Source organism: Phalacrocorax carbo, chromosome 15 (assembly GCF_963921805.1).
Source record: "Phalacrocorax carbo chromosome 15, bPhaCar2.1, whole genome shotgun sequence".
NCBI classification, from domain to species: Eukaryota; Metazoa; Chordata; class Aves; order Suliformes; family Phalacrocoracidae; genus Phalacrocorax; species Phalacrocorax carbo.
The window spans coordinates 5,882,904-5,944,467 of record NC_087527.1 but is presented as its reverse complement, the minus strand read 5'-3'; the positions used below and the strand labels follow the sequence as shown (position 1 = coordinate 5,944,467).

General features: G+C 45.9%; 1 protein-coding gene across 4 annotated transcripts; it reads right to left on the bottom strand.

The window, feature by feature from the left end:
* Positions 1 to 7,657: 7,657 nt before the first annotated feature.
* On the bottom strand, positions 7,658 to 60,940 carry MORC2 (MORC family CW-type zinc finger 2). Of its 4 annotated transcripts, XM_064466705.1 has the most exons (27): positions 60,595 to 60,615; positions 60,140 to 60,285; positions 55,290 to 55,343; positions 53,756 to 53,790; positions 51,101 to 51,169; positions 44,325 to 44,415; positions 42,611 to 42,719; positions 41,137 to 41,296; positions 40,944 to 41,055; positions 39,389 to 39,514; positions 33,328 to 33,407; positions 28,272 to 28,354; positions 27,661 to 27,746; positions 23,735 to 23,875; positions 23,054 to 23,208; positions 22,783 to 22,911; positions 21,358 to 21,463; positions 14,684 to 14,816; positions 14,263 to 14,337; positions 13,763 to 14,149; positions 13,227 to 13,370; positions 13,079 to 13,133; positions 12,141 to 12,282; positions 11,609 to 11,800; positions 11,420 to 11,513; positions 9,945 to 10,133; positions 7,658 to 9,051 (listed from the first exon to the last, which is right to left on the bottom strand). In XM_064466705.1, exons 5-27 carry the CDS (start codon positions 51,114 to 51,116, stop codon positions 8,983 to 8,985), a joined length of 2,874 nt encoding a protein of 957 aa, XP_064322775.1. In that variant the 5' UTR covers positions 51,117 to 51,169; positions 53,756 to 53,790; positions 55,290 to 55,343; positions 60,140 to 60,285; positions 60,595 to 60,615; the 3' UTR covers positions 7,658 to 8,982. The 4 variants fall into 4 exon arrangements, with proteins under 4 accessions (XP_064322775.1, XP_064322774.1, XP_064322776.1 ...); XM_064466704.1 differs by lacking the exon at positions 60,140 to 60,285 and having other exon boundaries at positions 60,595 to 60,940; XM_064466706.1 differs by lacking the exons at positions 51,101 to 51,169; positions 53,756 to 53,790; positions 55,290 to 55,343; positions 60,140 to 60,285; positions 60,595 to 60,615 and adding an exon at positions 50,374 to 50,395.
* Between the last annotated feature and the right edge of the window lie 624 nt (positions 60,941 to 61,564).

The following is a 61,564-nucleotide window of genomic DNA, read 5'->3' as shown; positions in this document are numbered from 1 at the left end:
TTGGGGGTAGCTGAGTCAGGAGGCTGGTCCTGCCCATGCCATGGGGCAGAGTAGCTCCCCTCTCCAGCTACTATTGTTCCTGAAGACAGGCGAACAGCTTTGAGGAGCAGAGGGCTGCTAGGAGCAAACAGTGCTGAGCCCATTGCCCCACCTAAGCCAAAGGACAGCAAGGCAAGAGCAGGAGTTGGGAGGAGAAGTTGGGGTTAGGAGCTGGGCCCCAGGCACCCGGGGAACCCCAGGGTGGCTGCACAGGCAGGAACAGGGCTCCTCCCCAGCACAGCTCCATACACTGAATACTCAGTCACATCCTTTCCATCCCGCTGCAACTGCCTCCCCTGGCACCCCAGAGGGACATGTCTGCCATGGCACTCCAGGAGGGAGCTGGGCTGACCGTGGGGACATAGGGGCTGTGAGAAACCTCCTGTGGTCACACTCAGGTGCTGAAGGGTGGAAGAGCATTTAATAAAAACAAACCCAGCCTGCTTCAGTCATCCCCGGCTCGGTATGTCAGGGCATTGGCTTGTGCCAAGCAGGCAGAGCTAGGGGGGCTCAGGAGAGGCAGAGGCAAGAGAGGGGAAACAAGGGCATGTGGAAGTCTCAGTGGCCTAGAGCCAGCACCTGCACCCCAGCACCTACAGTGTTGCACTCAGGGCAAAGCAGCACCAGCATCACTGTAGCTCCTTTCCAGGCTGGAGCAGCTGGGCTGGGCAGAGGATGCTCAGCTGCCTGCAGGGCCGAGGGCAAGGAGCTGCCAGCGGCTCCCAGCGCTCTGACAAGGGCCCTACTGTGCACTCAGCCACGGGCAGCCCCAGGCGCTGCCGCACCTTGGCCCAGGGCTGGCTTCGGCACTGAGTGCCTGCCTTCACTCCTCTGGGGAGACACCAGCTGACCCTTTCAAGGCAAGGGGAGCTGCTTCCAGGCAGCTGCATCAGGAGCAGGCGGCTGGCAGGAAAAGGAAGACTTTATCCCCTTGTGTCCCAGAGAAACGCGGCGGAGCCAACAAAGGCAGGGTGGGGGTGCTCTGGCAGGGGCCGTGGATGCCTCTACCGCCAGGGGATATTTCCTTGGAGACAGGGCAGCACCAGGGGCTGATGCCTCCACACGTGTCCTGTGTTCCCAGGTGCTGGCAGCTCTTGTACAAAGAGGCACTTGATGAGCCGGTGGCAGTGTCCTCGCTCGAGGGATCCCGCCATGCAGCCCATGCCCAGCAGCTGAGCCGGCAGCTTCACCTCAGCCTGGCTGAGTGTGGCCCAGGGGAGGCAGAAGGGGAATGGCCCTGGTGCCAGAGCCATGCTGAGCGAGGAGGGCAGGAGGCCACCAGACCTGCAGCACCACAGCTGCCCGTGCCCTCCTTGGTGAGCAAAACCAAAGTCACGCACTCTGAGATCAGACAGGGATGCAGGCAGCAGGAGCCGGCATGGTGCCACTGGCCCCAGCCTGGGTTCTTGCTGCAGCTTCTGAGCAGCTGTTCGCAGAGCTCAGCCAGACCAGAGCCCACCCCATCACCTGCACACGCAGCACGGGCTCATCTGGGCACCCAGCCCCCGGCATGGCAGCCCCGCACGCAGCAGCACAGCGCCAGCACTGCTTGCTGTGGGCGGCCACAGCTTCTCAGAAAGAAGAGACAGGGAAAACAAGGACTGTGGGTTCCATGCCCATGCAAACACCCTCGACTGGTACCCACCCTCCCTTCTTTCAGGCTGAGCAAAGGCTTCTGGGGCTTTTTTTTCTTCCAGTCCCAGCGGCCCTTGACATGGGGAGTCAGTCTCCTCCTTCCCAGTGAGAGCAATGGGCTCTTCAGCTCTGCTGAAGAGCTTTCTTGGAGCCTTCCCTCCAGGCTTAGAGAAGGGTCTCCTCTGCTTCTGCTGTGCAGCCGCAGCTTTGCTGATGAGAAAGGGTATAGCAAGATCATCCGGGACCATGCTCCTGCTGTACACATCCCTCCCTGCTCAGATGCTTTGCTCAGTGTGTTCAAGTAAAAACAGCAGCCTTAGAAGGGCCTTAATATCCCCAGCCTCACCCCCTGCCCTATTCTGGGGCAGCCAGAGTGGTGGCACCCTGCACTGGGGAGCTCCCGGCAGGACGAGGGGATGGGCAATTTATGATTTGTTTTGCTGAAGGCTGCAGCCCAGGGAGAAGAGGGACCATTTGAGGGCTGGAGTGGCCCAAAGCACTTGGTTTCCACACACACTGGAACCACAGGGCAGGGACCCCTGGACATGCAGCCTCGGCTCCCAGAGGTCCCCATGAACCCGGTCTCTCATTCCACTAATGTGGCAGGTGCCCAGAGTCCTCCAGGCCTCCCAAGGGGTGCTGAAGAGCTTTCTTGAAGCCTTCCCTCCAGGCTTAGAGAAGGGTCTCCTCTGCTCCTGCTGTGAAGCTGCAGCTTTGCTGATGTGAAAGGGTATAGCAAGATCATCCAAGAGTTACCTGTCTGATCTCATCCCACACAGAGGGCATGGGTCAAGTTAGGTTGCGTATGAGCAGGACTCTGAGACCATGAAAAAATTCAGATGCTGCTAAGAGGGATTTCAAGACAACTGGTACTCTCCTAAGTAGACAGAGATACCCTGGGGCCTGGGGACCAGAAGGACCTCTTGGCAGAGAAGTTTGCTGTGCCTTTCAGGTAAGGCAGCAGCAGAAGAGGAGACCAAGCGTGCCCCACTGCAGGAGAACGAATAGCCCTGTAAGGTAGGTGAAAGCAAGCGGCACCCCAAAGCCCAGCCGGTCCTCACTATAGGCTGCAGGAATGACTTGCAAAAAACTGAAAACGTTGCTCCTGTTGCCATGAAATCAAACCCTGGATCCCATGCTGGTAATGCAGAGCTTCAAGCCTCCACTTAAGGAAGAGCAGCAATACACAACTCTTCAAAGATGTGCAGGCAGGACCATGTCCCTCAGTGGGAGAAGGACTGATTGCCACGAGCTCAGATGGAAGAGAAACTGGGCAAACCCATACGAGGTGGAGGATCACCCACAGAGACCTCAGGTTCCAGGGTAAGGCTAGCACTTGAATGGTTTTAGCTAGGACAGAGTTAATTTTCTTCCCTGCAGCTGGCACAGTGCTGTGCTTTGGACTTGGTATGAAAACCATGTTGAGATAACACACCGATGTTTGGTTGTTGCTGGGCAGTCCTTGTTCTAGTCAAGGGCTTTTCCAGCCTCTCATGCTCTGTCGGGGGCACAAGAAGCCGGGAGGGGAGGGGGCACAGCCAAGAGAGCTGATCAAAACTGGCCAAAGGGGTATTCCGTATCATATGATGTCATGCCTGGTGTGCTAACTGGGGGGAGCTGGCTGCTGGCACACAGAGGTTGCAGCTGGGGGACCAGCAGTGTCAGTCAGTGGGTGGTTCTATTTTTCCTTTTTTGGGGGGACTTCATTTCTCTCTCTTGTTATTTTCCTTTTTATTATATTATCATTATTATTAGTAGTATTATCATAATCATTATCGTTACCATTATCATAATTATTTTAATTATTAAACTGTCCTTATCTCAACCCACAAGTTTTCTTACTTTTGCTCTTCCAATTCTCTCCCCCGTCCCGCAGGGGTGGGGCAGCGAGCGAGCGGCTGCGGGGTGCTTAGTTGCTGACTGGGGCTGAACCACCACAGTCCTTTTTGGCACCCAATGTGGGGCACGAAGCATTTGAGATAACAACAGTTGCTGGTCACAGCATAAACTCTGTTCTCAACATTAGTTTATCCGATCTGCACCATGCTCTTGTATTTGCTGTGCCTGTTAAAGACTGGTGTTGGCTTTTGTGGTCTGCTGTGGTCTGCAGTGTTTAGTGATGTTTTGCCTGGGAGAGTTGTTTTTAAAACACTGGCCTTGAGTTTTATTTGGTATTTGAAATTTATATTGAAGCCATTACTGTACGTCGGGTACCACCTCATGGATACAATTAGCAATTGTACCTCCTCCTCTCAGAGTTTTTTTATGGAGGAAATACAGAATGGTACCCTAGCTACCGTCTTCTATAGTGCCTCCTCCCTCCCTCATTACAACAACTTTTCAGTACCTTGAACATCCTTGGGTAGTTAAGATATATCTGTTGGTATTTCTTTGGCAGATTGTTTCAGTTTTATCTAAGGTTAATAAGGAATTTAAGAATATCACCAGAGGAGGAGGTGACACGTGCTGAAGAAGCCCCACTGTATAACACACTGCCAGAAGATGAAAAGCAGTATGCCCTCTTCACTGATGGGTCCTGTCGCCTTGTGGGAAAGCACCAGAGGTGCAAGGCTGCTGTATGGAGTCCTACACGACAAGTAGCAGAAACTGCTGAAGGAGAAGGTGAATCGAGCCAGTTTGCAGAGGTAAAGGCCATCCAGCTGGCCTTAGACATCGCTGAACGGGAAAAGTGGCCAGTGCTCTATCTCTATACTGACTCCTGGATGGTGGCAAATGCCCTGTGGGGCTGGCTGCAGCAATGGAAGCAAAGCAACTGGCAGCGCAGAGGCAAACCCATCTGGGCTGCCGCACTGTGGCAAGATATTGCTGCCCGGGTAGAGAACCTGGTTGTAAAGGTACGGCATGTGGATGCTCACGTCCCCAAGAGTCGGGCCACTGAAGAGCATCGAAACAACCAGCAGGTGGATCAGGCTGCCAAGATTGAAGTGGCTGAGGTGGATCTGGACTGGCAGCATCAGGGTGAACTATTTCTAGCTCGGTGGGCCCATGACACCTCAGGCCATCAAGGGAGAGATGCAACATACAGGTGGGCTCGTGATCGAGGGGTGGACTTGACCATGGATATTATTGCGCAGGTTATCCACGAATGTGACACATGCGCTGCAATCAAGCAAGCAAAGCGGGTAAAGCCTCTGTGGTGTGGGGGACGATGGCTGAAATATAAATATGGGGAGGCCTGGCACATTGTGGGAGTGTGATATAGTCAGACCCGTGCAGGCAAGCGCCATGTGCTTACAATGGTAGAAGCAACCACCAGCTGGCTGGAAACACCGCCCGGAACACTCTCCTGGGCCTGGAAAAACAAGTCCTGTAGCGACATGGCACCCCAGAGAGAACCGAGTCAGACAATGGGACTCATTTCCAAAACAACCTCATAGACACCGGGGCCAAAGAGCACGGCATTGAGTGGGTGTATCACACCCCCTGTCACGCACCAGCCTCTGGGAAAATCAAATGACACAATGGACTGTTAAAGAATATACTGAGAGCAACGGGGGGTGGGACATTCAAACACTGGGATACACATCTAGCAAAAGCCACCTGGTTAGTCAGCACAAGGGGATCTGCCAACCGAGCTGGCCCGCCCAGTCAGAGCCCTTACGTACTGCAGAAGGGGATAAAGTCCTGGTAGTGCATGTGAAAAATATGCTGAGGAAAACAGTCTGGGTTATTCCTGCCTCGGGCAAAGGCAAACCCATTCATGGAGTTGATTTCACTCAAGGACCTGGGTACACTTGGTGGGTGATGTGGGAGGATGGAAGAGTCCAATGTGTACCTCAAGGGGATTTGATTTTGGGTGAAAATAGCCAATGAACTAAATGGTATGATGTTAACTGCTATATAATATTGTATGTCATCACTCCTATGATTGTTATAAACCATATCAACGGTATCATAGTAGGAATGTCCCAGATTAATCAAGAATGAACTTTGAACCAAGCAAAATGCAACAGTGATGGAATTCCAAGGACTGACTTGAGCATGCAACAATCCGACACCACACACACCATCTTCCCTGCCCTGAAAGACAGTTACGACTGATGGAGCCCAAAGCCATGGACTAAATGAACTCAATGGACATTTTTGTGGACATTTGTGGATATTTCACAGACATGTTACAGGGGTGGTCCATAGACTAAGGGAATGATAATCTTTATCTGTATATTCTATTACAGCATGAGAAGGCAGGTAGGGGTTATTGAGGTTGTATTGGATAGTATGGGACCCGAGCATGATGTAAATGGGATAGAATAAGGGGTGGGTACTGTCATGGTTTTAGCTGGGGTAGTTAATTTTATTTCACTGCAGCTGGTGCAATGCTGTGCTTTGGATTTAGTATGACAACCATGTTGATAACACACCAATGTTTTGGTTGTTGTTGGGCAGCGCTTGTACTAATCAAAGACTTTTCCAGCCTCTCATGCTCTGCCGGGGGCACAAGAAGCCGGGATGGGAGGGGGCACAGCCAAGAGATCTGATCCAAACTGGCCAAAGGGGTATTCCATATCATGTAACATCATGCCCAGTATATGAATGGGGGGGAGCTGGCCCCCCCTGAGCTGGATCGCAGCTCAGGGACTGGCGGCGTCGGTCAGCAGGTGGTGAGCGGTTGCATCACTTGCTGTTTTCAGTGTCCCCCCCCAGCCAGGTTTCACCTCTCTCTCATTATTTTCCTTTTCATTATATTGTTACTGCTATTATTACTACTACTGTTTTACTTTAATTATTAAACTGTTCTTATCTCAACCCACAAGTTTTCTTACTTTTGCTCTTCCAGTTCTCTCCCCCGTCCCGCTCGGGTGGGAGGAGTGAGTGAGCAGCTGTGTGGGGCTTAAGTTGCTGACTGGGGCTGAACCACGACAGTTACACATAGGTCTACTTAAGCACCTGCAGAGAAGGACTACCAGGAAGGTGTTGAGAATTAAAACCTTGTTTTATTACTGCTTAAACATTCTTGGCTTGCTTTTCCTAGCAAAATGGAATTTTAGAGAGGACATACCAATCGTACTGATGAAAGTAAATCCAGGGAAGAAATGTAACTCAAAAATGCTTGGTACAAGATCAAAAAGAATGAAATGTCATACAGAAAAAGTTAAAACTGGAAACGAGAAGTTTCCAGGGAATAGAAGAAAAAAACTGAGTAACACCTTCCTAAGAGGACAGCAGGAGTAGGGGATCAAATTGTATCAGGAAGCTCAGGAAAAGTGTAAGAGTTATTTGGAGTATACTAGGGTGGGACAAATGTTATGAATTAAAGCTTGCAAAAAAGCAGCATAATCTCTGAACTGTGTTTTAATGAAATCTAGTTCTTTAGAATTTCTGCTGGCTACCTGGAAAGGGCAAAAATTTCTTCTTTCACCTTAATATAAAACTCAGCTTCTACAGTGTAGGGGAATAGACAGGGATCGGCAACCGGAAGATTACGGGATGTGACGGAAAGATAGACTCCTCCCCATAGGAGTGGCAGGAACAGGAACCGCAAGAGCTATATAAGCATGTGACGCAGCCAAATAGACGGACATTTTGTATCCATCATATTGGTGTCTGTGCATCACTGTCCCCAGGATGGGTAGAGCCCTGTGTCCCGGAGGTATGCGGCCCAAGATAAGTTCTCCCGTAGAAGCGTACAGCTACACTACAGAAGCATCATTTTCACCTGAAGCACCAGTGTGCCATCACAATTAACAAAACCCCCAGTACGTGTAAGGAAATTGAGAAGACTGGTGGAGCTACATTTAAGGAATGTTGCCCCTCCGTACAGGAGGGTGTACAGGTGTGGGGCAGATGCTCCTTACCTTCATTTATACTAGGATGTCCGGGCCCAGATCCTGAATGAAGGCAGTCTCACTGTGTGCTGTTACAAGGACCTGGAATTCAGGTAATAAGCAAAAGTTTTCTCTCTCTCCTGCAGTATGTAGAACTTGGGAGTTCTCCAGGACTGTAAGCCATTAGGTGCTTAAGATTTTCTGTGCAACAGATGTTTAATTTGGATTTTTTTTTTTCAAAACATCTATTACACATTCAGCTGTCAGAAGAACCCTGATGGTCCATTTCATTGGGTGTTCCTGAAGGTGGGCACCTCTTGGTCACACTGTGTTTCTTCAAACCGCCAGGCTGTAGGGGATTGCAGTTTTCTGAGCACCGAGTTCACGGACATCTTGTCCTAGCAGACCTGAGAAGCTGGCTGGCCAGGGGACTGAAACTGAGTCACCTTGGCCACAAGTGGTCTGCTAGGAGCTGTAGTGTACCCTCCAGCTGGGAGGATGAGGGAAAGCATTGTCCTTGCTGCTGACCCATGGCCAGATGTGACTCAGCAATGCAGGGCTCCAAAGGCTCCAAACTGCAGCACTCTAATAAAATTACCTGGAAGAGCAAGTTGATCAAAGCAATGCAAAACCTGAGGGAGTGACAACAGAACAGAGGGTCAATTTATTCTCAGCTGGTCGAGGAGTTCTGCCGTTGCAGTTATGTCTCAAAGAAACAGCAGCAGAAGTGTGCAATAAGGTGACTGCTAGAAAAGAATCTGAACTCCAGCTGTCTCCCTCTGATGATCACAACCCACTGCGAGCAGCATAGGAGGCCATCCTCTTCTAAAAGGATACTCAGCCTCTGACTGTTAGCATGGTGACAACTTCACCTGCTTTTGGAGACCTCATATTCGGGAACCTCACTGCACTGGCAAGTGCCAATCCCCTACACCCAACACCCTCAGAGCCACTAAGATTTCATCGCCTCCACTCACGCTCACCCAGGGACTGTGTTTTGATCTCCTCCACGTAGTTCAAATTCCTGACTTGGCTTTCTTTAGCCCAAGTTCAGTATCTTCGAGGTCTTCTGACCTCCTCTTCCATAACTCAAGGCTTATTTTTAAGTTGCTGCCAGGTTCTTACTTGAGACAACCTGCTAGGCAGGATGTTCTGGTCTTCCAGGTTTAGCATATAAATATACCCCAGATGCAAAAAGGGTATTCACAGTTTCACCTCACTAAAAACACACAGCAACCCTCCCATCATATCAGGCACATTTCCTATTTCTTTTAAAAAAGAAATATTTATAAACATAAGGAAGAGATTCAGAGAACTACAATGTTTAAAATTTTCCTGCCAACAGCACAGATATCTTTTTCATGTAAAGTCACAAGAACAAGTTGTACACCATCACAACGTAAGCACTGTCTAGAAATCCCCTCTCCTCAACAGCTGCCATAGTCCTCCACTGCAGGAATCCACATCTCCCATCGCAGCAACCAGCTCCTCTGCACTTCTCTAGGACTTGGACTGGGGCTGCTCAATCTCCTTTTGTGATCAAGTCCTCAATATATGCATCCAGTTCATCATCTGTATTAATATCAATGTCCTGAAACCAAAAGCACAAGAAATACCAGTGAAAAGTGAATCTTGAAGAACAATGCGAAGACAAGACAGAGCAGCACAGCATCCTCTGCAACATCTGTCCTGGTCAGCCTTTACACCCTGACTTCCAGCACTCTCCACCTGCTGCCATCTGCTGTGAAAGCACCACCAGCTTGCCTGTCAGAGCCTGATGGACAACGCTTGGAAAACAGTCAGCACTTGATGCTCCAACAACGCATTCAAGCAATAGGTTTACTGTGCTGATCAGGGTCAAGTTAGGTTTTTTTTTTACCTTCAACACACATTTTCCTAATAGGGAGCAACTGCTTCCATCTGCTTTCATAAACTTTTCCATTGGGTGGTCTTAATTTTATTTAAACTTTTATTTAAATATATATTTGCTATTTTAATTTTTAATAGTATAATTAATAAATAGATTTCACCATAAAATTTTTCTATTAAGTAGTATTTGTTTAAAGGTTTGCCTTCCTATACATGGGGTTCAGAACCTAGCACCACCCTTCTGCCCAAGAATGGGGCAGAAATTCCCTGCAGAACACTGCCTGTGCCCAGGGAAATTCTCCTGCAGCCCCATGTTTCATAGCAGAAAGCAGAAAACAGTAGAAGCTGTGCGGTATGTACATGCCATGAAAAATCCATCTGTGAAAATCAACACTTATCAAGAACCCCAAGGCCTGGATCCAAAAGGTGGGCAGCAACAGCAGCTGCACACTCAGCTGCTTCTAACAGTCTAAGCCCAAGCTGCACCTAATTGAGAAAGAGCTGAAGCCCAGTTAAATGCTGGACCAAGACACCTCAAGTGCCTGGAGGGACCTGGGTCTGGGGAAGGTTGCTACTAACGGGGTAGTTCTGCTGTCACACCACTTCCTCACCCACCTCCTGCACTTTCTGCAGAAGGGCCACGATGTTAGTCCTCAGCTTCTGCAGTTTCTCCTCTGTTTCCTTCAGCTTTCTCTCTGAGTTGCGGAGGTTTTCTTCACAGGCTTTGGCCCGGGCATCGGCACGTGTCTGATATGAATTGCACAGGTTCTGCAGACCTACCTCATACTGTTTGAAATATTCTTTCTGTAGAAGACAAAACACAACAGATGACATGTTAAGAAGAAGCACCGAGTGTCAAGAAATCCCCAGCACTTGCAGCTTGTAGAAGAGTCCAGCTACTGGCACCCCATGACCGAATACCACCAGCCTAACACCATGACCCTGCACGCCCTGCCCACAGTCGTTACCATGCTTACATTTACATTTCAGATTTGCCTACTGCAGGCAGCACAAATGGGTTTTCACATTCCTCGAAGACCAGAACTGCCAGAAAAGCTGCCTGAGTTCAGATGAAGGATGCAGTATGTTTTAAAAAGGCTAAAACCACAGTTATGCTGTGGAAAGATCTCACAGCCTCTGTACACAGTAAGCTTCTCAAGTATAGGCCACCCAGACAACACAGCTTATTACTGCGAGGCAGGAACATCTACACTTGCAGAAAATTCCAGACGAGACCAACATGTCCTGTGGAAGCAGCAGGACTGGTTAACTCAAGCAGACACCTGAGCTATCAGAGAGAAAAGAGGAAGAGACAAGAGAGACTGCCAATATATACATTGCAAGTGAGTGAGTAGGGCACTTTGAAGACTACCAAATAAGCAGTGGCTTTTGTCACTTGGTCATCTGTAGGTGGCTTTTGTCACCTACAGATGCCTCCTGAAAACGTCTCCCCTTGTGGTATGTCAGAAGAGAGAAGCTGGAGAGGCCGGTACCATTTCTCTGTATTTCAGTCTGCGTTGGACCTTCCAATGCCAGGAAGGTACCAATACTGCAGATACTGGTGCAGGCTCAGCCCCATCTGTTCCTTGCTCAAATAAATGGAGGTCACACCAAAAGCCTTAAGATGTACAGCTGACTCACAGGTGGTCAGCATGCTCACCTGCAGAAATGTGAGGGGCGGTTGTCTTCCGTGTTCTCTCTCATTTTAGGGTTGCCTCTGCATAAGTTAGATTTAAAAGGCTAGGGGCAAAATGAACAGGTATGCCTACATCCTATTTCTACAAACCTCTAACCTGGCATCTCTTTTTTAAAGCTTAACAGCAATGAACAAGAAGTTAGGATAGTAGCAGCCAACAACTTTCCCACACAGATGTATGGTAATTAAAAACAAATCCTCAAACAACTGTCTAAAGACCTAAGGCATGCTTCAGAGGCTCTCATTCTTTTTCTCAGCTATGTTAGTCTGCTAAGGATCCAAGTAACCTTTTGAAGAGTGTGATCTTGCATCAACAGGATGCACACTTGCTATAAGAATGGAATGTGTGGGGAGAAAACCCCCAAACTTACTTTTCTAGAAATACTGAACTCACCAAGGGAAATGCCAAGAGCCCTTCTGAGCTCATGGAACTCAGCTCCTTCTTGGAGATAGGAAAATTCGGAGGTAAGAAGTACCGCAAGCAATTTCTATGCAGGAAAGAAAAACACAAAGCCAGAATTTGAAGTTTAAAGGACTAGAGCAATCAGACTACAGCAGCTCACAAAAACTGCAGTGAACCCACCGAAGGATCTGGACTAGTAAGTCTACTGTTTCTTGGCTGCTGCTGGGACCAGTGGTGTCTGGCTCAATTCGGACACAGTCTGAGGTAGAAGGTTCAGCCACAACAACCTCCTCTTCCGTCTGCATATCTGGAGCCTGGTACTCGGGAGAGGGAGGCTTCATCAACCTTACATCCTCACTGCCCTTCTCTACCCTGAAAGAAAATATTAACGGAAAGTCAGATGTGTCTTTCTACAAAGGCAATACCTGAAACACTGTTAACAGCCTCATCAGAACCTGCACCCAGCTGTCACTCTGAGACCTCTAGATTATACAACAGCTGCCTCCACAGGAACGTCACAGCAAAGCGATGGACAGACCTTATGGAGTCTGTTATGCTCATTCCTTATGAAGCAGCTGGACAGTCCTGAGGCACACTCATGCCCCATGACATGACAGCAATATATTTGTCTTCAGCATCTATGGAAGTAAAATGGGGTCTTCCTCCTGAAACCAAAACAAGCCTCCAAAATCCAGTAGCTAGAGATAGTTACCAGCGATCCCTTGGTGTGGTGTCTGTAGGAACATAATCAAACTTCACCTTCCAGCGTACTGCATGCTTGCCCATTTCCACAGCTGTGACACGGCCTGTGAACCACTCCTTGTTCACACGCACTTCCACATGCAGCCCTTTATCTGCAAGGAGGAGGACAGTAAAGATATTTGCAAACATTCAGATGCTGGAGAGCACATTTTGCATGAGCTCTAGAGAACACAGCCACCTCAGCAGGGAGCAAACCTAAACCTGTGACAACTCCTTTAAATGGTACATAAACCATAAAAACACTGTCACACAGTTCAACTCCTACTTAGAAACATTAAGGGGCAAGGAAATTATATGGCATTTTCAGACAGAAGGTTTCTCCTGTACTCTGTCTGGGCTGTTCGACATGGGCTTTCCAGGCTTGCATTGACCACTAGGACAATTTGCCATGTGTTCCTAGTGGGTCACTTTCCAGACAGCTCCTTGGGAACAAGCTGAAGAAATGCCATGCTCTGCCAGAAGGTGCAATACCATCCTGGCTATCATCTTGCCTGGGGGCATCTCAGCCCCTCTTCTCTCACAGCAGCACAGCAGGTCTAGATACAGTCCTCAGCTGATGTAGCTCCACAATCCATAATCCATTCACTTAGGAAGGGTGAACACAACATCGGCCTACACCATGCAGCCAAGCATCACATCCATTAATGTGACGCAGCCCTCAGATTACAGATCTTCGCATGCCACAATTGCCTCTTGTCTAATCAAGGGATTCCTGGCCAAAATGTTTCATGCAAGTTAGAGTCATCTTTGGGTTTGGGATACAAATTTACACCAATTCTTATTTTAAAAAGTTCATTAATGAAATCATGTTTAATCATTTAGTCTAGTTCTGCAACAGTTTTTTTCCAGTGTTCGGTATTGGAGGCAGTTCAAGCATTCATTTCTCACCTTTCTGAGCCTTCTTCAGTTCTGCCAGCTCTTCTTCCCCAGCACTGTCTGTGAGCTGTGGGTAGAGAGAGCTCAGATTAGCTGCCTCCCGAGAAGATTTTAAACACTTGACAAACACCTTCTGCTGGGGAAACCAGTGCACTCTCACCTCTACCACCACCTCACTGGAATCCTTCTTCTCTTCTTTCACTGCCACAAATTTTCCCCGTTTTGACTTCTCCTTCCTGTGCTCCCCCTCCTCCTCAGATCCATCATCTGTGGTGCTGAAGATCCTCTTCCGAGTGGTGGAGGCCTGCAGGAAGCAAACAAGCCCTAGCTGTAATTCCAGCATGCTACCAACCAAAACCTTCCTTCATCCAAGTTAAAAAAAATGCTCAGCATGTATATGTCATTTGACAGTTAATTAGCTTTTCTAGAAGGTTTTCACAGGTGCTCCGTGATCATGCAAATGCTCACCCCACCACTCCACATTCTTTTTTTTTCTAGGGAAACAGTCTGGTCTAACAGGAAAGAGATTAAATGAGTCTTCATGAGGGGTGTAGAATAGCACCCTAATCCAAGAGTAAAGTAAAAGTTATCTTGCCCTGCGCAGGGCCTACAGTGCAAGTCCCATGCGACAGAGCAGGACAGGCTATGCAGAATAGTAGGTAAGGAGCTGACAGTCTTCATCCCATCAAGTCTCACCTGTGGCCATTTGACACTGGCAGATTTCTTTAATGCTGGCACCTTAGCAGCTTTTGGACTGGGTGTCTCACGAGAGCTTTTGGGGTTCTGCAGGACAGCAGGTAGTTTCATTGTTGTACCTGGTTTGGCAAGAGTTTTTAAAGTGCTGTTAGACTTTCCAGCTGTCACAATGTGCTGATGTGTCCTTGAAGTGCTGGCCTCCTCCTTGGAGAGCATGCTTGCCAGTTTGGGAGTGCTTATATTTGGCCAAGCTGAAGAGCTCTTTCTCAGCTGACCAACAGGCTTGGGAAGAGGCATAGGTGGTGGTGGTCTACTGGGAGCATTCTTGATTACATCAGGTAAAGGAGGAGATCGTGGGCGCTGAGGTCGGGTCTGTGACTGAGTGTTCTGAAACAAATGAGGGTACAGACAGAGAAAGGACAGAAGAGTCGGGCACTGCTTTTCAGAGCAGGTAAGGATAGCACAGAAGAGTACAAAGCTTATACCAGTATCCCATTTACCTCCCCTGCAGGCCGTGTGGTCACTTCCAGAGGCAGTTTCTTTATGTCAGCTTGAGATCGAATTGGAGTGGTTTTCTATTTAAGAAAAAAAAAAATCAGAAAGGACATCTTTAAAAGCTCTCAGGGCCTACCTGAACCCAGCCCAGCAAACAGTTTTCCAGTTTAAAATCAACAATTATAAGGTGTGTTCAGTGTCCTTCAAGAGACATCCCTTCATCCAAACACCAGCAGTCACTCCCATTTTCCTAGCAGAAAATGAAACGCAAGCTGAGATGCTTGCTTTCTGTTATTAAAACAACCCCTACCTCATGAAGGAGCACAAGTGGCATTAGAGGATGAGACAGACATGAGTCAGCATCAGCCATTTGTACTAGGAGGTCCCTCAAACCTCCTGTGCCTAGCTGGAGACCTCCAGATTCACCTGCAGAGCTTCCAGCTTTTCCTGCTGCTGGCGGATTTTCTCTGTCAGTTGTTTCTGCTTTTCCTCCTGTGATTTCAAGTCTTTCTTCAGAGTTCCCAGTGGTACCTTCTGCTTCTGCTCTGCAGCTTCACATCTAGCAAGAAGGGAACGCAAGACAACCTCAGTGACGACAGCAGAACCTGCACTGTCTCACACACACAGCACTGTCCCCATATCCCATCCCAAATGCAGCAGTAAAACCACTTCCCTGCACGCCCTGCCCACAGTCTCAAAACCAGTGGTTTTCTTCTTCAGAAACATATGCGATTTAAGGATAAAAAGCATCGTTGTTAAAACAAGCCATTTAGGCTGGGAATTACCAGTTCAGAGCCCAGGAGCTAAACAAAGCTTAGGAACAGCTTCAACTGGTTTTCTACATTGTTTCTGTATGCTGGACTTTTACAGCAATTTTCCTTCCTATCAACTATGTCTTCATATCAATTCTTCTTTTCAGACTTACTTTCCATTTAGAAAGGAAAGCTTATTACCAGTAACCCGTCATTAAGGTGTCACTTTGAACGAGCCTTCCAATAGAAGATGCACTTCACCTTGCCGCCCAAGGCCACAAAGTTTTCCTTTGCAATATCGCTTAACTTTTTGCTTTTCCCATCCTGTTTGGCTTATGGCCTAACGAAACAGTGGTGAGTATCCTACTCCCTCAGGTCCTCTCAGATGCAGAACCCTGGAAGAGTCCTTGGGAGAGGAGGAAAATGCAGGTAGGAAATGCATGAAAGTGGACTGACATCACCTTCAAACTTCTGGCTGAGCAGCTGGTCATCAGGAACAGTGCTGGAGGAAGAAGAGGGGACTGAGGAGTTCCCAGGCTCACCTCCTGTCACAGAACTGTCATGGACAGACACACCAGGACCAACCCCTTCAGGGCAAAGTCATGGAGGGATGATGTGAGATAGGAAAGCAGCAGTACCAAGACAACTCTTGCACAATGCAGAAGATCTGACTCCCACACTGCCTGGGAGCCAAGCCATTAAAAACTTCCCGCAAGTGTAAGTCTTACAGATAAAGTGAGGACCCTGCTCTCATTGTGGCTCACACAGAGCTCCAGGAGGCTGACTGAGAGATGATTTTACCAAGATCTCTGATCCTGAACCTGCCAACTGAGGGGATATTCCCTAGTCTGCGAGATACACACTGAGATCAGCTTTGTCAGTGGAAAGGAGCACAAGCAGCAGTTTTTCCATCAGCCTCTTCCCAGCTGAAGCACTGCAGGGGAGTTTTTCATAGAGTGATTACTTCCTTGGCTAAGAAAGTATCTGTCATCACAGTAAAACGACTGCCTGACACCAAAGTTGCAGTTCCCAAAGATAAAGCTGAACAAGTAGCACCACATGCAAGTTTCCCAGCAGACAAAAGCCATCTCCTATGCCATTGCATGGATTGAGGCTGAAAACATTGTTAAGCTGTATCTTACAGCACAAGAAAGTATGAAAGCACCTGTCAGTTCTGCCAACAGGAAAAAATTAAGACTATTCAAGACATTCAAAACTACAGATTGCATCGCCAGAGGCAGCAAGTCAGAAAAAATGTCAGAATGGTCTGCAACTCAGCACCAAGACTTTGGTGATGCTCAAGGAGCTTTGAGTCAGAGAAACATCTTCAGCTGGTGTTTCAGCCTTGAGTCCAAACACCATTTAGGACCCAATTGGATATTAAGTAGGAAAAGGGAGGAGAGTGAGCCTGACACTAATACATAACACAGACACGCTGCCTTCTCTGTGACAAAGTGAGCGATGGTGCCACTTAGGGCTGATCCCAACACAGACTGTGGCATCAGAAGGGGTGACTGCTTTACATGACAGAGATGGAGAAGAGCATTCAGCTCCCATGACCTGGGACAATACACCACCAGCAGAAACTGAGGTGTAGGTGGAGAAATCAGAAGGGTGGGGAACAGTTCAGTGCCAACAATGGACACAATGCAGGCAGACAATGCCAAGGCAGCCAAGACCACCGCGTGGTCTTCTGATGCCAAGAGAGAATCTGAACATCAACTCTGACAGTGCTTCATCTTCAACTTGGCTGGATAAGATTCTGCACAGACCCTCATGGCGCACAAGCTTGAGGCCTCCGACCCATGGTGGCAACAGCTGTGCTTCCCAAATCTTCAGTCCTCCCCTCAGACAGTAGAAATACCTGGAATGGAACAGCTGGGGCACACGATCAAGACACAGAGGTGAAGCTGTCCAAACCTTCACAAGGACACAGCAAGAAGCACCAGAGAGTAGAGCATTTGGAAGGGAATTTCAGAAGTGCAGTGACTGCAAGGAAGCCCTGCTTTCTACTGGCACCAACCAAGCCAGAGGAGTGCTAGTGCAACTTCTGTAGAAAATCTGATGCCTCGTGTAAAAGAACACAACTGCACTCACTGTTGGAAAGTACACGTGGATCTACAAAATCAAAAAATATTCTAGAGTTATTTATCCTCCCTCAGTAAGACTCCTGAGATCTCTTTCAAAGAAGCTGAAATGACCAGAAGTTTGGATCACCAGTCGAAAGCACCTCACGTGCCTTTTCCCATCTCCCTGCAAGGGGGATGTGGGACAACACCACGTATGCACACAGAGGAGGCACTCTAACTTGCTCCAGCCAACGCCCCAGCATGTTCTCACGTGAAATGCAGCCAAACCCCTCCAGATTTCAAGGTATTGCAAATCAAAATTTAAATTCTTTCATTAGTAAATAAAGTTCCTGTTAGGTTACATAATTAAAAAGCTTGTCTGCAGAGCACAAAGACAATGGCAGGTGGGAGAACCTGAGTAACACCCTTCCCTGTCTACTCCCAGGCCATCCCAGGAGCCACCAGCCCATCCAAGGCCCATTTCCACAAGTTCAGAGGCCCAAAGGCAGCTCAGGGAATGCAAATTAGGTACTTAGGAGGAACAGATAGGTACTTAGGAGGAACAGATGCCCCTTCTGGGCTCCTGCCAGGGCTGTCCCAGGGCATCCTCAGCCCCAGTGTCCAGTCAATGGGAGCAGCTCTCTGAAATATCCTTTGGACCGATGGGAGGAACCAAAAGCAGGTAAAAGGGAAGGACTGAGATGATCCATCGAGAGCTACAAGGGCATTGCCAGTGTGCAGAGATGCAGTTAGAAAAGCAAAAGCCCAGCTCAAATTGAAACTGGCCATATATGTAAAAAATAACAAGAAAGGTTTCTTCAGGTATGTCAACCACAAGCAGAGAAAGAAGGAAAACATAGGCCCACTGCTAAACAGAACAGGAGAGTCAATCACCAACGATGCCAAAAAGGCAGAGGTCCTCAACACTTTCTTCACCTCTGTCTTTACCAGCACTGTCAAGTCCCAGGCTTTGGGAATGAAATTTCCTGTTGATCCAAACACCGACCCACCAACCATGAAGGAAGAGTTAGTACATGAATTATTACAGGAGCTTGATCCCTACAAATCAATGGGCCCTGACACCATCCACCCAAGGGTGTTGAGAGAGCTGGCTGATGTCATTGCAAGGCCACTCTCCATAATCTTCGAGAAGTCATGGAGAATGGGGGATGTCCCAGAGGAAGGCAAATGTTACCCCTATCTACAAGAAAGGCTAGAGGGAGGATCCGGGTAACTATAGGCTCATCAGCCTTACTTCAGTCCTCCTGGGGGCCATCACAAGTCAAACGAAGCATGTGATTGGGAAAAGCCAACATGGCTTCACTAAAGGCAGATGGTGCTTGACAAATCTGGTGGGCTTCTATGACAAAGTGACTTGCCTGGTTGACATGGGGCGGGCAGTGGACATTGTCTACCTGGACTTCTTCAAGGCCTTTGATACGGTCCCCCACAGCCTCCTCCTGGAGAAATTAATGCATTATGGCCTAGACAAGTGGTCTGTGCAGTGGGTGGGGAACTGGCTGACAGGCCGCACCCAAAGGGTGGTGGTAAATAGCTCCTTTTCCAAGTGGCAACCTGTCACTAGTGGGGTCCCCCAGGGATCGATATTGGGCCCAATGTTATTCAATATCTTTATAAGTGATCTGGATAACGGGATCAAGTGTAGACTGATGAATTTTGTGGATGACACCAAATTGAGTGGGGAAGTAGACACTCCAGAAGGGAGAGCTGCTCTGCAGGGAGATCTGGATAGGCTGGAAGAGTGGGCCAACAAGAACCTTATGAAGTTCAACAAGGAGAAGTGTAAGGTCATGCACCTGGGAAAACATAACCCGGGAGTGCAGCACAGACTGGGAACCACCTGGCTGGAGAGCAGCTCTGTGGAAAGGGACCTGGGGGTCCTGGTGGGGGGAAGCTCAACATGAGCAAACAGTGGCTGCTGCAGCCAACAGGATGCTGGGTTGCATCAAAAAGGGCATCGCCAGCAGAGATAAAGAAGTCATTATCCCACTCTACTCAGCGCTTGTGAGGCCACACCTGGAGTACTGTGTACAGTTCTGGTCCCCACTATACAAAAAGGATGTGGACAGGCTGGAAGGGGTCCAGAGAAGGGCCACCAGGATGATCAGAGGACCGGGAAGCTGCCATACGAGGATGGGCTGGGAGAGCTGGGTTTGTTCAGCCTTGAGAAAAGGAGGCTCAGAGGGGATCTCATCACCATGTACCAGTACTTCAGGGGCAGCTACAAAGAAGACGGAGACTCCCTTTTTACAAGGAGTCACATGGAGAGGACAAGGGGGATGGCCACAGGTTGCTCTTGGGGAGATTCCGATTGGAGACCAGTGGAAAATTTTTCACAGTGAGGACAGTCACCATTGGAATAATCTCCCCAGGGAAGGGGTTGACTCGGCCACATTGGACACCTTCAAGAGTCGTCTGGACAGGGTGCTGGGCCATCTTTTCTAGACTGCTCTTCCTAGAAAGGTTGGACTAGATGGTCCCTGAGGTCCCTTCAACCTGTGATTCTGTGATTTGGGGAGGAACAAACATGGGAAAACAGAGAAATAAAAAGCTAAAAAAGGCCAGTTGTACATAAACAGCTGGCTGGTCAGTACACTTGTCGTGGTACTAACTCAATTTCTAACTATTCTCCTGGGCGAGGGGCTCTATCTGCATGTGCATGTGTGTATGGAGGTCTGAGTGCCAGCAGCTGGAGTGGGACTGGTCACAGAGTTTTGTGTGCCTGGGTGCCATCAGCTGCATGATCGCAGGCCTGCACAGGAACATGTGATTCACAGCACATGTTGGGCCAGATGAGCGATTGAGGAGGTGGCCTGGAAGGAAGGGGAGGAGGGTGTCTAAGGGTGAGCCTGCAGGAGCTGACTACTGGAGGGACCGGTGAGTCCTGCCCGACTGCTGGAGACAGGTATGGGGCTGTAGGCAGAGCTGTGCGTGCCTTTAGGCAAGAGGCACCTGGAAACAGCAAGGATCCGGACCCGCTACAGGATGGAGAACATGCCCAAGGTGAGACACTGGGAGGTCTGTAGTGTGTACATGTTATGTGTGTCCACATGACGAGGTCTGTGCCTCTCACCCCTGAGGCTGCAGGCCTTGGGGCTCATCTATCCCAGTGCAAGTAACCAGAGGAATGGGATCCAGGGGCCAGAGAGAGAGATGTGAGTATTTCTACTAGTGGTCCCTCATCCTGACCAACCGAGAGGGAAAAGGGTGATGCTGCTGGTGCAGCTTGTGAGTGCCGCACGTGTCTGCCTGTGCTGATCTGCGTGGCCAGATGTGCATACATGTGTGGTCTATCTGTGTTTGTGTGTGTGTGTGTCTACCAGCAACACATTCCCAGCCTCACTACTGCTTCCACCTCAGGGGCTGGAGGTGTGGCAGCCTCCTCTCGGGCTTGAGGATCTGGCCCTGCCCCAGCAGGTTAATTGGAGGACATCCTCACCACAACCACTCTTCATAGCTCTGCACCAGGGCACAAATACACAGACCAACAGAGAAGTTATCATCGGTATTCTTCCAATGACAGGTGCCAAAAGGAAGAAGCCAGAAAATCAATACTTTCCAAATATCAATATCAGCACTTCTTTGTAGTCTTTTCAGCCACAGATATTAAAATTTTTATTCCAATTAGAAGTTACCACCTGGATTCAATCCCTTTGTCTTTAAGTACAGAGGCAAGGGACCTGAATTACAGCTGAGCAGCTTCCCTTGTTACACAACAAAGAATCAGCTTCTAGTAGTGTTTCTCTCCACAGAGAAGCAGCAGCCTAGAGCAATCATTTTCCTCATTCAAATAAATGACTAGACTCTACCTAAATTTTCTAACTGTGGAACACGCTGCTGGTAAATTAATTGATGTGTTGCTCCTTCAATTGTGCAAAATGTCATTCTTGGGCTCGCTGCAACTCAGAGGTGTTGCTGCAGTTTGCGTGTCTAATGGGTTGGAGCTATAGAAGCAATAAAGACAACTGCAAAGACTCCACTGAACATGTATTGCTCCCAGCCTGCACTTATGACTATTCTTCAATTGCTGTCTGTGCTACTTACATTAAAATTAACATGCATAAACTAAGGCTACTATCATATTTCCAGTGGCAGTGCAGAAAACCATAAAGGAACTTAGTTTCACCAAATCACTGGTTGAGGTTGGAGGGGTCTCTGGGGGTTATTTGGTCCAACCTGCTGCTCAGGCAGGGCCACTTGGAACTGGTTGCCCAGGACCATGTCCTTGAATAAAGTCTTTGTATTAACTGATTCTTACCTGTCTTGTTCAGGATCAGGGTTCATAGAGCACACCCAGCTATCAGGGTAATTCTTCTCCACTGAACTCAGCTGGAATGGGAGAGTCCGCCATTTCAGACATACATCTGTTAGACAAACGCTTTGCAAGTCAGAAATATAGAGCCTGAGCCACAAGATTATTTTTTTTCACAGCACTTCTCAAGCCCATTTAATGCCCACGGACCATGCCAATTTCCAAAGGATATGCAACAACAATAAAAATAGTGGCCAAAAAACCAAACAAAAAAAAGACAGCCGCCAGATATACTGAGTCAATTCTTGCTTCACGCTCACAAAACACTGGGAGGAAGACCTCAAATCTTGTACAAGGCATCCATAACAAGAATCTGATGAAGCCGGGCATCAACCGGTTCTAGAGGACCTCACACTCACTGCTGCAATGACAGCACGTACAAAGCAAACTGAGCAGCCAATCCTGAAATCAGTGCTCACCTCAGAAGTCAGGCTGTCCCTTACTGATATCAACATAAGTCAGAAATTTAGCCACTAAAAAAAAAAAAATAAATCTAATAAATTTTAGATGAACCACAAAGATTTGGCTTCCAGAGTATTGTTGGCCTACCATAAAATCAATAGCTTAAAAAAATCAGGTTTTGCCAAGAAAATGCAAACATTCTTAAATCAGGCTCTGGAAGGATGTCAACAGCAGAGGACAAGAACAACGACAGGAAAGCCCTTCCTCTTTGGGAGGAACTTGGGAAGGACTGAGAAAACCATTAAGGCAGGAGAGCCTAACAAAATCATTCCACAAGACTGGCCTCACATTACTTGCTACATCCTCATCCCCAAGTGCTGTGGAGAAAATTATGTTAAGGGAGGTTGGTGTCCCTCTACTAAGAAACAACGCAGTTGTGTGGAGATCTCCCTTATCCCAGTAACAGCTTAGCCAGAGCTGTTTAGAGATGCATTAAATTTGAAAGTTTACTGTAAATGGTTCCATTCTGTGCTCACACCTAGTACCGATTATCAGGCCAGTGCCTCAGAGTACAAATTACTTGGCCACTTTCCATTACGTACAGGGAAGTTACAGATCTTATTCTACTGTTGGGAGGGGTGGCTTTGGCCAGTTCCAGTTCATATGACATTTCTAAGCCCATCTTGACACTGCTACTGGCCACACCTGCCCCATTCTGTAAGGGCACCTGAAGCACATCATGGTTAGTAAATGGTGGAGGAAAGGAACCTTATGCCAAGATGTCCAAGTGTAGCATCAAGTGCAGACAAAAGCAACTCACAGGAGGAGACATGCTCTAGAAGGGGCTAACGATAGCAAAGCTCATCTCAAATCTCCTACCCATTTAGCTGCTCCCCAACTGCCGCCAGGATTCCCTCCCTGCTTCCCCAGGGAGGACCAGCCTCCTAATCGCAGCCTGGCTGGACGCACCGCACTGAATCGTGGTAGGGATCTCCATGGCTCTCCGGCGTTTGTAGCGCAGTTCACTAGATGGAGGCTGGTTCCAGTTTGCTGACAAATAACCAAATTCATCCCAGAACTTGATGATACCTCTCTGGGCTGGAAAACAAACAAGCCCTGACTCAGTATGGAGTCATTACTACAAAAATCACCACCTGCACTCTTGGCTGCCCTCCCCCTTAGCTGCCTTTCAGCCACCAGTTTCCCCTTCCAGCCCCTAGTAACTGTGAAGCTTCATTACCTATAGCAACATCCTTCCAATACTGAGCCAAATGCTCTCCCATGGCCTTCAGTAAGTGTCGATACTCTTTGGCATCAGCAAAGTCTTGTTTATTATGGGTTGGCTCCAGAACCAAATAGGGCACATCCACCACGCCTACCACTCCACCACATGCCCTGGAAGAGGGGGACACAGTCACAAACATCATTAAACTACCAGTTCCCTGTTCAGAGAAACAATATTGAAAATAGCAGGTTACACACACACTCAGTCCCCCACCCATTTGGCAGCAGCACAGGTTTTAATTTATCAGCTTTCTAAATTAGACTTGAGCCAGCATCCAGAAAGTAAGGTGGGCTCAAATATTTGCTTTCAAGACCTATTCTTGTCCCTGTAATAAGGCAGTATTGTTACCAGTATTCATAAGCCCCAAATGCAAGCACCGAGCACAAAAGCCTCATACTGGTGTAGATATGACCAAAATCTGTGTAGAAAACTCTCTATCAAGAAACCCAGGAAACACTGGGCAATATTAAATATAAATTATTTGTTGGAATCCAAACTAAAGACTGACAAAATGAGTAAGCCTCACGCTCGTGAAGAATGATTAATGCAGAACAAGGTTATTGCACAGCCTAAGTTATATGTAGGAACATGCCAGGCTTAAGCAAAAAGATTGCTGAAAAATCTCCAGGAACTCACATGCCACCCTCCAGCTGTGGGCCCACCTTCTCATACATCTTTATCAGTCGACTGCAGTTATAGATGAACATGCCATCCAAATCGCGCTGCTCAATATTCACACCAAAGACAAAACTCAGTTCTTTGGGTTCCTTCAGTGCCCTGTAAGAGAATGAAACAGACCCTCAAGAGATATTGAAAATAAAACTCATTATTTGCTTTCATTAGACAGAGAGTATAGAAATCATAGAATCATTAAGGTTGGAAAAGACCCTTAAGATCGAGTCCAACCACTAACCTATCACTGCCGAGTCCACCACTAAACCATATCCTCAAGCACCACATCTACCCTTCTGTTAAATACCTCCAGGGATGGAAACTCAACCACCTCTCTGGGCAGCCTGTGCCAATGCCTGACAACCCTTTCAGTGAAGAAATTTTTCCTAATATCCAACCTAAACCTCCCCTGACACAGCTTGAGGCCATTTCCTCTTGTCCTATTGCTTGTTACTAGGGACAAGAGACCGACCCCCACCTCGCTACAGCCTCCTTTCAGGTAGCTGTAGAGAGCGATAAGGTCTCCCCTCAGCCTCCTCTTCTCCAGACTAAACAACCCCAGTTCCCTCAGCTGCATCTCATAAGACTTGTTCTCTAGACCCTTCACCAACTTTGTTGCCCTTCTCTGGACACGCTCCAGCACCTCAATGTCCTTCCAGCACCTTTGAGCATTACAGATTTACTAACACCTGTCCTGTAGTCTGCTGTTTCTAAAAAACACAAAGCTTTTGTTGAATGTTCATTACAAATAAACATGAACAAAATACAAAAACTTTGCAGTATAAACACCAATTTAGGCTGGACAGTATCTGTTCAGGAAATTTAATTATTCATTTGAATATATTTTCTCCTTCATGAATGGATTCTGGTTTTTATTTCAGATCTGCGTGTTCAAAAAATACAGTTAACTAGTTTTATGAAAGTACTGTTAGGTACAGACTGGTTCTCTCCAATGCTAGTTTGGTTTGTATTTTCTATATGTAGATTTCTATGCTAGATAAGTCATGGAAATTAAGATTTTGATACAAAACTCCAGTCTTGATATTCAGATTCTGGGAAAGTTCTTGTAATTACAGTTTTTACAATGCTCTAAGTTTGAAAGCTGGAAGGTACCACAGCTCTGCCCAGGCAGAGCTTTTTTTCTGGAAATGACAGGATAGCAATTTGTATGATTTCTACTTTATCTATGCAGCAGATGGCTTCAGCAACAGTTGGCCTCAAGTACATTTGTGAGCGCATACGGATTTCTGAATCTGAATCTCTTTGATTATCAGGAATTGTACTGCCTGCGATGCACAAAGCCTCAGGAGATGTAGAGCTCTCTGTGTTATAAATCAAACAAAATCTCCATGTCTCATGAACAGAACTATTGCTCTTTAACAGACTATATTAAGTAGGTTCCACAGCTTCCATGAAATCCATGATGAGGATTTTTCATAATGAGGATCCTCAGTTTCAGGCTGAAGGTATCATCAAATGTGAGGTCCAAACTTTTAACTATTGCAAAGCATAGTCTATACCACTGTCTTACCACCCCTCTCGTTTTTGACGTTCCTTATTCCCCCCCCCATATCAAATTCTTAGCACTTACATGCATTCTCCCAGTGAAGAATTTGACTTCTCCTTAAGTGATTAGTTGAAGACAGTGGCATTCTTTAAAATGATCTGTTGACTCTCTACTAATATATTAAAAGAACCTGACCTTGCATGTATGAGCACTACACAATATTAATCTGCAGATATAAAATGTAACTCTGTCTTAATGGTCAAGCATCTCAGAATAAATCCCTAAAACAGATTAATTTAATGTTAATTTTCTGTTTAAAGCCATCCTCTTCCCTACATAGGTGTATAGGTACCCTGTAACGCACCTTCCTCTAAAAGAGATGACTCTAAAATAAGTTACTAGGAAAACACCCGGAACTGCAGCTTTCAAGTAATTTTAAACCTAAACCTTTGCCAAGAGGTGTTTTCAACACTGCCAGCATAGAAGCAAGGCTAGAATGTTACCCTTTTGGTCTCAGCCCATCCAGGTGGACAACTGTGATCTGAGAGCATGAGTAGGTGTGGCAAAACACCCATCTCGGGGATTAATTTTCTTTTCCTAACTTCTGGAAAAGGATGTATATCCTTAAATTCCAAGTGACAACATGCGCTCACCTACAAAACAGGAAGGGCAGCTCTTCATTTTTATCAGGGAGGACAGGAAGTCAAATTATCATCCAAACCACGGAAAATTAAGTGGTGGGCCAAAAGCCTAGGATTTTATTACTAGGACTTCAGCATCTGTCCTTTCTCCTGGATTTATAACTTTGTCTTACACAGGCTTTAGAAACCAGAAAACACTTCTTTCACTGATGTACCCAGCACCAGAGAAACAGCAGCAAACTGTCCTAGGACATTCTCTATAACTCAGGAGTTTTCTGAGAGGCTATAGAAATTGTTTTGTACAGAAGGTTTCCTATTATACACATTTTTCAGGATTTTTTTCTGTTTTCTGGATAAAGTACAAGATTATTGAAAAGCCTTCCCCTCTGAACTGTCTCTGCTCACCGGTGATGAATGGAGGGACAGAGGGGAAGTCATAAGCCTGCCCAGAGCTGGTTGAGGACCCAGCAGCTCTCACCTGGGAGCACACATGGCCAAGTCTGTACAGAAATCCAAACAAAAAGCCTTTTTCCCTGCTGTTGGTTAGCTGTCACATACATCTATTTTCCTCATCATCACATATCTGAAACCTGACTAGAGAGAACCTTTTGACATATCTACTATTGGGGTATTCTTCCAAACCAGCTGGTTTACATTTTGTGGCCTACAAACCTTCTTAGATTTAAACAGAAAGAACTGCTGAAGAAAACCTGGAATCTCTCATTTCCAACTAGTGAACAAAGGGCATTGAGAAGCTATTTTCAAACAAACTTGAATTGTCCAAGTTCTTGCCTTGTTTTTCAGCTTTTTAAAAGGAACAAGTATTTTGCCTGTTGCCAGGAAGGCCAGAAGACCATTCACAAGATTTTAGTTTGTGCGCTAATTCATCAAAACCAACAATTAAAAGACAAGCTGTACATGGAAAAGTACATGGAAGTTGAAGACAACAGCTTCTCCCAAAAGTTTCTGCATTCTCCAGATCACAGCTCTAGCACTTTTAAATTAAAACTGTATTTATTTATTTATTTTTAGCATCTTAGATGCATTAGATCTATCTCTGGCAACAACTCTGGGATAGTTCTGACCTAAGCAGCCATGTAAACTAGCATGCAAAACAACTAGGTGGGAACAGAGACTTGATATATACAAATCCAAACTTTCTCAGACTCAGCATTTGTTTTAAGAGCATTTGCTTCTGGTTACGACTTCATTTGTGAAATGCATATGACAAATTTGCAAAAGAAAAGTATACAAAGAGTGAAATATTCCTGTGAGTACATTGATAGCGAAGTTAATTGCAACCAGAGCTAAGTTAGAACAATGTCTTGGGATTTCACAGCACTGACTATAATGGAACTCAGTAAGTTTTTAGAAAACATCTCTACAACTCTAAAAGCCATTTCACTGTAACTTACTAACATTTGTTTATCTCTCTGAATCTTACCTGCAGAAGAAAAAGCAAAAGAGTGAAAAAAAGCTGACATGAAGACCAGGTAAACATCTAAAGAAAACAAGCTAAATCCAAAGATGTCTTTCAGCAAGTAAGAGGGAAATAGCAGAAGCAACCAGAATAGCAAACTCAATCCCCTTGGTTTAACAGCCAGGGCACACTGGATGTCCAAAGGTATTTAACCTTTGAGCTGAACTGCTCCCTCCACCACACAAGCAAAGTAGGAGAGACATCCAAGTACGTGGAGTGAACAGCCTGGGAAAATCAGAGCTCTGAACCACCTTGCACTCACCGCTGCTTTGCATCCTTGATCCTCCTCTTGACATCAGCCTCCCGGCGCATGGTTATTGCAGAGTTTTGGACTTGACGTAGTGTCACCTGCAAACAGGCATCGCACAGTAAATCTGCTGCTGTGAAATTAATGAAATTAACTCACTTCTATGATTTTTGACCCGTTCACAAAGATTTCAGAAGTATTTTAAATGTAAAGAATTCACAAACAGTGGAGGGTGACAAACAGCACACCTTTACATTTAGCCCCTCCCAAATGCTTAGGAGCCAGGTGCACCGGCAGGGAGAGGGAACAGCCAAAACGCACCCAATTTTACTTCTGTCCAAATACCTCACACTCCCTTGGCCTCTTCTGCAGAGGCTGACATCAAACAAAGCGCCTGGGGGCTGGGGGTTGCCACCCCACTCTGAATATATTGGAGGTTGTGTGCAAGGGAATGTCAGCACGCTTCCCACTTGGGCTGGAAACGACATGTAGATGTTGAAGCACGTCCAGTGGTGATGAGAACACAGAGCTGTCTGAACACTGCAGCCAGCACTGCTTCAAAGCCACCACCCTGAACCGTCCCTCAGTGCCTAAAACGTGATGTGCTGCTGAAGCACAAGGCTCACCCTGGACTCCCTTGTGAGATCCCCTCCTAGGCGCAGCTCAAGGGCACGGGCTTTACTCTCTGCCTCACGAGCCTTCTCCTCCGCTGAAACAAACAGGGAAAAGGATGATGTCAACCATTCGGTATAGATAGCGTATCATAAGGCATTCACCTGAAGAGACCAATTTCCAGAAAGCCTTTGCTGGACTGACACGTACAAGGGTACAAAGGTAACACAAAAAGGTAAAAAACAAAACCTTACATATGAGAGGGCACCACCAACATGCCATCTTTAACTTGCTCAGAGGTCGCAGTCAACACTGGCATAATAGCAGGGCTACACTCTGTAAAAACATGTTTAAGAGAAGGATCCATGAGGAAGTTAGTGAGGAACTGGAAAGAGTAAGGGTGCAAGTGGCCCTGCCTGCTCTGCCCGGGAGCGTGAAGGCAGAGAAAGGCTCTCACAAAACAAAGACTGAATTCAGGCTTGAAAAGGAGTTACAAAGGGGTAATCTTCTTGCAGAGATGAAGGAAAATGACTACTCTCAGAAATGTTTTTGTCTTTGATAATTGCTAAATTTTGCCTGGAAAAAGACAAATCTGGGCTACACATAAAACAGAACACACTGTTCTGAAAACCTACCACTACACCTGATCTTTGCATGCACAAAGTTTACCACCGAGAATAAATTCCCCTTTTTGCTTCTCTTCCAGACTACCAACAAGAGCGCCTGGCAATAGGTTCACATCAGCCTCGGATTGCTTAAGATTCATTCAATAAATTTAATTTTCAGTGAGGAGATCCCTTCCTAAAATTGAGACACAAGGTGCTTTGGTAAATTAGCACCATGTACCTTGCATGTTCTCCATCCAAGACCACATTGGCTACAACCCTCTCACGTTCCCTTTCAAGGTCGGAAGCCAGTTCTCACAGCTGTGCAAGAACTGGTTGAGTGAGTAACCTTCATCCATCCCACAAGCTATAAGGTCCATGGGGATAAACATGGACTGGCAAGTGATGCCCTGCTTGGGCAGGGAAAGTCGGAGCTGCAGCTGCCGCCTGCAAGCACCTGACTAGGCACATGTGCTGTGGATGCAGCACTGACCTTGTCACAACGCTCCCCGTGCTCGCTGACGAGCACGGAAATTTCTGAAAGAGGATGCAGCAACACCGCAGCCTTCATGAACTGTAGAGTTTACTAACAGAAACAGACTGGTATAAATAAAGTATGAACGGAAATATTTGCATGCAAGGTAACTAGAAGAAACAATAAAACAGGAGTTAAAAGAGTGGCATGTACTGACAGGCACAGACACTATTTGAAAACACACAACCAGTACACACTGAGGGATGGCGGGGCTTACAACAAGGTGAGCAGCAGGCCTGCTCCCCCATAGCAGGGCAGCAGCGCAGTTGCAGCACACCCTACGAGCCATCTCCCTCCCTGCTCTCCAAACAAGGAGACAAACTACAGCTGTAAGACACCCAAAACAAGGAAACACAACAGTGGAGGAATGATCTTGCCTAAGACTTACGGAAGACAATGTAAGCAAGAAGATGACAAGATAGTTAATTGGCTCCTAGAAATTACCAAGCACCTCTCCAAAAAGCAGCACTCAATTGCCAGCCAGAAGGAATCCAGATGCTGTAGCCAGTGTTTGATAACTGGTCTGCACCGTCCTCCGTGCCATGGTCAGCATTACTTGTGGAAATGCATGGGTTTGGTGTGTGCAGGTATGGGAATGCAAGTGGGCACAGTCAACTTACTTAGACCATTACAATAGAAATCACCTCTCCTTTCTATGCAGGTTACATTTGAGTTTTGTTCCACTAACTCCCACAGAAGCATACTCTGAGGTTCACAGCAGAACTGCAGTGTGTGACTGACTTCATCATCAAGAGACAGCTTGGCTAGACATGAAAACACAGGAGTTTGGAGACTGGTTAAAACACTTGGTCCATTTAAATCAAAGCCTGTACAGTAGAAGCTGGTGGGCTAAATGCAACTGTGTCTAGAGGGAAGAACACAGTGGTGACCCATAAGGGCACAGGTCAAACCTGTTCCACTAATGCAGTGACGTCAGAGAAGGCATAGCTGACAGGGATCAATTCAGTTATGAGTCTGAGGGTTGAGGCCCTAATGGGAAAAAATCTATGCCCTAAGCAGGACAACAAGCATACAGCAGCTAGAATCCATGTTCACGTCCTCCCAGGGGACAACAGGCATGGCACACCCATGGTACTGCCAGGCACATCACTGGACACACTAAAATACTCTGGACTAATAGCCAATGCAGAACATAGCTCTTAATGACTTCCAGTTCTGGACACCCATTTAACTCCTCACCTTTTCTGTTTGTTTGCTTTTCAAACTTTGTAAGAGGATTTCTTGAGATTAGGCAATGGCAGTACTGAGATGCCTCGGTGCAATATTCAATCTTGGTTCAGAAATACACAGAAAGCAGCTGACGGTCTTTCCCAGCTATCTTGCCCAGGAATGGTACTTTTATCCTGGGTCCATCTGCTCATTTAGGGATGGTCTGCCTGCTACAGCTTATCACATGAGGCAGGAAGTCAGTTCCCACGTAACAAAGTGTGGCTTTTCCTAATCTTAAATATATGTACGTCTTCACTCCTGAGCCGTGGCTCTTTTTGGATATGCCAAAGCCATGTCACCAATAGTCATAGCTGCCCATGTGTCTTCCCCCTCCCCCCACCAGCTATTTTTCAGTTTTAAGTTTTGGTTCAACAAGCTCGTAAGCTACTTCCAGAGACTCATAAATCCCTCCATAAAGTTCTACCGTATGCTGGATTCCAACACATCCCTGGCAGGCAGCCATGGTGTACTGGAACTGCAGTTAGCTCAATTAAGACCCACCATTTCTTACAACACACCCCTAGTTTTCAAAGAGAAAACTCTAAATCATTCCCTGGTGAAGATCCCTCTTAAGAGTGGTGTGCATTCTCAAAAGAAAACGTATGTTGGAGATGATGACACATTAATCTTTTCTGTCAACAGCAGAACAAGAGAACTTGGTTGTTACAGATTAAATTCATTTTCCTAGAATCAAAGAAATTAGATCTGTGCCACTGAAGCTGAGGTTAATGCTACAAGAATGTTTAGTCCTGGAGGCTTCACGGGATCAAGTCTTGTAGAAAACACTCTTGAGGTCTGCCACAAGTTTTCAGCACCATGTTCAAAGCCCTTTGCTCAGCACCCACTTTATCACCAGAGGCAGTGGGCTATCTTTATGATGAAAATGGGATTATGGTTCTGTGCAAATGGTATCTGTTCTTATCACTGGGACACCAAATAGCAGTATTCTTCAGCGTCAAGACACTAAAGCTCACCTTTTATACACCAAGAAGGCTTCATGGCCTGCTGCAAGAAAGAAGCCTCTCTAAATCATGCTCTTTGCACCTTCTTGAAGGCAATGCAAGTGTGTGCTGAACACCTGCTTTGGCTATAGGGCTGTGTTGATTTTGGCTGGCATAGCGTTAATTTTCTTCATAGTAGTCTATAAGGGCTATGTTTTGGATTTGTGCTGAAAATGGTATTGATAATGCGGAGATGGTTTAGTTGTTGCTAAGTAGTGCTCCAGGGTATACCCCTGCAGAGACTGTGCCTCATAAGGCTCCACTTGGAGCAGGTACTCCCCTAAAGGACTGCAGTCTGTTGATAAGTCCAAGTCAGAGCAAGGGCAAGCTGAGGAGTTCACTGCAATGTTAAACCCTATAACCTGGTCCAAAGAGACCAGGGGTAGAGACTGTAATGGATGTACCTTTAAATTGTTGTAACCCATGATTTGAGTTGCATGTTATAGGAATTACTATAGCAGGAACCACCTGAACCAGTGGAGAACAAGCCTTACAAGAAGCCATGTGAGTGCAGCAGTGACCCAACCTGGGCTGGCTTTGGTGCCCAGTAACTCCACGCAAAACACCACATCTCCTGTCCTGAGTGACCACCGTTACAGATGGAGCCCAAAGTCATGGACTAAATGAACTCGGGTCATTTTGTGGACATTTTACAGGCGTGGTCCATAGACTAAGGGAATGATATCTGTGTATTATATCAAAGGCTGGGAGGCAGGGGTGGTTAATGAGGTCGTATTGGGTAGTATGGGACCTGAGTATGACATAAACGGTATGGAATAAGGGGTGGATACTGTCCAGGTTTCAGCAGAGATAATTTTCTCCATAGTAGCCTACATGGGGCTATGTTTTGGATTTGTGCTGGGAACAATGTTGATAATGCAGAGGTATTTTCATTGTTGCTAAGTAGTGCTTACACTGGTCAAGGACTTTTTCAGCTTCCCCTGCTTTGCCAGGTGCACAAGAAGCCAGGAGGGGACACAGCCAGGACAGCTGACCCAAACTGACCAAAGGAATATCCCACACCATATAACATCATACTCAGCACATAAAGCTGGGGGAAGAAGAAGGAAGGGGGTAACAAATGGAGTTATGGTGTTTGTCTTCCCAAGTGACCATTAGGCATGATGGAGACCTGCTTTCCTGGAGGTGGCTGAACACCTGCCTGCCCATGGGGAGCACTGAATGAACTCGTTTTCTTTGCTTGCGTGCGCAGCTTTTGCTTTACCTATTAAACTGCCTTTATCTCAGCCCACAAGTTTTCTCACTTTTACCCTTCTGATTCTCTCCCCCATCCCACTGGGAGAGAGTGAGTGAGCAGCTGTGTGGTGCTTAGCTGCTTACTGAGGCTAAACTACGACAAACTGCCTCTCAACAGGGAAGGAGCAGAAGGAAGGAGAACAGAACCAAAAGCTAATGCGCAAAAGGCAAGAGCAGAACTGTGGGGTTACAGGGTGGCAGCTTAGCCAGGCTTCAGATGGAACAAGGGCAGGCAGCTGTGACTCCAAGGGTTATTCTGTACATATATTCCCCAGAAGAAGCAAGTCTGGGTCATCTGTAGTCACTGTAACAACTCATTTCCTGAGCAACCATAACTATTACAGAAGCAAGCAATTTCAGGTCATAACCAGCAAGGCAGCCTCTTTCAGTCCTTTCCTTCACTACAGCAAAATCAGGATGCATGCATACCCCAAAGACTCACCTATCCTTGCCATGTGCTCTGCTTTCTTCACCTCTTGCTCTGCACGGGTCTTGAAACGGTTTGAAGTATATTTGTACATCCTGTGATGATCAAAACTGATTAATCAGCAAACTCAGCAGTAAGGTCAAACCAAGATTTCATCACTGTATGAGAGAATAAGGTCTCCACACACTACTCTACTCTTCTCACTAGATTCAATAAATGGAGAAGGAGGTTTATGTATCAGGAAGTGGGCATTTTTGGATGCAGTTAGACAAAAACTTTTTAAGTTAGAGATGCTTTAGTAGTAGCTGCAACCACAATACCCCGTTCTCCATTAGTTGGAGGGGGCGAAATAAGTCCATATGCTTGAAGGAAATTCCCAAGGTTTAGAGGAATAACTTCTTCAGAAGCAGAAAGGAGGAATGAATATATATGGAAAGCTTCTCAAAAACCTCCTATTACAGATAAATAACCCTTCCTTTCTCCTGCAAACATCTGTCCACAGGTGCAGTGTGACAGTGACCATCTCCACACAGAGCTAGCTCAAAGCTTCTATATGGCAGAGCGACTCTCTGAATGGAGCTTCAAGTTTCAGCTCTAAAGTTTCACAGAATCATGGAATCATGCAATATCCTGAGTTGGAAGGGACCCACAAGGACCATCGAGCCCAGCTCCTGCCCCTGCACAGGACACCCCAAATTCACACCGTGTCTCTGAGGGCCTTGTCCAAGTGCTTCTGGAATATCGCCAGGCTGGTGCCGCGATGCCTCCCTGGGGAGCCTGTTCCAGGGCTCCACCACCCTCTGGGGGAAGAACCTTTTCCTAATGCCCAGCCTAACCCTCCCCTGGCACATCTCCCTGCCATTCCCTCGGGGCCTGGCATTGGTCACCAGAGAGCAGAGACCAGCCCTGCCCCTCCTCCTCCCCTCGGAAGGGAGCTGCAGAGCGCCACGAGGGCTGCCCTCGGCCTCCTCTGCTCCAGGTTGAACAAACCAAGTGACTTTAGCTGCTCCTCATATGGTTTCTCCTCTAAACCCTTCACCAACTTCGTGGCCCTCCTCTGGACACTCTCCAGTAGCTTTGTATCCCTAATGTTCTGCGGTGCCCAAAACTGCACCCAGCACTGGAGGTGAGGTCGCCCCTGCGTGGAGCAGAGGGGGACAATCCCCTCCCTCGCCCGGCTGCGATGCAGGGCTCGGTGCCCCCCAGGGCACGGCTGGCCCTCTGGGCTGCCAGGGTACACTGTTGGCTTATGTTTCAGGACATTTCTGGGTGCTACATATCTGACTCACTACCTTGTAAATTCTGCTTGAGTTGCAGTGTTTCACCTTTCCTATATCATATCATGCCAAATGCAGATCAGAATCTGACTACTGCAGAGTGAGAGGCAGGCATGCATGAGGCAGAAGCTCATGAGTATGCATCACCTCTGTGCAGAGGCGTGTAATTCAGGAACAGGAGATGACACCAAGAAGCATGATCAGAGCCTGCAGGAACTCAAACCGCCTTAAGACACAAGGTTTTGGAGGTATCGAGCAGAAAATCCCATCCCAAATAACTTTTCATGAGAAAAAAATAAACCTCTCCAGCATTTAGCCAAAGCAAAAACCACTAGAAATGCTGTTTTTACAGAAAGGTGGAAATGCGTAAGGATGTAAGGCTTGATTGACTAACTCACTAATGTAGGAGGAACCACATTTAGATCCAATGAGAGACAAGATCCCCCCAAATGGCAGATAATCTATCAGGATCCATGAGAAATCAACTTTGCACAGGTGAAAAATATAATTCAGGTATGTTTCTGTGGGCAAGCACACATGGTTGATACTGATGTCAGAAATAGTCTCACCAACAGAAATCCCTTGTTCCCAAATCCAGAAAATTCACACCACAAGGACAGTGCACTTAAATATATTTCTGCATTTAGTAAACCCATTTTCTGCTATTCATATGGATCTTCTCACTGGGGAAAAAGCAGGCAGGTGCTAACTCTTCCAGAAATCACCCAATAGCCATGTCAGGAGATGCAGAGCCAGGTTTTTGGCGGTGCCACCTCCTCAAATCTACTTAAGGGCAATTAAAGCTACCTGGGGCCAAGAGAGAGAACACTTTCTGAAAACTAGACTGCTTTCAACATGTTGGCATAATTAAATTACCTCATCCATATCCTGCCTGACTTTCCTGAGGCAAAAGAAGAGAAGCAGGGTGAGGCTGAATTATCTCAACAAGCCCAGCTTGTGAGGCAGGATAGTACCTGAAGGGGACCTTATGGAAGGCACCCTTTTTGCAACTGGGTGCAGCGCGAGGAATTGCAGGGTGTCCCAGAGAGGCACTGTGAGCCATCACTGTGCCCGCCTTCTTGTTTCACTTTCTTTTCCAACACTAAATGCCTTCAGTCACAGCCAGGAAAGCCCCTATTCAAGTGGTCTGGAACAGCATATGTAGCAAAGACATACGGAAACAGGTCAGACAGACAAGAAGTCTGCAGGATGCGATAGTAAAACACACTCTCCCAGCTTCAAGATACTCATTATGACCACCCTGGAGTGCCCTCACGAAGGGACATCCTTGCACATGGCCTGGCTACTTCTATCTGCACAGCCTGTGCGGCTAAACAAGCTCAAACAGTTACTGCAGGAAGGGACAGATGGAAGCAATCCTTCAGAGGACACAAGCCATTCCCAGGGAGGCTGGTACTCTGGTATCACACCTGCAAACACTGGTGAAGGACCTGCACAAAACCAGCCTGCCCCTCCCACTGGGACATTACAGGCCCCAGAGAGGTATGGAGAAGCCTCTGCTCAAGAAAGGGCAGATGACAAAAGGAAAACAAGTGCAATGCTCAGGAGACAAGCTGTTATTCCTGATGAGGAACAGGGCAACAGCTGCAAAACCTCAATTTTCAGTAAAGGCACTTGAATACCCTAAAGCCCATGATGGATTTCCATCTTTTGTTCTCTAACACCAACACAGACAAGGCACTATACAAGCTTTTCCTTCAGAGATGAAGGCAATCTGACTTACAGCCCTACTGTAGGAGGGCAGCTACCACTTCCTGAAGGCAATCCTCCTGAGCAGATCTTGAAGGCAGACCAGAGAGCAGAGAGACAAGCTGATGGCTGTACTTACAATGTCCAACGTAAGGCATGAAAACATCAGTTCAGACAGAATTTGGCCCAATGTTCTCCAACAAGTATGTAAAAAGATTGCAATCAGGAGTCATTTGTCAGTTCACCATCAGGTAATGACCTGCCCTTTGCATGCCCAGGCTGGTTTATAATAGACTTTCTTATAAAACCAACAATATGGATGGGCAGAGGTGTCTCCATACTGACAGAGGAATGGCATTCCCTTACAGTAGTTCACTGGCCTTTGTCTGGAGAATATGGATAAAATTAACACTGTTTCGGCTCAGGCACCATGACGCTTCCCCAAAGACTAGCAAAGAGCTCATAAGAATGCACCACACGCAGCACACCATCTACTTGGGCTGTAACACAGGTGAATCTTCATTGCCTGTTACCCATCCCTTTGCTGGACCAGGAAAGTTCAACAGCTACCTGGCCTAGGCTGCTGAGGCTCTGCAAAAAACAGCTATGTTAAAGAGCTGAGCATTGCTGCCACATCAGCTGACCTCTAAAGGAACACCTTAACGGTGGTACACCTGTGTGCACCATAACAAATCAGAGTCCCTGTACAAGTGCAGGGGAGTAGCATTAACCTGCACAGCACTCAAAGCCCAGTAGCTAAATGGGGATGCATGAGCTCTGGCTCCAACTCTAAAGGGAAAATCCAGGGCATAAGCAACCCTTTTCAACAGGTACAGGGAGAAAAAAGAAAAAAAAAAAATCACCTATAGCTGTAAAAGCAGAGTAACTCCACTCTCAGAATGGACTGATTTACTGGTTTTCCCTTAGGAAAGAGCCATCCAGGGCAGACTAAGCTCTGCTCAAGTGCCTGAAGGTAAAAGATTGAATTTCCACTTGTCCAGGGCACAGTGTAGGCACCCACCCCAAGGGCTGTGCTGGCTCTCAGAATGCGTGGTGAAGACTTCGACAGCCTGTCCCAATGGTCATGCAGCTTCTGGAGCCCAAACCTTGCATCAGGAGCCCAGTACAAGAAGGAAGCAGTCTGGACTCTCCAAAAAGACCTGGTAAGGCTACAGTAATTGCCCCAAGTCCAAGGAGATCTACACCATGCTCTACAGGAAGGCCTTGTTTGCACAGTCTTTAGTACTCTGCTGCAGGAGTGGGGATTTTAAATGTAAATGTTTTTACAGTGTTGGGGAATTTTTATTGGCCTACCACCATAAGCAGATCTACAAGTAGTCTGCAAAGATGTGGCACAAGCAGATTTATTAGATACACCTGTGCCAGCACTGATCCCACAAGCATCAGCATGGGGCACATTAGCCCATTACTGGGTTCATCTCCCAGCACCAGCTCTGTTTACCACAACTGGCCCCTGAGCACTTGGCATTACACCATTGTTATGAGACAATACCACAGCATTTCTTATCTCATCTGCCAGTGTAACCCATTCTGTGGTTGGGCCTTCTTGCCCGTCAAGCCAGATCATTCCTTGGTCACGAATTACCATTGCTGAGCAGTTACAATTTGCATTTCCCCTCTACATCCACAAATATTCCCCCAAAACAATAAAAAGCGGATACAGAATTGGTGATAGGGACCCAGAAGAGCTGCTGTCTAAATTGTCTAAAAACAGTCTCTTTTCAACAGAAAAGTGTCCCATGGTATAGAACAAAACTCTCATATCCCTCCCCAGGCATCGACTACTGACCACTTGAAAAAGAAGATACTGAGGCAGATGCACACCTGAGGTGACCTGGTCCATGTTATACTCTCATGACAATGCTAGCACCATCCCATGGCAATCACATCCTGTCTGAGTCTCGCAAGAAGCTGGTCTCTGATGAGATAAAAACCTGTGCCCTCCTCCTCTGCTTTCTCTCCGTAGTACTTTTTGTTGGACTGCAGCACAAGAGGAAGCAGTACATGGCACTCACATTTAAGTAAAACAGCCAGAAATTCAGAGATTCTCTACCCAGCAAATCAGGATTTACAGCAGCAAGTCAAGCTGTACCTACCAACTGCCTTCTGCAATGCAATGACTGGCTTGGTCAACAAGTACGTAATATCCCCTGACTCCGGTCAAGTTTCTGACACCATTTCACACATTTTCACTTCAGAAGCTGAGGAAGTACGAGCTTGACAGACAAACCACACTGTAAGTTGAAAAGTGGCCAGGCTCTTAGGGCAGCAATCAGTGGTGTGACATCAGATGGTGGTCAGTAAAAGTAACCGATGGGTTGATAGTGGGCACATACTACTGAAATACTACTGCGATCCAAAATGTTATATTAAAACAGTCCACAAATACTCCATAAAGTTACTACTATTTTATTAAGACAAATCATGTTAAGGTATCTAGAATGCAGCCTGTATGCTACCAAGGACAGAATAACACTATCTGCCTCAAGCAGACTTAAATACAAGTTTTCCTTTCCCCTCCCATCCTTATAACTTTTTCCAGTCCCTGTTAAACAACTGGCAGCACACTTCAGCTCACTATCAATTTTTTTTGTTTAAGGGAATTCAAAAGGAAAATAGGGAAAGGTATTTCCCAATCTCTACTCAAATGTAGATCAGCTACATATAAAAGTTAATTTTCAAAGCAACAGTTTCAAAGTGCTCAGTCTAGTTTCTTTTCAGTAATAATTCTAACACCCACCATATGTATTTCCTTGTCCTACTTGAAAAAAAACAACAGTTACCCAACAGTTTTGTATGGATGTGGCATTTTGAACAACCAGGATATTAATTTCTTTGTTTGCTCTGAATGCACAAATTACTCATGTGATCTTCAAAAGCATCAGATTTTCCACTATCTACCTCTTTTTCCATTATGTCAATACCACAGCCCATTCTCTTACAATCTGTTTCTGTGGCTTTAACATGGAATTATGCAGGATATTCCTGGAGAGGAAAATGCTAAACCTTTTCTGTAAGGAAACTCCCAAAGGTTCTACACATCTGCAGACTTTGGGTCGAACACTTACCTTGGCTTGTATAGGCAGCATGAAAGTCGTTTGGTTTGTACTTTGTGCCCATTTATGAAGATCCTCATTCTGGGATCAATATAAAGCACAGCAGCATAGGCACGGAAGGAGCGGCGCTCGGGCTTTCTGCAAGAGAGGGATGCTTAAAGAGTCTGAGCAGTTTGTTCAGCATTCCCTTGTATTCTAAGCACCTATGGCAGGATTCAAACCTCATGCAACTGTAACTGTTACCATCTCAGATCATAGCCATCTACTTCAAAACGTGCCAAAGAGACAACCTTCATCAAAAAAGCTAGGTAAAAGAAAATCCTTTCTATTTTAATTACCATGCAGCTACATTAAGTGAAGCATTTCTTTTAGGTTTTTTCTACCTATGTCTTCTACAGAGATTTTTCTATTGAGCTGTACATTTTAAATACTGTTACAAAACACTGATGCATGTATTACTGTAGCCTGAAAAAGATGTTTTGAATACGGCTGGATAATAAAGGTCAAACCTATAAACTGGACCATTTAACACTAAACGCGTGCCTCACTTGCTAGTGCTTTCTCTTACCCTTCAGTCAGTCAGGAGTATGCTCCCAGCAGAAACTGCACTGATCACACACAGAAATGGTATCATGAGGTCAGGAGGAAGAAGCTACTTCCAGTGATCAGTGGTAATCATGAAAGCTCACCAGCAGGCTTTAAAGAAACTGAGAAGCATATTAGATCCCTGGAAGCCCCCAGGGAGTTTGCTGCACCTCTGTACTCAATAACATCAAGCTAATACATACAGAAATACCTAGGTTTACAGCCTTTGAAACTGTATTTCTAGGGGAAATTCAAGCACTTCAGAGAAGCAGCTTGTAATCGCATAAAAAAGGAAAAGCTTGCTAGGTGTGCCCATGGAGCTCTGGGATCTAATCAAGCATTTGGCTCAGTTCAACTCAGTTTTTCCTTTTCAGGCTACAAGCGAACAATTCAGCAGTTAGCTCTCCCTGAACAGGGCCCTCTGCTCCTCCAGCTGTCCTTTGAGCACATACCTTCTTCCTCCTCTGCAGGGAAGTCCAGGAGCTGCCCCTGCTCCCAGAAAGATGTGGTGATATGCCCTACCTGTACTCACCTGTACCATTCGCTGGTGGAGGCTGACCTGTGCAGTGCCTCGCATTTTGCCAGGGTTCATTTAATCACAAAAATGAACACCAGTTTGAGAGCAGCACAGACTCACAACCAGCCATCATTCTGATGAGAACATTTTTGATGAGTGTAGAAAATGAAACCTATATCTTAGGGTTCCTTTGTTTTAATGCCTAAAGAAGGGCATCGAGTTTGCTGCTTTGACTAATCTGAGACAAGCCAATGCAGGCATTCACACCAAACACCCAACCATAAAAAGCCTGCGGGCCATTTACATGCAGGAACTCCAAACTGCTAAAGAACAAACTAAAGATCTAATTTCTCCGATTCACCATAGGAAGAAGCTTTAAAAAAAAACACGTGCATGCAGTATATAGCCAAACCCTACACATAATTTGATCAGAGCCCAGGGGCCTATAACATCCGTCACACTTACGTTCCCTCTGGGGGCGTTTCTGCCATCTGAATGTCTCGGGGGTCAGAAGTCACATCCAGCTCTGGCTCTCCATTATCCATTAGTTTGAGGTTAAAGATGATCACCAGGGTGCCTGAGCAAGTAACAAGTTGATCAGGTGAATCCCAGCCAAACCCCAAACACCTTGTCCATGACCAGCACCGTCCATACATACCTTTCTCACCACGGATCTTATTAAACTGCTCCATCACTTCCTGTTCTGATTTGAAAGGGGAATACTTGTAAATTAGCTCTGTCTCAATAGCAAACTTCTCCATGTTGTCAGTCACAGGCTCCCGGCTTCGTGCGTTCCAGGTGGGCAGAGGAACAATGACCTGCAAATTGCATTGTACCAAGAGCGACTCAGGTTCACCCACTCCAGTCAGCCACTTCTGCAGACCACGGCTGAGCGACTTACCCCTTCTGACAGCCCCCTAAGTCACTGCAAGAGCCCTTCCTAGCTTTTCAGTGGTTTGCACATCTGTCAAATGCTCGAGGATCTGTCTTTGCCAGTCTCTGAGTTGCCTTCCTACGACACCTACTCTTAAGACTGAACCACTCCGAAGTAACCTGTATTTTACTGGCTACTCACACACTCAATGTCTTTTTCCCCTCCTCCTGTAACAACTTCCATAATACTAAAAAGCCACCTAAATTTTCCTCCTTTAAAAATGTCAACCTCTGTGCTTAACTCCTCTCTTGAACTCAAATATCCTTCCCTCATATTTATCCTGATCTCACTCTTCATTATTTTTATAGGACTCTAGCAAGGTTATTGGTGTTTTCTGTCATTTAGAATAAAAACACATAGAATTATAGACTACAATTACTTATCAAGGATAGAGAATCCCATCCTCACTTTAGAATTGAGGTCAAGCCAAAATTTCTGGCCCCAGAGCCACTGTGGGAACTACATCACTGTTCCCAACTTGCTTCAGCCAGCAGCTGGGCACTAGCAAGCATTGCTCCCTTAACAGCTTCTTTGTAGAGCTCCCTCCACTATCACAATGGAAAATACTTTCTTAGATACTATCCCTGTGCAAATTTAAAACTTTTTGTTAACAGCCTTGCCTGGAAAATTCTTGTGCTTGAGCACAAAAATGCTCCCATATTAAGAGTCTGGATACAGAACAATGCCTGAATTATCTATTAAGATATACAAGTTTTCAATAGGTAGAACCACACTGATATTTTATTAAAAACAAAACAAAAAAGAGATCCAAAAGAAGAGGCATGTCTGGAATTTAAGAGCTGCAGGTAGCAACTTCAATCATACCTTTAATTCTCTACAGAAAATCGAATGAGCACAATAAATTTAAATGCATCTCAAACTTAAAATTTTGTGGGAAAAGGAAAATGCGAGAAGTCTGGGCATATCCTGAACTGAACATAAGCAATTTTAAGTGATTGAAACAAGCTCTTCAAACTTGCTGTAGTTTGGAGAGACCTCTCAAAGAGAATTAAAACCAAAAGGAAGAAAACCTTTGATGACCTTGCAGAACCCCTACAAGTGTATCACCAAGAGAAAACCACACACTGATCCAACCAGAGGCAACCAACACTGACACAGACTCTTCTGTGAGAGCTGGGCAAGTTCAGAAGAGACAGCATTCACCATATTAGTTCATTACAAGAAAGTACATGCAAACCTCATCAATGCCTTCCTCCTCATGGAATGTCCGTGACAAAAGGAGGCAAGTCATGGTGTTGTCTTTCTTTGTGAACAGGATAAAATCCTTCCCGATCCGCATGGAACCCCTGAAGACAGATTTCAAGCTGCATGTTACACTTGATGCACAACACTGTCTAGAAAGCAGACCACATTACTGAGTTTCTTCCCATTATGTTCAATTATGGGATGCCAAAAACAGGTAAGGCAGAAGTGGGGCTTAAACAGCAACTACCATTTATCTCTAAACATCTCATTCCTTTCAAAAGGCATCTCTATCTGGGCATTTTCATAACGTTTCAAAACATTTAACACTAGTCACAATTAAAAGGTGCAGAAGTACAGCGTGGCTTTCCAGGCTTATACTATGTAGAAAGTTTATGTAGAAAGTCAAAAAAACCTTTAACTATGTAGAAAATTGAAAAAACCCACGTTTTTTAAAAATCTGAAAAAGATTACTAAGGTGAGATGTGACAATAACCTTCAAATATATGAGCAGAAATGTCAGTGAGAAAGCAAATGCACATTTCATTTTGATGTACACAGAATGAATAGCAGCAGACAAGTTTCCGGGAGACAGACAAGCTATTTCCTAACGTATAACGTGAAAGACACTGACACTTCAGCTAATGCACTTAGCAACTAGTTGTCAGGAAAAGGGACTGTCTCATCTTCCTCCCCACTCTCCTATCCCCAATAGTGCCTTCCCCATCTTCTGTTTTACCGTTACTCAACTTGTCAAAAAAACCTTAACAGAGAAAAATTAACATTGCATCAAAAGGAGGATTAGTGTTCTGTCAGTTCAGTTCTCTTTAGGTTGGCTTAATGTGATATCAAAGCTCAATGTGATACCTTTCAAATGTTTAGGCTTCAGTCTGCATTCTTCAGCTGTGATGTAGTATGCCTCTTGCTCAAGGTTAAGAACAGGACAGCTCTGTCCTGGAAGTGCGCAGGCAGGATCTGGGATCTGTCCTGCACTGCAGCTGGATCAACAGTAATCCAAGATCCCTTATATCCCTTTCCTTTTCCCCTAGCTTATATAGTGCCACAGATTTCCCCAGTAGGATGCATATAAATAATCAAGGCACAGGGAACAGCATAAAGCAGTACAGCTGATCAGAGTAAGCCATAAAAGCTCTCTAACCTTCCCAAAGACATCAGTTCACCACAGCAAACATCCTTCTCTTTCCTAGCAAATCCCCTCCAAACACTAAGATTTCCTTCCCGCCTCTGTTCCTCTGCCACTTAATCCCACTCCTCTAATTTTTTCCATCATTCCTCTTCTCCATGCATTTGTTTGATTTAAGAAAAAAAGAAAGGGTTTAAGTCCATCTGACTTGCACCAGACAACTTTCCTAGTGAGAGGCTGCAGCGCTATTTTGTTCCAATTTTACTATCTGCCTGCCACAGGCATATTAAGGTTTTGTTCCCTGCTCTGACCTGTATCCTCTGCATCATGCAAACATAATGGCAAAACACTGTTGTCAGCTTTGGACAGACTTCCCTGCCACTGAATAACTACAGCAGATGTTCATAAAGCTCCTGTCTACCAAACCAAGGTGTCTTTATTTAGATTTCATCTGCCTTTTTTTTTCCCCTGAAAAAAAAAGATACACACCTCCAAGCCAAAAATACATTTACTATCTCAACTCTAACCCCTGTAACCTCAGGAGGCTGGCTTTTGTTATACCTACGATTTCAAGCCGTTCCCGTACTGCCCAATTTGAGTTGACTCAGGTGACCGCTTGGCTGATTTACCAAACTGAATAACACTGGCAGCTTCATCTGGAACGAGAGACAGGGAACAAAAAAAGATTATTTTAATATACAGAGATAGACATCTTTTAGATAAATTTATTCACCACTGTAAGCAGCACAGTAAGACTATAGCATGGAAGAGGCCAGAAGTCCAAGCCAAAGTCTCATCCTGAAGCCCTACCATACACATTGCTCGATGGCATTTACATTATCAAAAGCTTTGCACAGATGCCATTATGCTGACAAAAAGAGTTTTAAGTTTCAGACTAGCCCAGTGCCCTGTCTGAACTGCAAGAAGACATTTCTTCTTACAAAAAAATGTCCACAAGACGATCTGTTGTGTTGACCACAATTATCAACACGCTCATAAACCAAAACATACCACTGTACTGCGTGTACTGCTGATACAACAGACTCTAAATCATGGCACTAGAGCATAAGTCAGTACTATAAAAAAAGGTCTTGAATTTGGGATAAACACTACTTTTCTTTCATGGCATTGAACTGAACACTATGATTAATTAATGCACTAGTAAGACAAAAGCTAATTTTTGCAGCAGATTGCTGGACTACTGACAGGACAGCTGTGGGTGAAAAGGCAGTACTAGCAAGTACTGCAGCAATAAATAGAGTATTTTATTAGCACCGGAAAAATTGAAAGGATGTGATGGCTTTACAGCTGACAGGGTCTGTCATTTTTAGTTCAAGCCTTTCTATTGTTCAAGAGATAAAGCCTTTTAACATCATCTATAGGACAGAACAATTCCTGTCCCTTCCCCCAAGAGATAGCAATCATTTCACCACAAAGTTTACTGGGAGAAATGAAATGCAATTCCAGAGACAAGGAACACGAAGTACCTTAACAGGAAGGCTAACAACAATTACAGCCCCCAAATGCGTACACAAGCTGTGAGGAAGAATGGGACTGCTCACCACACCAGCCAGCTACACAGAGGCTGAGCTCATGGACAAGCTGGATTTAAGCTTACGGGAGACTTACCCAGGTCCACTAATACTGACAGCGAGTTTTTACAGTAAGATGTTTAGTACTAACACCATTGGTCTAACACGAAATCACTGAGCTGGGTGTCAGAATGCCATTTTCCATTGAAATGACGTTCAGATTTAAAGCCATAAATTACAAGGCAAAAATACAGGAGAACAGCTGTGCAAGCACATCACTGCCTCCATTCAGTAAGTTCATAATGGAGGTCCACAACTATTTCAAAACCAACTTTTGACTGGATGAGAGTACCTATTCCTTTCCTTCAGCCTGCTATAGTATTTTCTAGCCAAAGAAAACATTAGATCATCTCATATTTGAGATCTGGGTAAGGATATTGATGATGATGATGATGATAGTAGTAGTAGTAGTAGTATAATTCCTGTATTAGTTTTAAAGCCTGGTTAGAAAAGGGGATAGGGGATGTTTTAAGAAGAGAAGGCTACTGGAACCCTTTTGCTATATGAAAAGTTGTATCAACAACTGTTTTTAAGAAAACTTTACGAAGCCTAAAAAGGGTAAAGAGTAATTGTCCAAAGCATTTCCTCTCTCAGAAAAGGTGACCATACGGTTTATTACTTAATGCTGGATGTTGAAAACCACCCTATAAAGAACCTTCTTTCTGGGCAGAGGGACAAAGATGATGCTGAGCAGAGGGGGACTATGCGGGAGAAAGGGAGCATCTCTCTCTGCTCCAGGATTGCTGCCTTTGGGAAAGATTTAATCTTTACCTCCTCCCAAGAATCAAGGTACACATTTTTTTCCCAGCTTTTTTGGGTTAAAGCTCTGAAGGGAGTTTCACTTAAGGCTATTTTAGTCACACTGTTTTCATTTTGTCGTGTCTCAGAGTTACTTGATTGAAAAAAAACCAAAAACCACAAAGTCCCTGGCAACAAAAAAAAGGGGGGCGATGTGATCTATGCCAAAAAGACAAGAGAAAAAACCTGAAGGAATTCACTCAGGATAGCAGATTGATCTTCAGAGCCCAAGAAAAGGAATCAAGGGCACAGATAAAAAGTTTCCTGATAAGAAACATCAGACTCCTGGGATGAAGAACTGCAGGACAAAGCTGTTTAGTTCCTGACTGTTGGTCTTCCAGGACAGCAACAGAGTATCCTCCTGTAACAGGCTGTTACAGCACATGCACTAGCTGACACACAACACACCACCAACAGCAGCTGCCTGCTCCCCTGCTATGGGTCACAAGGCAGCCACTGAAGTCAGACCTGGCTTCACCCTTTGAGGAGAGTCCTCTCATATTTCCAAGTTCTCCATTTGAGAATACACTAAAGAAGGTCATGATCTGAGCACAGAAAAATATCCTTCCTGCCTTCTCCATAAATTAATCTGCTATATTCGCATAAGTACTTGCAATGGACTAAACAGCATCCTCAAAAAATACCCCAGAGCCAAAGTATCTAATTTACTACCTGGGGGAAATCAGCCTAAACCCAGATTACTTCCAGTCGAGCTTTCCCTGGGACAGGGGAACAGGGGAGAAGCTCTGAGGTCTTCCATCATCATAGCAAACACAAGACACCCAGCCACCTGCGGGAAATGGCTGAACACGGCGAGTGATTGGCAAATCAGTTTGATACATGTTCCTGTGATTTAAACAATCTGTTAACTTGAGAGGAAACATCAACGTGCTACAAGGTTAAAAAGATATTTTCCCCTCAGAAATATGCAGAGCACTCCCCTGAGAGAGGTCCCCTAAGTGTCAGTACCTACACACAAAAGAGTGTACACACACTTTAAAATAAGTGCTAGAATCTCAGTTACATTTAAATATAGTTCCTCACCATTGTGAGCCTTGGATAAGCAGTATTTTAAAAATACAAGATCTAATAAAGTAACTGAGACTTAGTTAACTGCATCCAGTAAAACAAAAGCTCTTTTGAGCTTCCAAACTTAAAAAAAAATTCAGTTTCAAGGAGCAAGAAGTGATATATTTACTTCAATCCCTGGGAAAGCAATCGAACAAGTCCTCTTTTAAAAAGTATTACAAGACAAATGAAGCAGGTGATTGGGAAGCATGGATTTACCAAAGACAAGTCACACCTGACTGACCTGGTCACCTTCTACAAGAAGGCAGCACTTTCTGTCCACACTGGGAGAGCCCTGGATGTTGTTTAGTGGGCTTCCGTGAAGCATTGGGTACTGTTTCCCACAGCCTTCTCCTGGACAAAGTGGGAAGACACAGGCTGGGTGGATGATACGCAGGATGGGTAGCGAACTGGCTCACAGGTCGTGCTCAGAGGGTGATCATCAAAATGGTTTTTACTCCATCTGGCAGCCTGTCACAAGTGGGGTCCACCAAGAACCGATGCTGTGCCCCACGCTGTTCAACATCTTCATAAGAGATCTGGATGATGGGATCAAAAGCACCCTCACCAAGTTTGCTGAGCTGGACACATCAGAAAGAAGAGCCACCTTAGAGGGAGAGGCCTGGACAGGCTGGAGGAGAGGGCAAGCAAGAACTATATGAAGTTCAAGGGAAGGGCAAGGTCTTGCACCTGGGATGAAATAACTATAGAGCCCAGTACAGGCTGGGATCATTATGGCTGGGGAGCAGCCTTGCTGAAAGTGACCTGGTGGACAAGCTGAACACAAGTCAGTAGTGTGCCGCTGCATTCACAGGAGCATTACTACAGAGACAGAGATGTGATCATCCCACTCTACTCAGTGCTTGTCAGGCCACACCTGGAGTACTGTGTCCGGTTCTGGTCTCCTCAATTCAAGAAAGAGACAGACAGACTGGACAGGGTCCAAAGGAGATGACGGTCAAAGGGCTGGAGAATCTGCCCTATAAGGAAAGACTGAAGGAGCTAGGTCTCTTCTTCCTGGAGAAGAGATGGCTTAGGTGGAATTTCATAACAGCATTCTGGCAGCTACAATGAGGATGAAGGCTCTCTCTTCACAAGGAACCACACGGAAAAGACAACAGGCAATGGGTACAAGTTGAACTGGGAGAGGTTTCATCTAAACATAAGAAATAAATTTTTTAGAGTAAGAACAGTCAATCACTGGAACAACTTCCCAAGGGATGTGGTGGAGTCCCCATCACTGGAGGTTTTGAAGACATGACAGGACAGGGTGCTAAATCATCTCATCTAGGCTCCATTTCCCACGAAAGGTAGGACCACATGATCTTTGAGGTCCTGTCCAACCTGGGCTATTCTATGGTTTTATGATTCTAAAATACAAGTTAAAGACTTATTGTCTTCAATCCTTTAAGAATACAATTACAGATCACTTCCTTAACTAGTTGTTATACTTCTTCAACCTATAAGTTGATTCACTGAGTCATTCAAGCTACATTTTGATTCATTAAATTCACGCAGCCCCTTCGGGCCCAAGCAGTAGATAAAATTCTCAAGCCTAAGGATCCTCAGTAGTGATGGGAAATCCCAACCTAAGATGTGTTGCATGATATCTATTGTTTGGTGTTCTGATTGATTCCTTTCTAATTGATGTCCCTTATGAAAAAGCCAAACTTTTGGACCAGTACTATTATCCTAATATCTCCCCGTAGGATGCAATGTATTTTTAGAAAAGATCTGTACTGTGACACCACTGAATCCTCAGATCTTTTGAAAGCTTATGACTCTACAGCGTAAGATGTTTGCAGCTTGAGTACAAACATATTTTCATCTTCGGACCACACAATCCAGTGTGATCATTAAGAGAGCCAAAGCAGCAAGTTCTGAATTAAATTGTAGTAGGAGTCACTTGACAAACACATCTAGCTTTTAGAAATGCTAATCACTTACACCTTCCACTAATTTCAGTTGAGGAGCTGCCATTTGGCTTGACAATCAGAAGCTATCAGACAGAGCATTCAAACAGCTTGCAAATAAGAGATCTTCAGGATGTCTTTAAAACTGGTAGATCCTGCATTACAAGAAACTAAAAGTCAGACCCCTGTAGCCAGGGACAGAAACAGAGAGAGGCCAATGTAGGGAGTTAGAATAATAGACTCTCCCAAGTCACTTTTGTCCATGTTGACAGGCAAACAGTGCAGCAAATGGATTTCTACCTGGCTGCCCTTTGTCAAGTGACTTTCAAATGCATATCAAGCTTACTACCACCATCCAGGAGCTAGACTCTGCATCAAAACAATATGTCTCAGACTACTTAGAATTAAGAAGGGGTTTTTTGAAAGCACTAAACATAGTTGCACACCAATTTTAGGTTCTGAAAATCAATGTCCTGGAAAGGGGTTCTTTAACTTCACAGGCTCTTTAAAATTAAAAAAAAAGAAAAAAGAAAGAAATTCAGACACAGAATGAACCACACTTTGATGCAAGCATCAAGATAGTCAAAGGACATAAATTATATGGTACTTGCTGTATATGATGTATAGTGCTGTGAAATACCACTACAACACACAGTATCTGCCAATCTCCCTTACAGAGTATTTCAGAATACCAAAGTTAGGATAAAATCCTTCAAGATTTAGCAGAAAGATCAGTCAAAAGAAGTAACTTAATAGTTAGCCAATGCTTAAGTCCCACTTTGTCACAAAATCAGCAATCCGGGAGCAACAACAGTGTGCAATCTGCTATTAGACCCTACAGCATTAGAATAGACATTTGTCACCTTCTACTCTCAATCCAGAGACAAACATGTAGTTTTCAAGACATGCAGAAAAGGTTGTATTTCTTCTCCCTGATCCAAAGGCTTGTGAGAAGGCCACAGTTAAGTATCCAAACTTGTTTTATGGATGGGGCTAATTGCTTTCTTCAATTCCACTGATGACAGAAAAGTACTCTCAGAAGGCCTGTTTCACATCCTTATTTGTATTCCAGAGAATACACAGAGGGTATCTACAGTTCAAACTAAATTCCTTCGTGCAGGTCACAAATCTGTGTATCAAATATGTTAATGTATTTTTATAAGCATTACTAAATGGAACTAAATGCTTCATATCACAAAAGGATCTTAAAGTACTAAGGAATCAGAACAAAAATGTTATTTACCCATCTCCCCTGCTTTCTCTAAAACCTTCCAATTTAGCTCAACTTTTCTGCTCAGTAGAGAGCCGATCACAGGAGGATTTACCAGTCTTCAGGACACAAAGAAGGTGGTGTGGGTTGACAGTGCTGTTCACTAATGCTAAAGCAAAGCAAGAAGGCTTTTCTCCTCCTAGATACAACACGGATTCACATCAATCCTTATAATGAGGCAGAAATACATTTGTTACATTCTTTCATACTCCTAAGTTTATATTTTCAAGTACTGATCTCAATCACAATGCCACTGATGAAACAATGGCAAAATGCTTTCAAAGCTAAGCTTTCAACTTCTGCCATGGCACACTTTTCCATTAGAGCTGAGATACACTAACTACTTGGCAGCTTCTAATGAGGGAAAAAGACTTACGCCCATCAAAAGCTTATGCTTTTTCCCCTTTCTGGCTACACCATTCTCCCTCCACCCCAAGGACAACTTTGGTGTGCTGCAAGACCACAGGCCAGGCTGACTCAAACCTATCATGCAGCAGAACAACTTTCTTTTGGCCAGATTAGTCTTCTGCAACTGAAGAGGTGAATAGTTTGATAGGGTGCGAAAGAGACAGTGCAGAGGCAGGAACATGTACCCAGGCATGGAACACACCCCTTTCAACAGAACCAAGCTGTTAATTCAGCTTAAGCCATAACATGAAACCTCAGGTTGAAAATGTATGTGTAATTTCCTGTCACTTACTTGAATCCATTCCCATTCCATCATCCAAAAAACACAGTATGAATCCACCTCGTAGGTCTTCCCATCGCTCTACAAGAGAAGAGTTATTCACTACTCCCACAAGCAAAATTTAGAAGTTCCATTAAATGGAATCAGTGTTCACAACAGAAGTAACATAACAAACAGGACTTTCACAACCCCAGTACGGCTAAGCTGTAAAAGAGAGCACCAAATTTTTGTTACAGAATGACCAAGAACTTCTCCTGCACTTTAAACTGTATGTAAATACATGCTACAACAGTATATTCTAAAAGCAGGTTTCTTAAGCATCCAGTATGAACAGTTACTCACTTTACCTGACCTCAGCTGAAGGCTATTCTAAGTGCTTCCCCAAGTTATTTGTAAAGTTACTACTTTTTGAAAGACGACAAGCAATGGGGCAAAGAACAAACAGTACAATCATAGAATCACAGAACTTAGGTTGGTAAAGACACTTAAGATCATTGAGTCCAACTGTAAACCTAACAATACTAAACCATGTCCCTAAGCACCACATCCACACATTTTTTAAATATGTGTAGATGGTAACTCAATCACTCCCCTGGGCAGTCTGTCCAATGCTCGATAACCCTTTCAGCAAAGAAATTTTTCTCCAGAAAGATCTGGAGAAAGGAGGACTTCCCCTTGGTTGAGGAGGATTGGGTCAGAGATCACCTAGGCAGACTGGATCCTCACAAATCCATGGGCCCTGATGAGATGCACCCATGAGTGCTGAGGGAGCTGGCAGATGTTCTTGCTGAGCCACCCTTCATCGTCTTTGAAAGGTCATGGAGGACAGGAGAGGTGCCTGAGGACTGGAGGAAAGCAAATGTGACCCCAATCTTCAAAAAGGGCAGGAAGGAGGAGCTGGGAAACTATAATCTAGTCAGCCTCACCTCCATCCCTGGAAAGGTGATGGAGCAGTTCATCCTGGAGGTCATCTCCAGGCATGTAGAGAAAAAGAAGGTTATCAGAAGTAGTCAACATGGATTCACCAAGGGAAGATCATGCCTGACCAACCTGATAGCCTTCTGTGATGGTGTGACTGGCTGGGTCGATGAAGGGAGAGCAGTGGATGTTGTCTATCTCAACTTCATTAAGGCATTTGACACTGTCTCCCATAACATCGTCATAGATGAGCTATGGAAGTCTGGGTTGGATGAGAGGACAGTGAGGTGAACAGAGAACTGGCTCAACAACAGAGCTCAGAGGGTTGTGATCAATGGGGCAGAGCCTGGTTGGAGGCCTGTAACTAGTGGTGTTCCCCAGGGGTCTGTGCTGGGGCCAGTCCCATTCAACAAATTCATCAATGACCTGGATGATGGGACAGAGTGTAACCACAGCAAGTTCGCTGATGATACCGAGCTGGGAGGAGCGGCTGATACGCTTGAAGGTTGTGCAGCCACCCAACGAGACCTGGACCCAGGGGAACCTCATGAAATTCAACAAAAGCAAGTGCAAGGTCCTGCCCCTGGGCAGGAACAACCCCCCACACCAGCACAGGCTGGGGGCTGATCTACTGGAAAGCGGCTCTGCTGAGAGGGACCTACCTGGCAGTGCTGGTGGACAAGAAGTTGACCCTGAGCCAGCACCGTGCCCTTGTGGCCAAGAAGGCCAACAGTGTCCTGGGCTGCATTAAAAGGAGTGTGGCCAGCAGGGCGAGGGAGGTTATCCTCCCCCTCTACTCTGCCCTTGCGAGACCACATCTGGAGTGCTGTGTCCAGTTTTGGGCCCCCAGTTTAAGAAGGACATGGAACTGCTCGAGCAAGTCCAGCAGAGAGCTACCAAGATGATCAGGGGACTGGAACATCCCCCTTATGAGGAAAGGCTGAAAGACTTGGGTTTGTTCAGCCTGGAGAAGAGAAGACTGAGGGGGGATTTCATCAATACCTATAAATATCTAAAGGGTAGGTGTCAGGACGATGGGACTGGGCTCTTTTCAGTAGTGCCCAAAGACAGGACAAAGGGCAATGGGCACAAGTTGGAACACAGGAAGTTCCACTTAAGTATGAGGAAAAACTTCTCTACTGTGAGGATGACAGAGCAGTGGAACAGCTGCCCAGAGAGGCTGTGGAGTCTGCTTCCCTGGAGACATTCAAAATGCACCTGGACGTGGTCCTGTGCCCCCTGCTCTAGGTGTACCTGCTCAAGCAGGGGGGTTAGACAAGATCTTCAGAGGTCCCTTCCAACCTCTACCATTCTGTGATTCTGTGAAATTTTTCCTAATATCCAGTCTAAACCTCCCCTGGCACAACTTGAGGCCATTTGCTCTTGTCCTATATCTTGTTACTTGGGAAAAGAAACTTGACACCCACCAAGCCACAACCTTCTTTCAGGTAGTTGTAGAGGGTGATATGGTCTCCCCTCAGCCTCCTTTTCCCCAGACAATCCCAATTCCCTCAGCCACTCCTCATAAGACTTGTTCTCCAGACCCTTCACCAGCTTTGTTGCTCTTCTTTGGACGCAGTCCAGTACCTCAATGTCTTTCTTGTAGTGAGGGGCCCAAAACTGAACACAGTAGTGGGCATAAACACCCTCACTCTTACTCTACCAGGTACAACCCACATTTGCAGCCTAAATCCAAGCTAACTACTGACATAACTGCTGATATGCAAGGAAGCAGCTGGATTGACTTACCAGTATAAATGTCTATTCTTGTGGCATTTGCATCTCTACAAAACAATAAAAACACAATCAGTATCCAAATGTCAAATAGAAATAAAGCTAAAATCCAGGCACATGCAATAATTTCCAAAATGAACTGGCTGCACAGATCAAAGTCCACAAAGGCCCCACAGTCAGCACTAACAGACGAGTTAAAAAGACACATTGTTCTACTTTTTGCCTACTTGCACAAGACACTGCTGCCACACGACTAAACCTAGTTACAGTGAGCATCACCGGCTTTCTAACAGAAGTCATGTGGGGGGAGAATCAAGTAAGCACATACTTCTGAGCTCCCTCCTGTATGAAACAGACAATACCTAAATTTTTTCATCAACCTGCCTATGAAAAGTTTAGTAACTCCACATAGAACTCCATCCAAATACATTCAACGTTGTCGTAGAAAACTGTTATTACAAGATCATTTAAGTAAAGCCCTTCATACACTGTGCATCCCCCTCTATGTTTGAAAAAGCAGCATATACAGCACTATTGCCCTCTTCTCAAACCCAATTTTTTATTTTTTTCATGTAGACAATCACATACCTTTGGTTTGCTGATCAGAAGAACGCAGTTGTAGTGCTGTAATAAAACCCCACTTCCCAAATGCCAAAGTCACTTCGTCTTGTCTTTGTATCTCCAGCAAGTAAAACTACCTCCTTCCCAGAAGGCCAACCCCTCTTTTGTGAGAGGAGGAACCAAGAGGTTGAAGAGAAAACCACCCATTAATGTCGAAGACACCACATTTAACTATGTTGCAGCAGAAGGGAAAACAGCAACAGTATGCACACACATGGCTGACTCGCTACACAGAAATCTTCCAGTTTCAGCTCCTTACATTACGAACAGCATGGTGTAACAATTCATGCTGATACAAAACAATCTCAAAATATTGCCATAACGCCACATCAGAATATTTTGTGAAGCTCAAGAGATAAATATACAAGGCTTGGGATGCAGCTATAGCCTGGATTCCTGAATACAAACATGAGAAGTGTGGCCTAAAACCTGCAATTTCCAAATACCAAGTCTTCTCTCAAGTGTCACCATTGCTTTAACTGTTCTTGCTCTATTTTTCCACATCCTGCTTCTGACTTCATTTTCATCCTATCACCACGCTTAATACTAAGATTCAAGGATTATCTTAAGAGTATCTTAACAGTCCCAGCTCCAGTAATTATTTTACCAATTTCTTTGAACAAAAAGGGAGACTTATTTTTCCCTTAAATCTATCTTGTGTCTTCTAACAATTTCTCTTCCAGTCTGAGTTGTTCTATGATTCATTCAAACTTACCTTTTCAGGAATAATATCTTTTTTTTTTTTAGGGGCGGTAGATGTGGTGGTATAAGAGGACCAAGGGAAACAGTCCTACTAAACTACAGCAAAGTCTTCTATTTTATATTTTTTGTGAAGTCTACTAGAAGTGAAAATTGCTCAAGATCAACAAATAGACAGGCTAATTAAATCTTAATTTACCTTGGGAATTATACAGTCTCAGGTACATACCTGGCATTATCTACAAGTTCAGCAAGGGCACCAAACAAGAACTCATGGGTAGTTCTGCAACGAAACACAGAATCAGGAGGGTTACACTGACACTTAGAGAGACCTTTAAATAAACAAGAATCTGAACCGGATTTTAAACAAATCGAATTGTATGTTTACAATACTAATGTCTGCTGCTGACAGTGGTTTAGAAATGAGCATTTTACTGTCTACCAGAGGCAGACACACAGCAGACAGGCTGCCCTGTGGAGAGTCTGATTCAACAAACTGCTGCTCACAATGGTCTAAAAACATTGCATAGTAAACAGACAAAACAGAGAAAATTATTGACCTAACGATCCAGCCTATGAACCAGTCAACAATTCCTATAAATCCTTAATTATTCACCACATTGACAAGTCTCTTCACAGCAACTAAACATTGCCTATATGTAAAACACAGACAGACGAGGATTATGCATAAGGTTCGTCTCCCCCATTCACGTATTCACTTCACAGAAGTTATTTCTGACAGGAAGAAGCTTCCAGATCCTGAAAGACTTCCAATAGCTGCAACTGCTCCTAATCCGAGAAAGACACTCTTCTGCTACCACTGTACCTCACCACCTTCCAAACTCAACGCAAAAATCATCTAGCCAGGCGCCACTTCAGCACAATCTCAAAAGCCGCGTTCAGTTTCCAGCCTCTTAACTGCCACCTTTTATAAGCAGCACCCATTTGAAAGCCATTATTTATGTGCCTCAACCTTGAAAGAAGATACATGGTAAGAAAACCTTAAAGAGCTAATAAAATCATTACAATACATTGCCTGCCAACATTAATGTAATATCTCCACTGAACGCCCAACCTGGTGACCCATCTTCAAAATCTAACAGTTATTTCAAATGTTGATGAGGCGTGTCATCCTCAATATTAACAGCAGCTACAGGACCTGGGCAAACTGTTGCTGGAATTCGTTGCTCCTCTAGGATGCCTGATGAAGAGACTGAGACCTCAGAAACTGTTTTATCAGCATGTTTCAGTTTGCATGAAACCTCTTCACATATAACGTGCTTTCACTACTACACAAAAAGGCCAACAGGTGACCAAGCAGAAAGTGATATTATTCATATTTTCAGCTTTCATTGAACAGATACATAGGTACTTCCCACACATAGAACATATAGCTGTCAGTAACACTGATAATCACAAAATGAACTCTCATATCCATCTTCAACGTCATGACACCTAACTCATCAACGCAGCTCCAATCAGAAGTAAAACTCATCAGCTTTCAAAGTTATCACAAGCACCATGAGAATGGAGACTTCCACTTCTGTAAGCTCTGCATGTTGCACATGCAGAGACAAGAGACAGAAGGGATTGGTGTTTTGAAGACCAGCTTCCCAATCAGAAAGCTTCCACAGAAGCTCAAACTTGGTATTCTTCCCTTAGAGCAGGATTTCCTGTGCACAGATTTCAAGTGCACCCTGGAGTTTACAAGCACCTATTCAGCTCCACAAATCAACATCCCAGAAAAGTTTAGTTAGGAAGTAACCCATGTCAGGAAAAATTCATAAGCAAATAGATGCTTCAGCACTAGTAACTATGCTTTGTTAGCAGATTTTACTCTACAGTTTAAAGAACACTTCAAACTAAGGAAAAGATGCAAATAAGATACGAATAGGGATTTCCAAAGAAAGATATTGGAACAAAGTATCTGAAAATGTAGCTGTGGATGATAAGAAAAGAGGCAAGAGAAAACGTGATTTCCACATAGCCTGACACCATACTCAACTCAAACATCTACCAAAACCAGAACCTCTTGTGCTGACACAGGCAAAGTGAACCCTTGCTACAAGTGAAATCCACTCCAGCTACTTATCACTAACAAAAATTTATATACACTATAAATATCTTCTATTCAGTATATTAATCTCAACACTTATATTTACCTTGTCAATATCTAATTAAAGACACATGAAGTGCTTTGGCCTGATTCAATCAACTCAGCTTTAAAAAAACCCATGGTCTTGCCTTACAGTCAAAAGTGCCTGAAATATTTAACATCCACCACTGTCAACTGGTGACAATCTTCCTGCACCTCCCAAAAAAAGCTTGGGATTATTTTACTTGCAACATAAGTTCAAAAAACATGTTGGCAAAATGGAGTCTATCAGAGCTTGCACATAACCTGAAAGCCTGAGCTAGATGGGCATCATCAGAGGCCATAGTAACCTCCAGCAGTCAGAGCACTTGAAATACAACTATTATTGGTCATACAACTGATGAAATGAGACATGGAAGGGGGCAAAGCATTATCAAAAATCTAGTCTCAGCAACAACTCATCTTGGTGGAAGCAGACCAGCTTGGACCTTCCTACAACTTCCAACTTTCATTCAAGACAGCTCCATGCAGGAGCACAGGCTTGACAAGGAACAGAACAGGGAAGTCCAATGCTGCCCATTCAGAGAACTCTGGGTTACAAAAGGTCAAGTCAGATGACTCTGTAGAACATGACTGATTTCAAACACCTCTAAAAACAATCATTTGGAGCATCATCCCAAGGAAAGAAAAGCTCATTTTGTGAGTTTTTAGAAGATCACCCCTGTCTGAACCCAGTTGGACTCCTGATCCTGCATAGTCAGACAAATACCTAATTACTAATAAAAGATGTAAGATTTCATTGTTGTTCTGAAGGGAGAATGTTTAAGTTTGTCTTCTGCATCAGGCACAGGAGCTATCCTCACAATACTGCACTCCATTCAGGCCAGAAAAGAAAACACGCACAAGGAGAAGTGGTAGAGCTTGGCAGGGGTGGGGTGGTGGTCTATTATTACCAGAATTCCTCAAGTCCACCATTCAGCCATTTTGAAGTCTTTCTATCTGAGTGACCTTCTGCCGCTCCAGCTGTATTCAACAGGACAATTCTAGTTACAGAAAAAAAGCTCAAGTTCAATCACAAGCTAAATCCTACTGTTAGAAGACAATTTCAACTGTTCAACTTTTAACAAATTCCTTCGATTTTGCATTACAAATATTCAAAATATGCAAAAACAAGTTGGTTGGGCTCAGCTGCATTTTTGTTATCATCTGAATGAATGGCTTTGGAAGTATCTTAAACTAGCAGCATTTAATTTTGAAGGAAAACCAACATGAAGGCAAGCAGGTGGCTCTGGGAACCCATAAAAACAATGCATAGGTAATTTTCACATTGTCCTGATTTCAGCTGGGATAGAGTTAATCTTCTTCCTAGTAGCTGGTACAGTGTCTGTTTTGGATTTAGTATGAGAACAATGTTGATAACACACTCATGTTTTAGTTGTTGCTAAGTAGCGCTTACACTAGTCAAGGACTTTTCAGCTTCTCACTGTCTACCGACTGAGAAAGCTGGAGATGCGCAAGAAGCTGGGAGCGGGCACAGTCAGGACAGCTCCATTATCAAAGACCCTGTGCTCTTCTTGTGTTGGTTTGGGGGTTGGGGTTTTTTTGGGTGGGGTTCCTCATTTTTTTATTGGGGAGAGGGAATTTTTTATTTGTCATGGGGTGGTTTGGGGGGGCTTTCTGCTTTTAAAACTGACTTCCATTATCTCCATTCCCTTTCTTAGGGAAGTAGTTGGCTTATGCACTGATCCCCATAATCTCATCTTCACTCACGACAGACAAAAAGCCCTGGCTTTGGCGTATTCATAGACATTAACTTCCAGCTCCTCCTAACAATTCTGTAATTGCAGACATGTAGCACATCAGTAGTAGACCAACAGCATAAGCCAAACAGAAAGTATGGTAGCAACATGAAGTAGCTTTAATATTTAATACTTCAGGGCAGCAACAACACATCAGCCTTTTCCCCAGCACAGACATTATCTTCTTATGAAGATGGCCAGAGTTCTGGTGTTCTGCAGGCAAACATAAGCTGCTGACAGAGCTCAACCATATGATCTTCTAATCCATAGAAATGTTTGTTTTCTGCAACTGGACATGAGAATTTCACAAATCTGTAATGGCACCAGGAACATGACTCGGCATTGTCCACCATCTTCAGGCACCAGACTGTTCAGTCCACATGCAACTACTACCAGCCAAGCCACAGAGCACAGCCACAGGATACACAACCAAGGGTAACACTGGACTGTTACGAGGTTTCTTCTGTGCAAAACCCATTACTTTCCTGATCCTGCAAAGAAATGGATCATAATGCTCTTAGCGTACATGAGAGTCATCTTAGCTGCTCTTGCAGACATATCTTCTGTTGCCAACAAAACCAGTGAGATCTACTTCGAAATAAAGTTGCCCGTATTTCTGTGCATCAAACGTCTTTAGATTGCTGCAGAACACTGCCGTCCTTCACACATTGAAAAGGAAAAGCAAAAAGATAAGCCTGCACTTTATTTCTTCTTCTGTTGATGGTAACAGCAAGAATCAACTCTTCCACAAAACGTTAGAAGACAATCTGATGCCAGAGCCCAGCTGATCAAAATGAAGAAATGCCAAGTGTGGTTCCTGTTGTTCTTCCACAGCATTTTGGCCAGAACAGGCTGTTTCTTCAAACTCTTCTATATGTGGCACTACCAGCCTTATGCACAATACACAGGTCTCAGATGGGTGCTTAACCCTGCTAAGCACCATTTCCTTGTGCCACTTCCCATTTTCTACGCGTGAACTCGGAAGTAACCATCTTAAAGAACTCTGTTTCTTCTCAAGAGATTTCATTTTGGGGGATTGATCAGTGGCACACAAAAGCCACAACAGGTTCAAAGAGCTGATCAGAAGAATGTAATATTCCTGCTTGAAATATACCTACACAAAATACTCCGGCACAAATGAAACAAGATGTTGTGGAGGGACCACAGCCGCTATGGCCAGCGCACCTGCTTCTCCAGAGAGGTTGTGGCCGTAAGTGTACGGCTGCCGTCGAGGCTGCACCTGCCTCTTCCCGTGAGCGCCCCCAGAGGCCCGTCCTCTCCACGCACCGTTATTCTCTGTCAGCCGCAGGCCAGCCCGCAGCACGACAGCCCTGCCCGGCGACCGGAGCCGAGAGCAGCGCACCGAGCGCCTGTGAGGTGCGGCGGGCCGGCGGCGCTGGGGCGGCGGGGGGGCGGCTCTGCCCCATCGGGCCGGCGCGGCCCCGGCCGGGCGCCACCGTACTCACTTGTCGCCCCAGGCGCCGCGACCCTGGGGGGTGGGGGAGGGGGGGCGGCGGGGCGGCCGGTGCCGCGGGCACACGGGGGGCGGCCCCGGGGCGGGGGGGAGGGGAAGGGGGGAGGCGCGGGGCCGCGACACTGCCCCGCCACAGCCCTGCCCGGCGGCGCGGCCCGGTACTCACGAGTTCGTGTGCAGGTACTCGAAGGTGAGCTGGGCCCTGTTCAGGCTGCTGTAATTAGCCAAGGCCATGGCGGCGGCGGCGGCGGCTGGGCCCGGGCACCGCTCCGCGTGCGCCGGCGGCCCCGCGCGCCTCGAGGCCTCCCCACCCGCCGCCGGTCACTGCCCTCACCGGGAGGCCAGGGCCGCGCGCGGGGCCCCCGCCAGGCCACGGCCGATGGCTGCTCCCGCCCGGCGCCCACACCCGCCCAACCGGCCCCGCTTTGTCTCCGCCGCGATCGCGGCCCGCGCCGCCGCCGCCGCCACCACCACCGCCGCCGCCGCCGCCGCCCGCAGCCGCCCCCGCCCGGCGGGGCGGGGCCGAAACCGCTCGCAGTCCATTGGGCAGGCCGCGGCACGTGACAGGAGAGCCATGGCGCGGGCCGCTGCGGCTTCTCTGCGGCCGCGTGACAGGCGCGCTCGGCCGGCGAGAGGCGGGTGGGAGCGGGTGAGTGCGGTACGCGCGGGCGCGCGCCACACCCCAGTGCGCGGAGGCCCCACCGCCACCGCCCACGAGTTTCCCCCCTGGCCCCTCCTCCCTTCCTTCTCCCCGCTCCCTCCCCCGGATCTCCGCCCCGCCGGGAGCCCAGCGCCTCAGCGCCGCCGCAGCGGGAGGGGGAGCGGGAGCGGCCGCCGCGGCCTTCCCTGGGGCGGGCGAGAGGGGAGGGCTGCGCCGGGAAGGCCTATCCAGTAGCGGGAGCAGCGTCCGGCCCGCGCGTCCTGAGGAAACCCCGCCGGAACGGTGGGTCCCGACCGCCGCAAGGACCGGCGGGGAGTGGGGGGGGGGGAAGCGAGGCCTAGCCCGGCGCCTCTCGGGCGGGGGAGGCGGCTGCGGCCAGCGGGGCTCGGCGGGTCCAGCTGACGGTAAATCGCCGGGGCGGAGCGGGAGAAGCCTTCCCGTTCCCCGGAGTCGTGGCGGCGACAGCGGCTCTGGG

What these genes read in the sequence shown, in the direction of transcription:
- MORC2 (XM_064466704.1), bottom strand. Translation starts at nt 60,662, where the DNA reads ATGGCCTTGGCTAATTACAGCAGCCTGAACAGGGCCCAGCTCACCTTC. An exon ending in TGCTGCCTATACAAGCCAAG is followed by an intron (nt 33,408 to 39,388) that starts GTAAGTGTTCGA and finishes TGATCATCACAG; the next exon opens with GATGTACAAATATACTTCAA. An exon ending in CCTGATCCTGAACAAGACAG is followed by an intron (nt 14,817 to 21,357) that starts GTAAGAATCAGT and finishes CCTTCTTGCTAG; the next exon opens with ATGTGAAGCTGCAGAGCAGA.